At 45.4% G+C, this 72,089-nt stretch overlaps 1 protein-coding gene across 1 annotated transcript; it reads left to right on the forward strand.

Annotated features, from left to right (window-relative positions):
* Window positions 1-9,298: 9,298 nt before the first annotated feature.
* On the forward strand, window positions 9,299-51,259 carry LOC146855231 (uncharacterized). The gene is made up of 3 exons (XM_085651099.1): window positions 9,299-9,418; window positions 15,733-16,242; window positions 49,841-51,259. Exons 1-3 carry the CDS (start codon window positions 9,299-9,301, stop codon window positions 51,257-51,259), a joined length of 2,049 nt encoding a protein of 682 aa, XP_085507225.1.
* Window positions 51,260-72,089: the final 20,830 nt, after the last annotated feature.

Below are 72,089 nucleotides of genomic sequence, written 5' to 3' on the forward strand. Positions count from 1 at the left end.
TTATGAATCGGTATTTACCGATTCGGTAATGAGGCATACCATTCCATTGATTCCTATGGGCCTGGAGGCCCATAGGAATCAATGGGAAGGTATGCCTCATTACCGATTCGGTAAATACCGATTCGGTAATGGGGGGAGCATATTCAAGGGTGGCAGGGTGTCACATTGACACCCTGTTGCACCCCTGAATCTTGCATGTGTGCACATGTGGCGCACATACATGCCCTAAGGGCATGTATGTCTGCCACATGGCACTCTTAAATCTGCAAAATATTACTTTTTGCAAGGTATTCGTTATTTATCACCAACCTGTATTTGGTGGTAAATAACGAATTCTTAATACTAATTTTCACTCTTTAGAGTGCTCCCTACATAGCATTTCTGGATTCGGTATTTATCGAATCGGTATTTTACCGATTTCTTAATTTCCGATTCGGTAAATACCGAATCCAGAAAATCAGCCCCCTACATCGCAAATGCCTAAATACCGGTCGGTAACGGGATATTTACCGAATTTCGGCCGTTACCGACCGGTATTTGGCTTCCTACATGAGGCCCATAGTAGCTGGGAAAAAAGAGCAAAAAGTGGCACTCTGTTTCCTTAAACAATGGGCAAAAGGGGCAACTCTCTAGATCATTTTCCATACTACACCATCTCGAGGTGAGGGATCTTAAGTGTAGGGTACCAAATCTAAATTGGAGGTACACTCGGTTCGCCCCTGCGGATAATGCATGTCCAAATGGGACTCAAAACATTTCTAACATTTATGAAGCAGAAATTGTCCTATTAGTGAGCCCTCCCTATGCACAACCCAAATTCTGGTCAGAGCTCAGTCCCAATAGATTTTATTTAGGAGCAACTTAATACCTTTTTTGACTTCATCAGGAATAGCCCACACATTACCTAGGTTAAGCAGTTCAAGTTGCTTTTTAACATGATTCAACCATGGTGTACGGACAGATTTATCACAGATAATCAGATCCCTATGTGCCTCTCTATAAATGGTTAGTTCCGGAGTAGACTACAACCTCACCCAGTATAGTAATGGTTTAAGGTAGGATACCAAGGGGATGGGATTAAGGGCGAAGTCAAATCTCAATGGCACCAATGGGCAGCTTTGCAGCAGATTGAGGAGACTTTTAATAAATGTATTTTCCTCGACAGTTAGTATAGATACAACAGTGTAGCCCCAAATCCCTGCCCCGTAGAGGGCAGCTGACACCGTAGTGGCTTGATAAATTTTAGGGCCGGTGACACTGCCCCTCCAGCCATAGACTTATGTTTCCTACTAATTAAGAGTGCGCGCTGATGGAGTCCGACCTTGCTCTTATCTATTTGCAAACCCCATCTTAGAGAGTCTGACTTCCTTATGCGCAGATAATCAAACTGAGCGGTCTACAATATCAGGGCGCCTTCAATTCTCATTTTTCCTCTGAAGGACCTATGGCCATTAATACCCATAAATTTAGACTTCTCAGGTTTTATTTCTAGGCCTCTGTTTTTGCAGAAGCTGCAAATTAATCCAGTTCCTTCTGGAGTCCCATTGGGGTTATGGAGATGAGTAGGGTGTCATCAGAAAACATTAGAATCGGGACCAGGATACTAGCGAGTTTTGGGGCATCATGTTTGGTTGCGGATACCCAATTCACTGCCCCATTATTAAACATACTAAATAAAGTTTGGGCAAGTACACAGCCCTTTTTGACACCCCTTCTAATGAGGATCTTATCTGTGAGGTCTCCAGTGTTATTCCACCGTACTCGTGCATAGGCGTCAGTATGCAATGCTCTGAGAACTCAGAGTAGATCCTCTGGAACCCCGTAGTTTCCCAGCACCTTCACAGGTTATACCTAGGGACCAAATCAAAAGCTGACCTGAGGTCAATGAAGGCAACGTATTGATGTTCTCTCTTTAAGGTAACAAACTTCCAGCACAGAACATTAAAGTAAAAGGCCTGACTCATACTACTTATTTTATTCTTCAATCTTGCCTGGTTATCTTCCAGGACATGGTTTTCAGCAAGCCAAGTTTGCAACTTGGTTAGTACCTGCCTGAAGAATATTTTTTGGACTGGTATCCAGTAAGCAAATAGGCCTATCATTTTATGGTTTGTCCCTGCCAGCCACCCCCCTCCCTCTTTTTGTAGATTGGAATAATAGTAGCTCCCTGCCATGATGGTGATTTTGCTACCTCCCATAATGGCGTTACCCATGTGGTTAAGGTAAGGGACCCAGATCTCAGGTTTAGATAAAAACAAATCACCTGGGATACCATCCAATCCAGGCGCCTCTCTTAGTTTGTTTAAGGGCATACACTGTTTTGCTCAGGATAAAGGGGGGAGTCACCTATGAACCTCACTTGTTTCATAGGTGGAAAATTCAGTGGGTATTAGGTCATCCAAGAACTCTTGGGACCCTTCAATCTGCCCTCCTTGTTCCTCCTTCTTGTACAGTAATGTGAAGTGGCATCAGATTGGTCGCACACTGCTACACCTACCAGTCGTGTTCCCCCAATGAAAATGGTCCCTGAAGGTCAGCGTCGGCGGATACACCTATGCTCAAGAGTGCGTGCAAGTATGCGTGGCGTGTGCCATCCCTGGACACGTGTTTCGAGGTAGTTGCCTCTCGTCAGCAGGGAGTAGGAAAATGAGAGTGGGGTTGCTGTGTAAGCTGCTAAAAACATAATCAGGTCTAGTACCTCTCTTTGCGCGCAGGTGCGTAACCATGAGTCCGTCGACTCCACCGGCTCAAGGGAGCCTGAATATAAAGTTACATCAGATTGGTCGCACACTGCTACACCTACCAGTCGTGTTCCCCCAATGAAAATGGTCCCTGAAGGTCAGCGTCGGCGGATACACCTATGCTCAAGAGTGCGTGCAAGTATGCGTGGCGTGTGCCATCCCTGGACACGTGTTTCGAGGTAGTTGCCTCTCGTCAGCAGGGAGTAGGAAAATGAGAGTGGGGTTGCTGTGTAAGCTGCTAAAAACATAATCAGGTCTAGTACCTCTCTTAGCGCGCAGGTGCGTAACCATGAGTCCGTCGACTCCACCGGCTCAAGGGAGCCTGAATATAAAGTTACATCAGATTGGTCGCACACTGCTACACCTACCAGTTGTGTTCCCCCAATGAAAATGGTCCCTGAAGGTCAGCGTCGGCGGATACACCTATGCTCAAGAGTGCGTGCAAGTATGCGTGGCGTGTGCCATCCCTGGACACGTGTTTCGAGGTAGTTGCCTCTCGTCAGCAGCGAGTAGGAAAATGAGAGTGGGGTTGCTGTGTAAGCTGCTAAAAACATAATCAGGTCTAGTACCTCTCTTAGCGCGCAAGTGCGTAACCATGAGTCCGTCGACTCCACCGGCTCAAGGGAGCCTGAATATAAAGTTACATCAGATTGGTCGCACACTGCTACACCTACCAGTCGTGTTCCCCCAATGAAAATGGTCCCTGAAGGTCAGCGTCGGCGGATACACCTATGCTCAAGAGTGCGGTACTATACCTGATAATTTTTGGCAGTCTACAGCACCCCGCATACGTACCTGCTCCCTGCTGACGAGAGGCAATTACCTCGAAACACGTGTCCAGGGATGGCATTTTAAACTTTTTACTCGTGGCATAGGTGTACCCGCCGCTGTCACTACATTCTCCAGAATCCTATGGGGCTATTTGCTAGTATGACGAGCGGTGTGCGACCCACTTCGCATTTTGTATTTAAAGCTCCCTGAGCTATGGGTTGACGAGCCCGGATCCCGCACCCGCGCGCCGTGAGAGGTACTATACCAGATAATTTTTGGCCGTCTACAGCACCCCGCATACGTACCTGCTCCCTGCTGATGAGAGGCAATTACCTCGAAGCACGTGTCCAGGGATGGCATTTTAAACTTTTTACTCGTGGCATAGGTGTACCCGCCGCTGTCACTACATTCTCCAGAATCCTATGGGGCTATTTGCTAGTTTGACGAGCGGTGTGCGACCCACTTCGCATTTTGTATTTAAAGCTCCCTGAGCTATGGGTTGAAGAGCCCGGATCCCGCACCCGTGCGCCGTGAGAGGTACTATACCTGATAATTTTTGGCAGTCTACAGCACCCCGCATACGTACCTGCTCCCTGCTGACGAGAGGCAATTACCTCGAAACACGTGTCCAGGGATGGCATTTTAAACTTTTTACTCGTGGCATAGGTGTACCCGCCGCTATCACTACATTCTCCAGAATCCTATGGGGCTATTTGCTAGTATGACGAGCGGTGTGCGACCCACTTCGCATTTTGTATTTAAAGCTCCCTGAGCTATGGGTTGACGAGCCCGGATCCCGCACCCGCGCGCCGTGAGAGGTACTATACCTGATAATTTTTGGCAGTCTACAGCACCCCGCATACGTACCTGCTCCCTGCTGACGAGAGGCAAATACCTCGAAACACGTGTCCAGGGATGGCATTTTAAACTTTTTACTCGTGGCATAGGTGTACCCGCCGCTGTCACTACATTCTCCAGAATCCTATGGGGCTATTTGCTAGTATGACGAGCGGTGTGCGACCCACTTCGCATTTTGTATTTAAAGCTCCCTGAGCTATGGGTTGACGAGCCCGGATCCCGCACCCGCGCGCCGTGAGAGGTACCATACCTGATAATTTTTGGCAGTCTACAGCACCCTGCATACGTACCTGCTCCCTGCTGACGAGAGGCAATTACCTCGAAACACGTGTCCAGGGATGGCATTTTAAACTTTTTACTCGTGGCATAGGTGTACCCGCCGCTGTCACTACATTCTCCAGAATCCTATGGGGCTATTTGCTAGTATGACGAGCGGTGTGCGACCCACTTCGCATTTTGTATTTAAAGCTCCCTGAGCTATGGGTTGACGAGCCCGGATCCCGCACCCGCGCGCCGTGAGAGGTACTATACCTGATAATTTTTGGCAGTCTACAGCACCCCGCATACGTACCTGCTCCCTGCTGACGAGAGGCAATTACCTCGAAACACGTGTCCAGGGATGGCATTTTAAACTTTTTACTCGTGGCATAGGTGTACCCGCCGCTGTCACTACATTCTCCAGAATCCTATGGGGCTATTTGCTAGTATGACGAGCGGTGTGCGACCCACTTCACATTTTGTATTTAAAGCTCCCTGAGCTATGGGTTGACGAGCCCGGATCCCGCACCCGCGCGCCGTGAGAGGTACTATACCAGATAATTTTTGGCCGTCTACAGCACCCCGCATACGTACCTGCTCCCTGCTGACGAGAGGCAATTACCTCGAAGCACGTGTCCAGGGATGGCATTTTAAACTTTTTACTCGTGGCATAGGTGTACCCGCCGCTGTCACTACATTCTCCAGAATCCTATGGGGCTATTTGCTAGTATGACGAGCGGTGTGCGACCCACTTCGCATTTTGTATTTAAAGCTCCCTGAGCTATGGGTTGACGAGCCCGGATCCCGCACCCGCGCGCCGTGAGAGGTACTATACCTGATAATTTTTGGCAGTCTACAGCACCCCGCATACGTACCTGCTCCCTGCTGACGACAGGCAATTACCTCGAAACACGTGTCCAGGGATGGCATTTTAAACTTTTTACTCGTGGCATAGGTGTACCCGCCGCTGTCACTACATTCTCCAGAATCCTATGGGGCTATTTGCTAGTATGACGAGCGGTGTGCGACCCACTTCGCATTTTGTATTTAAAGCTCCCTGAGCTATGCGTTGACGAGCCCGGATCCCGCACCCGCGCGCCGTGAGAGGTACTATACCTGATAATTTTTGGCAGTCTACAGCAACCCGCATACGGACCTGCTCCCTGCTGACGAGAGGCAATTACCTCGAAACACGTGTCCAGGGATGGCATTTTAAACTTTTTATTCGTGGCATAGGTGTACCCGCCGCTGTCACTACATTCTCCAGAATCCTATGGGGCTATTTGCTAGTATGACGAGCGGTGTGCGACCCACTTCGCATTTTGTATTTAAAGCTCCCTGAGCTATGGGTTGACGAGCCCGGATCCCGCACCCGCGCGCTGTGAGAGGTACTATACCTGATAATTTTTGGCAGTCTACAGCACCCCGCATACGTACCTGCTCCCTGCTGACGAGAGGCAATCACCTCGAAACACGTGTCCAGGGATGGCATTTTAAACTTTTTACTCGTGGCATAGGTGTACCCGCCGCTGTCACTACATTCTCCAGAATCCTATGGGGCTATTTGCTAGTATGACGAGCGGTGTGCGACCCACTTCGCATTTTGTAGTTAAAGCTCCCTGAGCTATGGGTTGACGAGCCCGGATCCAGCACCCGCGCGCCGTGAGAGGTACTATACCTGATAATTTTTGGCAGTCTACAGCACCCCGCATACGTACCTGCTCCCTGCTGACGAGAGGCAATTACCTCGAAACACGTGTCCAGGGATGGCATTTTAAACTTTTTACTCGTGGCATAGGTGTACCCGCCGCTGTCACTACATTCTCCAGAATCCTATGGGGCTATTTGCTAGTATGACGAGCGGTGTGCGACCCACTTCGCATTTTGTATTTAAAGCTCCCTGAGCTATGGGTTGACGAGCCCGGATCCCGCACCCGCGCGCCGCGAGAGGTACTATACCTGATAATTTTTGGCAGTCTACAGCACCCCGCATACGTACCTGCTCCCTGCTGACGAGAGGCAATTACCTCGAAACACGTGTCCAGGGATGGCATTTTAAACTTTTTACTCGTGGCATAGGTGTACCCGCCGCTGTCACTACATTCTCCAGAATCCTATGGGGCTATTTGCTAGTATGACGAGCGGTGTGCGACCCACTTCGCATTTTGTATTTAAAGCTCCCTGAGCTATGGGTTGACGAGCCCGGATCCCGCACCCGCGCGCCGTGAGAGGTACTATACCTGATAATTTTTGGCAGTCTACAGCACCCCGCATACGTACCTGCTCCCTGCTGACGAGAGGCAATTACCTCGAAACACGTGTCCAGGGATGGCATTTTAAACTTTTTACTCGTGGCATAGGTGTACCTGCCGCTGTCACTACATTCTCCAGAATCCTATGGGGCTATTTGCTAGTATGACGAGCGGTGTGCGACCCACTTCGCATTTTGTATTTAAAGCTCCCTGAGCTATGGGTTGACGAGCCCGGATCCCGCACCCGCGCGCCGTGAGAGGTACTATACCTGATAATTTTTGGCAGTCTACAGCACCCCGCATACGTACCTGCTCCCTGCTGACGAGAGGCAATTACCTCGAAACACGTGTCCAGGGATGGCATTTTAAACTTTTTATTCGTGGCATAGGTGTACCCGCCGCTGTCACTACATTCTCCAGAATCCTATGGGGCTATTTGCTAGTATGACGAGCGGTGTGCGACCCACTTCGCATTTTGTATTTAAAGCTCCCTGAGCTATGGGTTGACGAGCCCGGATCCCGCACCCGCGCGCCGTGAGAGGTACTATACCTGATAATTTTTGGCAGTCTACAGCACCCCGCATACGTACCTGCTCCCTGCTGACGAGAGGCAATTACCTCGAAACACGTGTCCAGGGATGGCATTTTAAACTTTTTACTCGTGGCATAGGTGTACCCGCCGCTGTCACTACATTCTCCAGAATCCTATGGGGCTATTTGCTAGTATGACGAGCGGTGTGCGACCCACTTCGCATTTTGTATTTAAAGCTCCCTGAGCTATGGGTTGACGAGCCCGGATCCCGCACCCGCGCGCCGTGAGAGGTACTATACCTGATAATTTTTGGCAGTCTACAGCACCCCGCATACGTACCTGCTCCCTGCTGACGAGAGGCAATTACCTCGAAACACGTGTCCAGGGATGGCATTTTAAACTTTAAATTTTTTACTCGTGGCATAGGTGTACCCGCCGCTGTCACTACATTCTCCAGAATCCTATGGGGCTATTTGCTAGTATGACGAGCGGTGTGCGACCCACTTCGCATTTAGTAATGTGAAGTGGGTTACCCAGTTATGGGGTTGAACAACAGCCTCCAGGTGATCGTCAGTGGTATGTGTACCTTCAGCCACTAGCTTCCAAAAGGACCTAATATTTTTATTATCAAGTGTCCATTGTCCCCTCTTCCATCTCCTTTGTGCTTCCAGCAGTGTGGACTTATACTTCATCCTGGTCATAGATGTCTCTAGTTTGTTGCCTTTTTTTAAGTGTCTAGCAGGGCCTTTTTCCTATGTTTGCAATCCTTGTCAAACCAGCTAGGTTCTTTCTTCATGATACTTCCCCTAGTGTCAGGTAATACAAAGTAGGTGTGGTGCTAATTGTCATTATTGTTCTTGCAGAAGATGAAACCTGTCAAAACACTTGGCTCTTTTGAAAGCTTTATGCACTAGGCGTTTTAGGTAACCACTAACAAGGAATGTTTCATTCATTTCTATAGCTCGACTGTCATAATCTATCAAGTTAGAAAGATTCCTTCGGATCCGTAAGAACTGCCCGAATGGAATGCTCTGTTTCTGTGTGCAGGGATGGTAACTTTCAAAATGTAAAAGAGTGTCCTCGGCTGTGGGTTTGACATATATAAGTCAATTTCTAAGAACCCAGTGCCATAAAGGAATGAACTAGCATAATGTGTTACATTAACCACCGCAAGATGAATTTGAGATAATAAAAATTCAAGAACAAATATCAAAAATGCTAGCACCATCTGAATGCCTCCACCTCTTCCAAAACCTTCCCAGGTGCTTGGAAACACGCAACTGTCCTTGTATTGCTGAAGAAAACCTCTGCGTACCCTTCATGCTTGCCAACTACAGACCAATCTCCCTACTACCATATCCAGCCAAGATGTTCGACCAAATCATCAACAGACGCTTCACCAAATATCTCAAAGACCACCAACACTTCGACAACACTCAGTCTGGTTTCAGACCCAACCATAGCATGGAAACTGCTCTTATCGCTGCCATGGATGACATCTGCATAACTTTAGAAGAAGGAGACACGGTGGCCTACATCCTTCAGGACCTCTTTGTAGAATTTGACAATGTCTTGCACCCCATCCTCATCCAATGCCTACACAACATTGGAATCCAAGGATATGCACTCATTTGAATCTGCTCCTTGCTGACTGGAAGGACCAAGTCAGTCAGCTTGGCACCGTACACCTTGGACACCTGCAACCTCATCTGTGGAGTTCCGCAAGGATCCTCCCTGAGTCCAGCCCTCTTCAACGTATACATGATTCCTATAGCCAGCATCATCTGCTCTCACACAACAACGTCTTCTCCTAAGCCAGCAACATGTAACTCATTCTCTACCTCACAAACAAGACACCCAGTGCAGGTTTAAATTTCAATGCCTGCATGACTGAAATCGCCCACTGGATGAAAACCAACACTCTGAAGCTAACGACTGACAAGACCGAATTCATGAATTTCAGGAAGAGCACTTCACTGTGTGACTCTACCTGGTCTCCAACAGAGGTAGGACTGACGCCCATGCCAAAAACCTTGGGCTCGCCATCTACAACAATTTTGAAATGACCACAAAAATCAATACACTCACAGTCTCATGTTTCCATGCACTAAAGAGGAGGAGGAAAAGTTTTAATGGACCCAAACAGCACCCTGAAATCCATCACGCATGCCCTCATCACAAGCAACTTAGACTATAGGAGCACTGTCAATGCCAGGATCAACAAAAACTCATACAATTCAAACTCCTCACTCAAATTCTCAAGGCACTACAGAACACTGGCATAGCAAACCTCAACAATCACATCTGCTTTCATAAACCTTCCAGACAACTCCTCTCGTCCGGACTCCTATTTTTGCACATCTTACACAAATGGGAATCCAGATCCGGCAGCTGTGGCTTCTCTAAAATCGCTTGTAAAGCAAGGAAGGACAATAAGAGGTTCCTCCTCACTTCTTGAATTCCTCAAGAATCTGAAGACCTGGATTTCCAAGCAGTTCCAGTAGGCCCTAGGTTTGGCTAGACTAACACCTGCCCAGTGCCAGGATACCCTCTTGAGTGATAGTGTGCTCTAAAAATCTACATTAACAAATATATACTTTGGTGATATACATATATCTTCAAGGTATGTAGATGTGGAGCTAGGAATAGTAAATCAATACTTCCCTAAATGCGCTTACATTTTATATTTGTTCTCTATATTCTATCCACAGATTCTAGTCCCAAGATATTCTGGAGTTCGATATTCAGTAGTGCAACCAAAAATGTGCATATAGATGTGGAATTAACAATAATGTAACTCTAAATCTATCTATCTTGAAGATATGTCAATATCTTCAAGGTAGATAAATGTGGAGTTAAGAATAGTAAATTGATAGTTAATAATATATTTTTACCTTCACAAAATTCTGGTTGTCAATATTGTGGCTACAATATGATTTTTTGATTCGATAATCTGACATATAAACAAATTGTGAACTTCAATGCCTCAGTTTCGCAGAGCCATACCTGGTGTTCTTTACCAATAGGTTAGGATTAGGGCGCTGTTTTCTCACCCCACATAACCTTTTTGCTTCTACATGGAGTTAGATGTTGTCCTCTTTCTACTATATTTCTGTTTCTCCAGAAGAGTGCCCTCTTCACACTCTAGTAATATGACACACTTAGAACCTAGATTGTAGACATTTGTTCCTCAAAACTGATTTCTTCTTCGTCACTTCTGGTTTCTCAAAAAAGTAAAATTAAATGTCCTCTGCTACCCTCAGCTGATGGGTGCAGAGAGCTAAGGCTTTAAGGGGTATTTCGATAGGCTTCTCTAGGTAACACACAAGAACAACTAGTGGTAGATATGGTGGCCTCTTGGACAGAATCTCAAGAGTTTCTTATTAATTGAAATCTTTAAGACCACATTATGGGCTATGCATTTTATAACATGGATCAGGAACATTTCCTGTCAGTCTTTCTTTGATGGGAATATACCACATTTGGGTAATGTATGGTTGTGTCTATTCAATATTTTCAATACACTGCTCATCACTGCAGTTTTATCTCTGGTCCCCTTAGTGGTTTATGGTGGAGGACTGTAACACTCAAGAATATCCTTATATAGTAAGATTTGGGACCGAATGAGATGTTATGGGACAGGTTACTTCTCAACAGTTACTCTTATCAGTTCTACGTCTCTAGTCCTTGACCCTCAAAGGGAACGGACCTTCCTTCTAAGCACTGAGTACGCTTGGTATGTTAAAGATGCAAAGGAAGGAACTGGGGCTCTTTATTGCCAGAAGGTCTGATTCTAAAATACATTTAAAAATGTATGACAATAAAAAAAAATTGTAAGCTCTATGACTGCAGTACATATTGTTTTATATAAGAACAAATAATGTCCTGTCTCCAGGGTGAGGATTCCCCCCCATATAATGGAAAGTGTGATAATGACATGGGTTAAAAGCTCAGTTGTCTCCACAAACACCATATGGCACCTGCAGAGTAACTCATAGCAGCCCACTAATGTAAATCGCAAACTCTCTCTTACTCATCTTTCTTCCATCTCCCTCCTAGGGCTGCGACCCAAGGCAGGGTAAGAGTGCCACCCGCAATGACACCAACACGTTTCCCACACAGGCTTCAATTCTACTGCAATTCCTTTCCAAACAAGTGCTCACCTGTGGAGTATTATGGTATCCATACAGTAATGTGCGTTGGCGTCCCGAGATGGGGCATGAAGCGCTGTACAAATGCAATTTCAATTACAAAGTCATAAGCAATTATCACCCGCACACTTTGGCCTTGTGCGATCCTGTAGGGCTTTCAAGACCCCCTTTCGCTCCCCCATACTGATTTACGGCTCTGTGGGTGTCCTCTAGTTAAAAAGGTTATACTCGGACCCACAATCTTGAATTAAACGCTAATGGATTTAAATTGGACACTAGTGACAAAGAGCACACTTAATTATATGTACAGGCATATTTTTCTTTTTTTTTTACCCTATGCACAAGGGTGGAGGACTGATCAAATGTTTAGGAATTTACAGATAAACAACACATTTCCGATAATACACGTTGGAAGTGGTTACCATCTATTCTCTGCATGTGCAGTTCACACTCACTTGTAAATCCTAAACTGCGAGAAGTGCAGATGATTGCGAATCCGGCTGTTTATGCCATACCAGAGAACAATATACATAGATATATATATATATATTCACTTAAAAAACCATAGGTTTCACACATGTTATAGTTAGGTGGATATTTCACTCGTAAAAAAACAATGAAATTCCCCCGTTATAGTTAGTTCAGATAACTATAACTCGCGTGCCCGCAATCCTCTGCTCATGACGTCACATATTACATCACTCATGACATGGTCAGTGGCATCACTCTTGACATCACTGATGACATCATCCTTGTGATAGAGTGGCGGTCGCGCGAGTTATAGTTATCTGAACTAACTATAACGGGGGAATTTCATTGGTTTTTTACGAGTGAAATATCCACCTAACTATAACATGTGTGAAACCTATGGTTTTTTAAGTGAATTTGCAAGGTTTTTAAATGCTAATTCCTACCTATAACGTGTGTGAAACCTATGGTTTTTTCAGTGAATTTGTACGTTTTTTTAAATGCTAAGTTATGTATGTATTATTATTTTCTTTATATATTTATTTTACAATAAACTACGTATTACATTTTTCTTTAAGGTTTTTCACCGTGCGCGCACGGTGCGCGCACCCCCGCGTCTTAAAAAAAAAACAATTAAATGCTTTTTTCTGCCTTCGGGGTCCTTCAGAGACCCCCTGACAAAGGCTAGGGGGTCAGGAACTCTCTACCCTGCCCCCTTTTCACGTTCGCCACCTTCCTTTTCCACTCTCGCACTGAAAACAAACAAAATGGCGGCCGACACTTCCTGATTTTGACCGATTCGAACGTTGACTGACATGTAACAACCAATCAGAATTACGCTCGCGCACGTTAAGGCGCGCGCACGGTGCGCGCACGGTGCGCGGCTATAGATATGTATGTGCTTTTAACTGCAATTTTCTCAGGAACTACTGAACAGATTGACTCCATATATGCAAAAGGCACATCCCTGACCTGAGGACTACCTCTCTGCCAAATTTCAAGTAATTCTGTTCAGCCGTTCGGGCTGTACCTTCGACTTAAGGTCCCATGGGAAAATGCATGGGGAAAACGCGTTTTGGGACCCCCCTTTTTTCTCGGCCCCCGCTTGACGAATCCCCCCGAGACTTTCAGGGTAGGAGTTGAGCGGAGCGCCCCATCAGTTTTGAAAATTTCGCGAAGATTCATCAACCGGCGCCAAAGTTATTCAAAATAGAATTTTGAGATTTCCAATGGAAACACGGTCCTAACTATAACTATCTACTGGCGACCGCCAGTAGATTATATATATATATATATATATATATATATATATATATATATATATATATATATATATATATATATATATATATATATATCTTCTTTCGCCGTTGCCTGACAAATGCCTAAATGTTTTACTCTTACATCTTTCCTTTTCATATTAATGCTCTCTGAGTGTCTAGAAGCAGCAAAGGATCTGCTTTATTGGGCCCTGTGGTTAACTTTAAGAAACAGTTGAATAATTATTTAAAAAGTATCTGGAGCATGTTGAATTTGCAAGTATTGCCCAATCGACAAAATTGACATTTAAATCACCAGTTCAAAGATGCATGGGGAAAAGGGTGCGATATCACGTTGGATTGTTTTAGTTCTGCATTACAAGACCAGTAAATTATGTTAGAAGCAATTTCACCTCTAATTATGTTAGGAGGTCTGCTCATTTGGTCGTGTCATATGGAGATGGATGTTGAAAGGATTATCATTTGTAAACTTAACCTTGACCTGCGGGGAGAGTTTTCAAGATGAGGAAATGGCAGCCAGCCACACTCCAAGGGAATCGAATTAGCATGTCATGTAGACTAACACTGGCAGGACCCGGCCATTAATCCACTAACAACCGGGCACAAGAGCTCTATTTGTCTGATGATGAATCCAACGCGAAGAACGATTTCCTGCTGCTGTTTAATCAACTTGCAATTACATTGAATAGGCACAATATTAAAGTGCAATAGAATCTCGAGAGGACAAGTTATAAAATATAAACCTAAAAATACTTCCTCGAAGTTATTGGAGTGGGGGTAGACAAAATGTTTGCACTATTAACTTTTAAGGTTGGAAACAATTAGCAATATACTTTACATTACAATTCAAGTTTTTCAAATACACATTTTCATAATATATGATATATTTAACTTGTCAATCTTTTAATAGTTTAATATCTTTTCTTTTTTATCGGGCTGTTATATTGTACCCTCTACTTGTTCTTACATTCACTTGAATTGTCTAAAAGATCATTATTATTGTTTGATGTAATTGCACATTGTTCATATTTATTTCTCAATAAAGCATTTTTAAACTAAAGGTCGGAATCAAGAATTGTTGCATGATGTTCACCGTGCGAGCTTGAAATAAGAGAAAAATGACATTACTACCTGAAAATCGAGATCCATCAGATGCAAATTATTCTGCAATCTTCACAGGGTTACTATGTGAACTTATGTACACTATGCCTGCTGTGGAATCCATAACATACTTGCTAGTCAGGGATTTATATATAATAACATTCAATTGGGAAAATGGTTGAAGGCAAATAATACTGATTGAAAGTATTTTTTCCATGTCCATTGGTAAATGCAACAGCACTAGCACTTTAAATTCAGCAAAATGAATCCCAAACGCTGTCATGTGATCAAGGCAGGCAACTGCCGAAACGCATTATGGTGAGATCTGGTGATGCGGTGAATAAACCACAATACTTGCACTTACTTTCGGGTCCGCTCTTGTTTGTTGGCAGCAGGCGATATACAAGGAAAAGCAAGCAGTGGAAATATTATCCGGGTTGATTTCTTCCGGAGTAAGCGGACCCCCTCCCCGAGTGACGGCTTTGTGGCAAAGAAATCAGCATCTGGGGATACCGGTCGACACTGAGGATTCGGTGGTAGGCTGGGAAACCAGAAGCATAGCAAATTGCCGGAAACGGATACACGAAGGCCCCCTACCACAGCGAGGCATACACCAAAACGGAGAACGGCTCTGGCGGAGCACGGCGTGGTAGTAGCTCGGAGGAGTGAAGACACGCGAGGTGGCTGCACCAACTCTGGGAGAGGAGCTTGAGTATGTCAGATGAAGCCGCAGGGAAACCCTACGCCCTAGAAACATATTGGCAAAAACACAGGACCAAAATCAGAAGGGAAAGGAGAAAGGCTAGGAGAAGGCGCGAAACCTAAACGTCCGGCAAGGGGACGGGGAGCATGGAAACGCAATTAAATAGTGAAACAGCGCCCTATGCAACTCCCAAAAATACCAATACCATCATCAATTTATCAGATGGTGTGTTAAATGCAGAGGAGCAACTTCTTTCCCTAGGCTTGTCATTTCGCCCCGAGACGAATTTTAATTACACACAAACACGAGCAGACATCTATAGATATATTAGAAAGTTGAAATTGAGAAAATTTCACCAGCTACAATTTTCAAACAAGGATAAGACAACCAACATGACAGCAGTGGACACAACAAGTATTCCTGGCCTTACAGTGGCAGATGTAAGTGCACTGAGGGACTTACAAAGCCTGGAATAAGAAAATGCCATTAGAGAGGAGGAGGAAACGTATCAGGATTATATCAATGACTCACAAGGCAGTGGAATCTTGGATAATGAAACAAGTGCCAGACCTAACACAAACTTTAAATTGATAACAAAATTCACACCCATTATGCAGAGGGATTCAATAGATATTTTTAATGATCAGATTGTGGCCCAAATCACAAAACTGAACATGGAAATTAACAAGAATAAAAGGAAAAGGAAGTATGGTCAACTAATTGAGAGGCTACGGAAAGACAAAGAAGTGGTCATAAGAAACTCGGACAAAGATGGGATCATTGTCCTCTGGCCCTTGAAGGAGCATATGATTGAGGCCATGGGGCAATTGGGCAATACAGACTGCTACAGGAAAAGCTCCTTCCAGAAATACAAAACTACCTTGGATTGCTTTATGACGAAATTACTGGCATGGAAAAACTTAGGAATGTTGAGTCCTGACGAATACAAATATCTTAGGAAGGAACATCCGGTGATACCAAAAATCTATTTCATCCCCAAAGTCCATAAGGACAGACACAAGCCGCTGGGAAGACCAATTATCTCGGCCTGTGATGGGCCTTTTGAGAATATGTCGTGTTATATTGACTATTTCCTACAGGAACATGTCCAGGGCTTAGAGTCATATGTACAAGACACAAGCAATTTCTTGAGAAAAATCAACAACATACAATGGCAGAAATGATATCGCATGATATCATTGGCTGTGTCATCATTGTATACTTGTATAAAAAATGGGGATGGAATCAGAGCGACGGAATATTTTTTATCACGTAGGCCAATGCAATTTGTGCAACATAATAGGGTGATCATTGATTTGTTGACATTTTGTTTAAATAATAATTTGTTCCTTTTTAAGAATCAGATGTATCAACAGGTGCAGGGTGTAGCCATTGGGGCCAGCTTCTCCCCCAGTTACGCATGTTTATTCATGGGATGGTGGGAGGAGTTGGTCCTCAGGAAGCAATAGGGTCACGTCTGCAAAGATAATATAATCTGTTGGCTAAGATTCATAGATGATTTATTCATAATCTGGCGGGGAACAGAGGAAAACGCAGAACAATTTATAACACAATTGAATGTGAATGATGTAAACTTAAAGTTCACTTCAAATATCATAGAGGAAAGTGTTACCTTTTTGGATGTTGAAATTAATATTTATAACAACGCTATAGGCACTACCATGTATCGCAAAGATACGGCAGGCAATCCGTTATTACACACATCCAGCGCACATCCCCGCCATTTAGTAGATAGCATCCCCTATGGGGAAATGCTTCGAATAAGAAGGATATGTAGCAATGAATCAGAATGTCAAAAGAAACAAAAAGAGAGTAAAGCTAGATTTTTGGAAAGAGGATACAAGATGAAGGTAGTGGATAGAGCCATAACAAAATGATAAAACCCAGAGGAGAGCTATTAATTTACAGAAACAAATCTAAGAAATCAGTGGGATCACTGAATGAACCTATACGACTCATTATGTCATTCTCAAGGCAGGAAAAACAGATCAGAGAAATAATGAGACATAGCTGGCCCATAATCACGGATGATCCAGTCATAGGGCATAGTTTAACTAAAAAACGCGCTATTTCGTATAGGAAAACTGCTTCTTTGGGTAATGCCCTGGTTGCAATAATCCGGAGGACCAGAACACTGGCTCTTGGTTGTCCGCTAGAAAAGGGTTTTTTAAATGCAGTAGTTGCAAGGCATGCATGTTTGGTACTAACAAGACAGAATTTTGTACAGCTTTTAATAATGTTCCCCGACTTATTACTCAGCATTTGACATGCAAGACTGAATACGCGGTCTATGTTTTAGAATGTAGCTGTAGTTTAAAATATATCGGGAGCACCAAACTTGCGGTGCATAAGAGAATCCTACAGCATACAAGAGCGATTACCAATAACGACCCACGCTACCCTGATGCTAGACATTTTAAATAATGCCATGACAGCAACCTCTCACATTTGTAGCATTATGTGGTAGACGCAATCCCATTGGACAAAACAGGGGGCAACAGGGAAGCTAAACTGAGGAGACTGGAAACACAATTTATGTTACAGCTAGACACCAAGCAGCCGGGGGTTCGAAATACAAGCGAGGATCTCTACACTTATTTATGAAAATCACATATTTTATAAGAGTATGTTTTAATAATAATTTCTTTAATAAAATATATATGATAAACAGAGCCAGTGAAAGTAAACCCTTTTCAAGTACAAAATCTTTTCATGTTTCCGATCGTAAGCCAGCTATATTGCAGACATTATAATCTTAGCACGTTACTCTTTGCATGAAAATTAGATCTATAGATGTATCCAAATCGAACGAATCTCCTATTATTAAGGTATAAATAAGACTGTAAGTACTGCAAAATTATTCATAGAATTTCTGATGCATCGATATTATACCAAATATACATGGAATGTTTACAAAGCAATGTTATGGAATATTTCACCATTGATGGATGAATTTTTATGATTGAGTTGCATTTTAAGATATTATATGTATTTATTTATATATTTATATGATTATTTATTTACATATTTACGTCTATGTTTACAGCCATGGAAATCAATTGCATAATGTATCTATCAATCCTGTCATATAAAATTGCTTATTTGCACATGTTTGCACCCAATGGCCATACCTATATGGATTTGTTTCCAATATATAGATAAAGACAATGGTGCCGATTCCGATCCGGTAAAAAAAAATCCCGTACCCCACCACCGTACCCCAGCCCCGTACTTGGACGCACCGTACCCCAGCACCGTACCCCAGCCCCGTACTTGGACGCACCGTACCCCAGCACCGTACCACAGCCCCGTACTTGGACGCACTGTACCCCAGCCCTGTACTTGGACGCACCGTACCCCAGCCCTGTACTTGGACGCACCGTACCCCAGCACGGTACCCCAGCCCCGTACTTGGACGCACCATACCCCAGCACCGTACCCCAGCCCCGTACTTGGACGCACCGTACACCAGCACCGTACCCCAGCCCCGTACTTGGACGCACCATACCTCAGCACCATACCCCAGCCCCGTACTTGGACGCACCATACCCCAGCCCCATACTTGGACGCACCGTACCCCAGCACTGTACCCCAGCCCCGTACTTGGACGCACCGTACCCCAGCCCCGTACTTGTACGCACCGTACCCTAGCACCGTACCCCAGCCCCATACTTGGACGCACCGTACACCAGCACCGTACCCCAGCTCCGTACTTGAACGCACCGTACCCCAGCACCGTCCCCCAGCATCGTGTATGTATGGACCTTACAACAACATTGCGTATGCGAGCACGGTACAACAACATCGCGTATGTACGCACCTTACATACGCGAAAACGACTCATACTGATCCAGGACACTGTAAAACAGCACAAGGAGGGTCAATTCAAAACACGTCTACAGTAGAAAAAACATCAAAACGACTGACCTGGCACATCCAAACGGGCAAAAAGAGGCCCAAACTCACAACCACCTCTTATAACACACCCACCAAAATTTCAAACTCAGGCACACCCACAAATGTACCAATAAAAAGACATCACACACACAAACCATGAGCCTTTGCAACAGACTCACTGCAGCTACAGAGCACACCCCAAAAACTGCACCCATACACCTTAACATATACACCTTCACACACACTCCTTCACACATACCCCCTCTTCACATTCCCACACACACACACACCTTCACATTCACACCCACAACCATCCACACCCTCACCCCACACCATGCCCACAGACAAGAATCCAAAGTTCACAAGGGAAAAGCTGCACATCCTTGTCAACGAAGTCATCAGAGTCGAGCCACAGCTCTTTGGAACATTGGTCAGACAGACCAGCATAGCCGAAAAAGCACGCCTGTGGCAGAGGATCGTCGATAGGGTGAATGCTGTTGCGCCCATCAGAAGGGCTAGGAATGAATGCCAAGCCAGGTGGTACGATCTGCGGAGGGCAGCCAAGCGGAAAATTAACGAGGACTATGCCCAGAGCAACATCACTGGAGGTGGGCTGCCCCGCAGACCGGTACATTACCATCCCTGGTAGGAGAAGGTGATGGCCCTGCTTCCGCCGGTGGGAGTACACGGAGTCGAAAGAGTTGCAGAGCCTGGTGAGTACACAAACAACTTACGTAACATGGGGGTAATGGCATCCACACCCCAACTCCACCAAATGCACGCAACTACCCCCTGTGGTTCCGTGAATTCTGAACCCATTCAATGAAGGTTGTTGTATTGTGATGGTTTTGGTATCAGCGAACCGCGACTGACAAGTGCGGTATGCGTAAGCGTTTTCGTAATGCTACACCGATGGATTCACTGTGTATTTGACGATCTAGTATGCACCCTTGGGTTACATTTTGTGCATAACCGCCATTTTGTGGTTGCCCTCACATAGGCTAATGACTACAGGATGACTGTGGCCAAGCGAGCCTCTAGGGACGCATACACCTTAGCTTGAGTTCGTGTTGACTCCTGTTTGACCTGAGTCAACTGACCCTGTTGCCCAAGGCTAAACTTGTTGAGCCAGTACCTTGTTAAGCAGCTGGTCAGATAGAGATCAAAGAGCAGGACATTATTGATTCTATGGCACACGCACACACCCCTCTATCTTGCTTCTCATCTGTTTCTGCTCCTTCCTTTTATGGCCTTATGGCCTAATTATTGATTTGGGTTGAGGTCTTTTATGATGGGCCCGTCCGGCCTGTTCGAGCAAGAATGCTGGATTTATGCCTTGTCATTGACGATGGGTTGGATAACTGAAAGTGGGTTTGTCGTTATGTGATGCCTCTGTGAATATCATCCTCTGATTGGTCAAGTTTGTGAGTAATTGATGCTAGCCAGGAACTTGGTTTTTGGCATAAAAGACGATGCTCCGCTCTTTTAGGTTGAGCAGTCTCTGAGAACATACACCGTGTTGTACTTCTAGGATCTCTGTTACTGGCTGCAGCTAATAAATTTGATCTTTGACATCAACAGAAGAATCCCGTGTCTCTGTACTCTAAGACAGGTGAACCCGAAGACTTCGGGCGTGTCCCCTGCGCCGCTGGGATTAAATCCTGGTTCTTCAGTTGGCGCCCAACTCTGGGGCGACTTCAGCGGTACTGGTCCAAGCCTGAAGATCGTGAGGAGCTTCGTGTGAAAATTCTGGAGGGAGGCCTACCACTTCATCGACCCCTGTATGTCGTTGTGGTCCGAAAGTCTTTGCTGCGAAGTTCCCCGCATTCCGACGGCTACAAAGGACTGCTGCCCTGACTGTCGCCCTGTCTTGGAGCCCTTTGATGACTTGTAAAGCGAGACGATAGACAGGTCTTCTGGCGACGTCATCGATATTTCAGTTAAGTATGAGTGGAACGTCTCCCAGTCCTTAGTTTGTTTTGGTATCCTTCGGGATCGCTTTGATTTGGTACCTGCAGGCCCCAAAGCCGAGGGACTCGTGTATTCACGAGGCTATTGTTTTGATATTCCCTTGAAGTTTGAAGCTAGACTAGTGAGCGAAGATGCCTGGTCTTAGCAGACTTGGAAAGATATTTTGTTATGATTGTAAAAGGGATTCCCGATTGGAGGACTCGTGTCCGGTGCCTCCGATTGGAACTCCGACCTATGAGCTCTATTTAAAACACGGCGTGGGCCCCATCACGTATAATGATGTATGGATTAGGTATACTAGGAAGGATGGTGTCCTAAAATGGCCCCAATATGGTAGTTATGACACGGAGATTTTAGATAATTTAGAAGTTAGACTCTTCAAAAAGAAAGCCCGGCCGGCAATGTTCGACTCTTTCCGCCTTTGGCGAAAAGAAGCCAAACAGAAGGAAATTAAGTTAGCGAAACAAAATAAGCGTGCACGAGGTATGTCGATGGTGCAGGCTGCTATACAGTTTAAGGATAATGAGGAAGAGCAAGAAAGCGAACAGATGTTTAGGCAACGTCAATTAGCGGTAGACAAATGTTATCCAGCTTTGCCGCCTCAACAGCAAGAAGAAAAGAAAGATCTTGCGAAAGATCCTTTAATGTCGCATCTATTAAGTTCACCACCCCCTTATGCTCAGAGTGCTACTGCACCTCCGCCACTTGTAGTTGCTCAACCCCCGTTGTTTTACCTCCAGTGGTTCCTCAACAGCCAGGACTCCCTCTACTGGCTACTACTGCTTCGGCGAAGCCTTCTCAAGGGCCGCCGTCTTTGCTACCTCCTTCGTCTGCTACTCCTATACCTGTGTTGTCTGTTCCTTCTGTTACTGTTCCGACTTCGGTTCCTTCTCATTCTGCTTGGTCCCCTGTTCTCTTGTCACCTTCTCCTTCTGCTCGACGGAGAATGACTGATGCGGTTGCTAGTCTTACTCTTTTTTCTCCTCTAATGGGTTCATTGGGTATGTCTCCTGTTGTAGAGCGTAAGCAATTGCGTAGTCAATTGCCTGGTCCTAATGAACAGACAGTGTTGGATCACTTGGCGCGTAAATGGGTTATCTTTCCTTCGCACTATGATCTTGAGTGTGTTATGGATGTTTTCCATCAATGGGAAGCACCGAAACAGAGATACGTATTTGATATGATGTGTTCTTTCCTTCGTGAACAGTGGGAAGATAGTGAGGTAGGGCAGACTCCGCCTGAGTTGTTCCGTGTGCGGTCCGAGTTTGCGAAAGGAACTATAGTGGGTCTTGATGTTGAAAGAGCAGTCGCGACATTGTTGTCGTTTAGGAGTGAGTTTCCTTCTAAGTCATTATTTGAGCCTGATTCTTCAGTTAGGAGAAAGGCACGTCAATACCCGATGCGTGAGGTTCCTCCCGTTTGGAGACCTGGTGATGCGAATGCTAATCCACCTGTTCTGGCACATTTCCAGCGCGTTTGGGTACATGTTCCATGGAAGCGTGCCGAAGTCCTAGCTCTAAAGCAGACTCTGCCTGATCCACGTAAAAATCCTGCGGGGTTTTATAAGGAGCTATCTCAAACTGCGGATTCATGTATTATGAATTTGGCTGATATAGATATGTTATTTGGGAATGTTGTACCACAGCCTATATGGAGTAAGATTCGTCATACGGATCATGCGCAGGAATTAGGTGATACATGGAATAACCTTAGAACTGCAGATGAAAGACAAATAGGTGGTGCTAAACCCGAGAATGTGATTGCTGATCTCCCTGGTAGAATTATTGATTATATGAAGACTTTGATGCCTGCTATGCGTGTCAATTGGGACAAGTTGTCTGCATGCAAGCAGAAGAAAGACGAAACTGTGTCCGACTTTTTCACTCGATTTGAAGAGACATTTGCAGACCACAGTGGCCAAGACATGAGTACAGAAGGTGGTCAAAGGTTGTTCGTTGACAAGTTTGTGCATAATTTGCTTCCCGAGTTGTGCAATAGGTTGAAGGATTCTGAAAGTGCCTGGGCTGTTTCTTCGTCAGCACAGATATTGGCTACTGCCCAGTACTATGAGAATAGAAATAAGGATGAGATAGAGAAAGCGGATAAAAAGACTAAAGAATTGAAGACTAAGGTTCTTTTGCAGCAAGCATACCCGCCTCGCAATACCCAGCGTGATTATCAGCAACCCCAACAATATCAGAGAAACTCGCAAAGGTTCGAGTCTTCTCAACAGCGTTTTTCTGTAGGCCCTAATCAGTCACTTCAAGAATAGTTGCCCGATTTTATTACAGCGCACGAATGGTGTTTCTGGTATGAGAGGTCGAGGTGTTCAACAAGCTCCGCGAGGTCGAGGACGTGGTATGTTTCAGATTGCACGTTCCTTGCCTCCGCAGAATTCGATGAATTGTTTTGATCAACAGAATGGTGCGTCTGGTAGGACGGCTCAGTACTATGCGGATGATTATTACGTTGAAGGTGAGAATATGGAAGGTAATGATTGCTAGGACAGCCACAGACAAAGAGAGAGAGTCGTTTCAGTTCCAGTAGATCAGAGTGGACCTTATGTTGAAGTGATTGCATCAGGTGTGTCAGAGCCTTTTCTGTTGGATACTAGTGCTGCGAAGAGTTCTATCATGCACTCTAAACTCCCTATCGCACCTTTGTCTGGCTCAACGAATGTTTCAGTAGGTTTTTCTGGCGCCCCGGTTAGAAATCCGATTTCTAGTCCTTTGTCTCTTTCTGTTGGACCGTGTGACTTCGAAGCACCCCTCATTCTGACGACAGGTTGTGGTGAGAACTTGTTGGGATTGGACTTGTTGAAGAGATTGTATGCGACGCTTTATTGTTCTCCTTCAGGAGTGCAGCTTACATTGGGAAAGAGAGTGATCACTCCGATGTATTTGGCTAAAGACCAACTTCCAGCTGAATTGCCTTCTCTTCCTGATTCTCTTTGGGCTACTGGTCCTAATGATGTGGGTCTCTTGGAGATTCCGCCATATGTTGTGACATTGAAGGCGAATGCTAGATTGCCACGCATTCCACAGTATCGTATCTCAAGTGATGGTGAAAGAGCAGTTTGGGCTATCATCTCTGATCTAATTGAGAAAGGTGTGATTGAGGAAACAAGAGGTAATGTGTGCAATAGTCCAGTGTTGCCTGTTCTGAAAAGGACCGATTCTTCACAACCTCCTGTATATAGGTTTGTGATCGATCTTTGCGAGGTGAATAAGATCGTTGTTCCACAATTCCCTGTTGTGCCTGATATCACCGCTTTACTGACTTTGATTCCGGCTACAGCCACGTGGTTTTCAGTGATTGATTTGAAAAATGCTTTCTTCAGCATCCCAATTGCCGTGGAGAGTAGAGATATCTTTGGCTTCTCTTTAGGAGGCCGAAGTTTTCGGTTTAAACGCGCTCCTCAAGGCTATTGTGAGAGTCCATCGATCTATAGTCAAGCTTTGAAGACGCAACATGATTTGTTGGTTTTACCTGATGGTGCCGCCCTTATTCAGTATGTTGACGATCTATTAGTCGCTGCTGACAATGAAGAGACTTGTAGAGAGGCTACTCTGTCGTTGTTACGTCACTTGTCTGATTTCCATCATAAGGTTTCTCTTTCGAAGTTGCAGTATTGCCGACAAGAAGTTACCTACTTAGGTCACCTCTTATCGAAGGAGGGAAGAAGATTGACCCCAGAAAGAATTCAAACGATTGTGAAAATGAGTGTGCCTACGACACAGAGAGAAGTGCGTGCATTTCTAGGTATTACATCGTACTGTAGACAGTGGATTGCTAATTTTGCGTTGCTTGCAAAACCTTTGATAGCTCTTACTGTTAAGGATACTCCGAATCCTATTCCTTGGACTGACGAATGTCAGAAGAGTTTTTCAGAATTGCGTGATTCCCTGTGTTCGGCTCCTGTGTTGGGTACCCCCGATTACAGTAAACCTTTCACATTGTATGTCCACGAGAGAGAGGGATGTGCATTGTCAGTTTTGACTCAACAGTTTGGCGATAAGCAACGTCCATGTGCTTATTTTTCGTCGACTTTGGATCCGGTAGCTAGAGCGTTGCCGAGTTGTTTGAGAGCTACAGCGGCAGCGGCTGTTTCAATCCGACAGTCTGCTGGTTTGGTGATGGACAATACACTGTGATGGTTCCACATGCAGTGGATACCTTGCTGAACCGTACCAAGACACAGCACTTAACTAGTGCTCGGTTGTCAGGTTACAAATTGAACTTGTTAGCAAGTCATGTACATATAAAAAGATGCAACACGTTGAATCCAGCCACGTTGTTGCCGATCTCAACTGAGACAGATGATACCGAACAGCATTATTGTTTTCTTAGGACTGAGGAAGAAACGAAAGGGAGGATAGACCTTAGGGACACTCCTCTTGCAGAATGTGATGGTACTTTATGGGTTGATGGTTCGTGCTTCAAGCTTCCGAATGGTGATACGACTGCGGCATATGCGGTTACGACTTTGCATACGATTGTTGAAGCTGCTCGTATCCCACATAATTCAGCACAAGCGGCAGAGTTGATTGCATTGACAAGAGCGTGTGTGTTGTCGAAAGGGAAAAGAGTGACTGTGTACACTGACAGCCAGTATGCGTTCAGTGTTGCTCTTAGCTTTGGACGATTGTGGAGAGAACGTGGGTTTCTGACTTCGCATGGGACCAAGATCCAACATGGTCAATTGGTGAATGAACTTCTTGAATCTCTTACTCTGCCGTTGCAAGTTGCGATCGTGAAATGCAGTGCGTATAAGAAAGTCACGGATGATGTTGGTCGTGGTAATGCGTTTGCAGATGAAGTCGCGAAAGAGACTGCGAGAGATGTGATGAGTCGAATGTATGTTGCGGGTTCGGCGAGATGGGTTCCAGATAGAAGTATGTGTGAAGATACGATTGAGAGTGTGAAATCCATCCAAGCTGAAGCTACAGAGAAAGAGTTGAATGAATGGAGAGAAAGCAAGGGTAAATTGGATTCGAATGGTTGTTGGGTTGAGTTGTCAGAGCATCAGCGATGGTTGTTGCCTGATGCGTATGTACTTCCAGTGGTTACAATGGCACATGGAATGGCCCATATCAGTGTGAAAGGGATTTGTAAGTTGTTGGCCCCAGTATGGCAAAATGCTGGAATTCCTAAGTATGCAGAGAATTTGGTCAAGAACTGTATGGTTTGTTTGATGTACAATCCTGGTAAGGGAACTCCAACTCCAGCTGGTCATTTTGCTCCTCCCACGTATCCGTTTGAGGCTTTGCAGCTAGATTTCATCCACATGGAGAGGTGCAACAACCTAAAGTATGTCCTAGTGGTTGTTTGCTCTTTTTCTAGATGGGTGGAAGCCTACCCTTTGAAGGACAATACTGCCTTGTCCACAGCTAAAGCCCTTATTAAGGAATTTTTCCCTAGGTATGGGTTGCCGAGAATGGTCTGGAGTGACAATGGGAGTGAATTTGTGGGTCAAGTGATGAAGAGAGTGTGTGATGGGTTAGGAATCCGGCAGAAGTTCCGCGCTGCCAATCATCCCCAGTCAGCTGGTCTAGTTGAGTGCTACAATGGCACGTTAAAATTGAAATTGGCCAAAATTCAAGCGAGCTCTGGTCTACAATGGCCTGATGCTTTGCCGTTAGCCCTTCTGTCCACAAGAATGACTGTGCATTCGCGAATGGGTCTGAGTCCTTATGAGGTTGTGTTTGGTCGCCCGGCAAAAATTTGGGGAGTGCCGCGGCCGACAATTAGTGAGATAGAACACCCTGTATTGCTTGACTACCTGTACGAATTGACGGCTAAATTGCGTGTTCTGCATCAACAGGTTCATGATACTTTGCCACAGGTTTCTGAAGATCCAGGGCACACCATTGAACCTGGCGCGTGGGTGCTCGTGAAGAATTTTCAGCAAACCAAGAACGAGCAGCCCCGCTGGACAGGACCTTACCTGGTGTTATTATCTACCCGTTCTGCGGTACGAGTGCACGGTTAAAAGAACTGGATTCACGGCGTACATTGTAAGAGGGCCCCGTTGCCTCTACCGTACGACCGGTGGGTCCAAAAAGGACTTCCTGATTCTGAGACTGAGACCGTGCCTCGTTCTCTGCTTTTCAGCGATGCCCGTTTGATTGGAACAAACACTGAGCCAGAAAGCGATAATCTTCTTCAAGAAGCTGTGCCTCCATCGAACCGTTTGAACACTGTTAAACCTGAGCTACTTTTCCGAGAACAGACATTGCCTGGCAAAGAGCGTTATAATTTGCGACCAAGAGTCGCGGGACAAATAACAAATTAAGCTCCTTCTTTGCTATTTTTTTTAAGGTTAGCTCCCCTCCGAGAAACTATTTTGATTTTTGTTTTTCGAACCACCAACCAGGTTCAGCTGTAGGGTCGCGGTGCCAAATCCTTTGAGTGCAAGCCGAAGACGTTAGGTCGACGGTTCTGGTTGGTCTAAGGGTGTTCCCTGGACCGACAGGCGCATTCCTTAGCAGGGAACACCCATCCGCCGCAAGCAGCACGATTAGAGGATGGAGTTTTTCGGGATGGAGAGGCCTACTAAAAGAATGAGCTTCAAGAACGAAATGTGTATAATAATGAGTAGAAAACGTTTTTTAATATTATGTCTGTTTATACTGTTTAGTTTAATGATGTTTTTAATTGGATATGTGACATTCTCTATTCAAGTAACGTTCATGCTCACTGCACAACCCATGCCTCCTCCTACTGTTTCTTCGCATTCTTTTCACCCTCTGTCCAAACATGAGTCCATTAGGAGAATGGAATTCACTAATAATTCCTTTGTTCAGCTTCTGCACCAACACCAGCTAGTAGTGAACACAACTAATTGTTGGGTGTGTGGCCTTATGCCCCATACTACCGATAAAGGTATTCCTTACCTGGTCCTGCCATTTAGCTACAATGGTTTTGTGTGGGCATACAGAACAATGTTCATGTATGCCTGTGAAGTTAACCCCCTACGTTCTGTGAAGGATAATCCGAAGAATAGCGCTCTGGTCAAGGGAATAGTCGACATGATTAGAGGAATAGGTTCTTATGAGACTATCCCGAGAGATGAGACGCTAGCGTATATTGGATGGAACGTTACTGGATAAGGAGCTAGTCTGAGTGGGAACCAGCGAGCGAAGAGATCCTCTCCGATTTGGATAGTACCCCATCAGGGTCATTACTGTCTTCAAGGTAATGGCAAGAATCCTAGAGCTCAGCTAGGGAAGAGTGTTTGCACTGAGACATATGTTTTTGCATCCCAGACTTCCCCACTGTTTCTAGCAGCTAAGGGTACCTACTTCATTTGCCATGACAGAGCGTATACATGGTTGCCCCCTGATTTCTCGGGCACATGTTTTGTCTCGTTCTTGTTACCTCCTACATTTACAGCTGCGGCAGATTACCACAAGATGAGAGTCGTTAGAGGTGTCTTCAGAAAGGAAGATACCGCAGGACAAGAATTCCTTGAAGGGTTTTCTGCCGTTTTGGGGACCTATGGTTAACAGCAGAAACATACGGCAATTGACGAGAGTAGTTGAGTCCACCATAGTCAAGACTGCCGGCGCCTTTAGTAATTTGACTGCTGAGCTCCAGTCGGATCGCCTTATGACTCTTCAGAACAGAGTTGCGTTAGATGTCATACTTGCAGATAGAGGAGGGGTCTGTAAATTGATCCAATCAAGCTGTTGTGTTTTCATTCCAGACAACGCTCCGACAGTTTTCCAAGCCATCTCCAAGCTACATAAGCTCTCTGAGTCCGTACATGTGGACGAAGGAGATTGGTCGTTAATAGGATGGTTCTGGGAATTGTTATCCACCTGGGGATGGAAGATTCTGATGGTCATTGGGATGGTATTAGCTATCCTTTTCCTGTTCTGTCTTTGTATACAGTGTTCTCCTGCTATCTGTGGCCTTTTTGTTACCTCGTGTTCGAGGAGACCTGTCCAGAGAGAGTTACTAAGTACCAGGATGATGCTACAGCAACATCTCAATGATCTGATGAATATAGACCTGGATTCAGATTGACGTGAGTTTAGGTTATTGCCTATGTAAGGGCAAAAGGAGGGTCTGTGGTTCCGTGAATTCTGAACCCATTCAATGAAGGTTGTCGTATCGTGATGGTTTTGGTATCAGCGAACCGCGACTGACAAGTGCGGTATGCGTAAGCGTTTTCGTCATGCTACACCGATGGATTCACTGTGTATTTGACGATCTAGTCTGCACCCTTGGGTTCCATTTTGTGCATAACCGCCATTTTTTGGTTGCCCTCACATAGGCTAATGACTACAGGATGACTGTGGCCAAGCGAGCCTCTAGGGACGCATACACCTTAGCTTGAGTTCGTGTTGACTCCTGTTTGACCTGAGTCAACTGACCCTGTTGCCCAAGGCTAAACTTGTTGAGCCAGTACCTTGTTAAGCAGCTGGTCAGATAGAGATCAAAGAGCAGGACATTATTGATTCTATGGCACACGCACACACCCCTCTATCTTGCTTCTCATCTGTTTCTGCTCCTTCCTTTTATGGCCTTATGGCCTAATTATTGATTTGGGTTGAGGTCTTTTATGATGGGCCCATCCGGCCTGTTTGAGCAAGAATGCTGGATTTATGCCTTGTCATTGGCGATGGGTTGGATAACTGAAAGTGGGTTTGTCGTTATGTGATGCCCCTGTGAATATCATCCTCTGATTGGTCAAATTTGTGAGTAATTGATGCTAGCCAGGAACTTGGTTTTTGGCATAAAAGACGATGCTCTGCTCTATTAGGTTGAGCAGTCTCCTGAGAACATACACCGTGTTGTACTTCTAGGATCTCTGTTACTGGCTGCAGCTAATAAATTTGATCTTTGACATCAACAGAAGAATCCCGTGTCTCTGTACTCTAAGACAGGTGAACCCGAAGACTTCAGACGTGTCCCCTGCGCCGCTGGGATTAAATCCCGGTTCTTCACCCCAAGCCCCCACCGGACACAACCACACTCAAAAACAATGCTCATGCCACTAACAAGTGTATGCCCCATTCACAAAGCAAGGCCATGCCATGTCCCAGGCTACACGAAGCACAAACCCAAGACTGGATGTCCGGGATGCTGGGAGGGAGGGGCTCACAAAACACATTGTTCAACTCTGAATCAGACACCATTGCCCTCAGCCCATATGGCCCAGGTACATACCCATGCACCATGCTCAATGCACAGGGACTGACAAAGTACTGACAAGGTAGCTGACACTTGGCCCTGCTGTAGGCAGCACAAGGCCCTCCTGTGACCACTGTAAACTCAAACACCAACACCATAAGCTCAGATATCTAGGACAGGAACTCACACTCACTGTCATGGCAGCATGCACCATGAGGGGACAGATACATCACCTGGGAGACCCACTGCCAAATCACACTACACCCACCAGCAGGCCCTGTCACACACACCCCTTACACAAGCATACACCCAATGGATTTACCCACTCTCACAATGGACATGTGACACACCAAGATCAATCCATAGCCAAAGAAGCATCCAAGCCAAAAATCTACATGTCAAACACTCAGGAGAACATATCAATCTGTTCCCCGCAACATACCCATCTACAAGTGAACATTGAGGGGAATGCTAGGCACATACAACTACCTGGAGGAACTGTGCCAACTTGAATATGTATGAAACATGGATGTCGCATGAAACAGCATTAACATTGTCTCTCTCTCATACACAGGGCAACGTCATGGATCTCCCCCCAACAATGGGGGGGAAGAATCACAGTCCCAGGCTCGGGAGGAACCTGATTCCACCGGCAGCGACGTCTCTCAACACTCCGCGGATGACCCCAACCCACCTAGATCCTCTGGTGTCCAAGCCCCTGCAGCACCTGCTTCAGGTACATCTGTGCCAACCACCACCCCCATTCCTGCCACATCCCAGGAGACACCCAGGAGCCCTGCCCTCACTGAACAACTGAGCCAGTCTGACCTGGAGGGACAAGGTTCGCCGGGCACCCAGGAGGAGGCAGACAACCCCGCAACTGCCATCCCTCAGGGGTCCCGTAGACCCAATGTGCCCACAACGGCAGGCCAGGCTCGTGTGGGCAGGGGTGGTGGGAGTGGAGGCAGGCGGAGGCGAGAACCTGACCAGCCAGCTGAAGGGACCGGTATATCACACATACGCAACATCATGGACGCATACCGGCGTGACACCAGGGCCATCAGCCAGGTAGTAGAGACCCTCACAGAGATTAAGAACCAGCAGGCCGAGCAACACGCCAGTCAACAAGAACACCAAGGACGGATGGAGGCAAGACTGGCTGAGCTCCTGGCAGTGCAAACGGACATAAGCCGTTCACTCCGTCGGATCACCGACAACATGGCGAACCCTCCCTGTGCCACCAGGCGAAGACCACCACCAGCCACAGGGAGGGAGGAGGAGGAGGATTCGTCCGACGGAGCGTCCCAAACATCGTCAAGGCCTGCATCTGAGGGTACCGCGAGGAAGGTGGGTCGTCCACGGAAAAGACCGTGAGAGGCAGCGGACCATCCACATCTCCCAGGTCACCTGGCCTGGCACCTGGCCTTCATGTGCAACAGCATCACCTCATTCACTGACATTCTCTGCCCCATGGACTTGCCGGTCACAGTCTGACCAATGATGACAAACACTATAGTCTGGACTCTGATGACTTCAAATGCCAAGGATCCCATCTCCCCCTGTGAACTTTGGATTCTAGGCACACTGTATAGCACCTATTTTTTCCCATAAAACACGCCCCCCACCGAGAATAAAACTAAATTTCTTTAATTAGATGTTGCAGTCATTTTGCATGAGTACACAACATATGTGTGGGGAAATGTCAAACTATGCCTGAGTGTTGAACTAACTCCAGCCATCCATACCCTGGGATCTGAGTCCGGTACAGGACACACATGGGTCACAATGTATCATCCAATACAGACATGGAGCACAATACTCACCCGTGATGGCCTCAAGCTGCTATGGGGGGGCTTGCAATACTGTGCGGACAGACCAATTTGGAAGAGTATCAATAAGGCGTAGAGGTCATGGCTCATGTGGAGGTTCCCGGGGAGGGAGTCCCAGGTATGTTTGGCCAGGTGGGAGAACTATGTCCTGCATGCTGGAGTTCGGTGGATGTGAAGAATGTTGGCCAGGGCAAGGTTGGATGCATGGACATGGCCCAACGGGGTCTTGGATGACAGACGTCCAAGGTTGGTTTGGGGTCTGGGGTTGTGGACTGCCTCCTGAGTGTGGGTGAGGAGTGTGAAGGTCATCCTGCAGAAGACAGTGATCCATTGCAGCTATCTCAGGTGGACGGTGATGTTGCTGGGGTGCGGGATGTTGAAGCTGAGGTGTGCAGATGCACCCTGGATGTGGACAAGTTTTCTGGGAGTTTGGCTGTACTTGCTCCGTAGAGGGCGGGGCTGTAGTTGACATGGCTGGTGTCGTGGACCTAGGGGACGGTCTGTCTTGCCTTGGAGTGGATCTATCTGTGGATCATGTGCATCATGCGGAGGGTGTTGCAGCATGAGGTACAGATGCTGGTGAGTTGCATGGCAATTGTGAGCGACGAGTCCATGATGCACACCATCTTGTGTGAGTGGCCACTGGGTGCTGGTGCAGTGCCCTGGCGGGTGGGACACAAGGAGTTGACCCAGCTGTAAGGGGACAATCCTCAGATGATTACCTCAGTCCTGTACAAGTCCAGCCTCAGGTGGCTGATGTTCAGCCATTCATCAACGGACCTCATGCCTTCTTGAAGGTTGGAACTGGCAATGGCTGTGTCTTTGGTGAGGGTGAGGGTGAGGAGCAGCTGTCTGTCAATGGCATACAAGATGATGATGAGGTTGTGTGCGCATGTGACGGTGGAGAGGGGGGTCCTGGACACATTGAAGATTGACATGCTGAGAGATGAGCCCTGGGCCATGTGCCAGATGACGCCACTGTACTACATGCTGATGGCTTCAGTCCCACTCCCATGGCCTTGCTGGTGAGCTACTTGGTGATTTCATCCTGGTCCATCCCCTGGATACCAGTGTTGGAGATGTGTGAGCTGACAGTGTGTGAGCACATCGTGCATAATGCTGTGGAGAGGTCAAGGGGGGTGACCTCACCATTGTTGAGCAGGGCAAAGTTGTCGGTGTTGGTGGCAATGATGACGGTTGCAGTGGGGTGATTACTGTGGAAGACGGTCTTGTGCAGGTTGCCTGGAGCTCTTTGCGTGGAGGAAGTTTGTCAGTTGCTCGTTGACCGTCTTCCTGATGACATTTGCTGGCTAGGGAAGCACGTTGATGTTCCTTGAGAGCCAGCGTTCCTGCCGTCCATTGTCTAAGAAGGGCCTGGGTCACTGCATGCCTCTATCTACCATGGAATGTGGCTAACTCCAATGATAAATATATGACGTGCTGGACGTGGGCTACAAGGATGGGGAATGATTTGGTTGAGATGTTGTGTGGGAAGGGGCCTGATGGAGAACCACAGGGGATGTTGCACATGAGCCGGGTGTTGTATCTGCTGATGATGGAAGTCCAAAACCTGAGGGTGGTTGGTCCCGCGTAAAATAGTGCGTTCTGCCTCTGTGTGCCAAGGCTTGTGTGTATGTCCATGAGCTTGCAGTGGTAGAAAGTTGCAAGGGATTGGCTCAGCCTTGCAAGGGTGGGGTGTCTTTTGGATGGAGAGCTGATGTCAGTGCACTCACGATGCTAATGAGCTCCTTGATGTCGTGCGTTTTTTTGGCCTTGGCCCCATCTGAAGGATCTCCAATTGTCCTTGCTGATGATATGATGATGGCTGTGTGTGCCGTTTTCCAGGGTTATAAGGCCACTGATGGTTATTTGTGTTGCAAGCTGTGCACAAGAGTCCTGCTAGACGTGTATGAGTCCAGTAAGTCTGCCTTGTCCCAGGTGGCTTAATTGTTGATGTGCGTCACAGGAAAGTCCGTCAACGTGGCTAGATTGTTGGATCAGTTGCTGATCCAGTGTGTGAGGTTGCAGGGTGTGGCGGTGGTGTTGGTTCCAGTGTCCCACACAGCATGTCTGTGTTGACTTACATCAAGCATCTTTGGGGGATTGGTAGCGGGGTGTGTGGCAGTGTGTTGCTCATCGGAGACGTGGATGCTAATGTGGATGGACCAATGATGGATGCTGGTGTGGTTCTCATCCAGCCTGAAGTTCCTGGCCAACAGCCAAATGTATCCTGTGTATGTGAGGGCGTGCGTGACGATGGACGTGTTGATGGCTTTGCGGAATTGTGGATGTAGGCCTGGAGATCTTTCGATGAGTGTTACTCTGAGGGTTTGCAGGGGGTTTGTGCTAAACCGGATTTGTGACCCTGAGAGCGTACTTGGGAATAGATATCAATTCATCCTCCGGGATTGTTAGTGCCATCCCTGCGGGTGCTCTTGTATCCGTCTGAGATGGCAATGAAGAAGTTGTGTGCTGAGGATGCTTTCATCCAGGTCACTGTCATGAAGGTGATGTGTGGGCCTCTGTTGTGTTGAGGAGGTAACAGAGTCCAATGGCGTGCTGGTGGACGGAGCCGGTGTGGAGTAGGAGGGACATGACCTAGTTGGTGTGACAGGGCTTGGAAGGCGGGGCAGCGCTGTGTAGGCAGTTGGAGTTGCACACTGAGCATGCGAAGGTGTCGTGTGTGCGCTTAGGGTATGCCTGAGAGCATGCGGTTGATTTTCGGTTGGACATTGCTTGGAGGGTGGCTGCAACATGAGACTGTTGTGTGATGTGGGTCATGCAAGGATATGAGGGTCGTGCAATGTGCACGTTGCATGCGCTGACGGTCCTGCCTTTGGCACCGTGTGGCCGCAACAGTGGCACAGACAAGCTGATGACAGCCTAATGAATAGGTGGAGGGAGGAAGGGAGGAGCATCTTGGAGGCATGTGGGTTGCAGAATCCGGGAACTTGGTGGGCCATTGCCGCAGGGGCTGCAGCAGCAGGCAGCATGCACTGGAAACTAGGCCGAAAGAAGCACACAAAGACAAGGATGTCAGAAAGGGCAACTGCAACAGGCGTATGTAAAGGAAGGAGTGTCAGGTTACTCATGGCTCACCTAGAGAAAATGGATGAACAATCACCAAAGATGACTGACACAGGATCAGGAAACAGAAGGCCGTGCTGCGCACAGGAGACACACCCTCAGCAGGCTTTGACGGACCGTTGGGGGAAGCAACCTGCCCAAATACATACACAACCATGGACTTCATGCACAATAGAGATTATAAGCCATGAAGAACTGCATGCATGTTGCCAAACTACACATAGACTCATATGCACAATCTTTGACAACTATGCCAGAGATGACGCATGCAAAGACCTGCATTGACAGAGATGAGGCACTTTGGAGGGTGTGGAACACCTTTATTACTCAGGCTCACACTAAGGGAAATGCATCAGTATGAACAGACTCACAGGTCATTTGACTGAACATGTGGGACCTACGCTGGACACCCCCTTCACAACACGGATGTTGTAAATCCAAATGAACTGGCACACAAGTTAAGGGGATGAGCCAAACACCTCCTGCTGCACACGGAGAGGCTGCAATTCCCCATTGAGTCTGTTATGGGGATGTCCCACACTATGTCCACCCGTAGCATCCCGTATGTTTCAGAGGGAAGTTTTACACACATTGATGCCTTCATCAGAATCCAAAAACCATTACAGATGACTGTCATGAAGGGTGACTATCAATTCATGGGAGTCATGCTACATGTTATGTGCCCCATGGTGATTCGACATGTATGCATGGTAACACAACATGCACAGAAGCAGTCCCCACACATTCCAAACACGTACCACACCCAAAATGCCTTGCTGCAATCCTTACCCAAAATGACATTTCCCCATGTCCGTGCATGGAACGCTGATTCAGCACATGTTGCAATACTCATGAGGAATAGCAGGAGGACAACAATGACATGAGCAGACAACATGCGCAAGAACCTGGGAATGACAGACACACAAGAAGTCAGCTAAAATATTTTTCTCCGCATACATGGTCATTTACTAAACAGGAACAATGTGGTCCCCATGCTAATTTAAAAGAAGGTGTCTCAGCTAAAATGTGTGGAATGACATCATCACTCGAGTGACACATCAGAACACACATCTAAGTCACTTAGCATACAGTCAGCTGGACATACACATTGCAACACATGCCACCCAAGGCTCCAAGCGTGCACACTCAGACCCAGTGACTCACCATTATGAGAAGAAGTTGCGTATGAGCTGACTCCGGATATCCTCCTCCTCCTCCTCCTCACTTGCCTCGTGACCAAGCCCTTCATCCTCCATGGGTGGATGTTCCTGCTCATCCTGCTCCAGGATGAGTGGCACTGCCGTCTCCACTGCCATGCTGTGCAGCATGTAGCACACGAGGAAGATTTTGCAGACCTTCGCCGGTGCATATGGGAGGGACCCGCCTGTCTTGTGATGGCACCGGAATCGGCTCTTCAGGAGGCCAAACATCCTCTCAATCACTCGCCTGGTCTGCCCGTGTGCATTGTTGTACCGGTGATCTGCAGCTGATCTTGGGTTGCGGAGAGGCGTCATCAGCCATGGCATGTTGGGATAGCCACAGTCCCCTACATGGAAACATCATGTAAATAAGTGGGTCAGGAGATGCCGTAAGAGCCAAAGATACCACAACACACAGGACAACCAGAGTATACCCACCAACAAGACATGCTCGTTCGTTGTGCAGCCGCAGCATCATTTGTGGCACCCTGCTACGCCTCATGATGTAGGCATCGTGTGCTGACCCTGGAAAACGTGCACAGACATGGGAAATCAGCATGTTAGCAAGACACACCACAAGGGCATTTATAGAGTGGTAATGTTTATGGTTGCGATAGGCTACCTCCTGTGCCTGTGGTGGTACCAAAGCCACATGTGTCTTATCAAGGACCCAATGACATGGGGCATCCCTTCCAGGGCATAGAAATCACCCTTGACACCTGTCAACTCCTCAGGAGTTGGAAAATGGATGAATTCATCAAGGTGCTCCAACATGGCTGCCAAAACATCACGCAGGACACGGCTGAACATTGTCTGTGACATGCCACCAACATCAGCTATGGTGAATTGATACGTACCTGTGGCAAAAAATGTAGGGCTGCCATCACCTTCATCTTGGGGGTCAGCGCAGTCGGATACCTGTGTCGCGGTTGGAGGTGTGGTGCCAGCTTGGCGGTCAAGTCCTCAATCAACTGTCGAGTGAATCTGTAACGTCGGATGCAGGCACGTTCCCTCATGGCACTCAAGTCTGGCATTGGTCGGGGGACAGGCGGTGCCCTGCAGAAAATTGTAATGAATAACGAAGATTGAGAGCATAACAACATCAATGTCAATGAACAGAGCACATGCTCAACTGCTACTACACATCTGCTAAATATGGAGTCTGGTCTGTGCAATACATCCAGGACACGTATGCCAGCTTGGTGATACTCCTACGAAAAGCCAGATACACCCGTTGATTGGCAAGTCTACATGACATGCCCTGAAACGAGCTGGGGGTGAGTCTGAGTGAACAGCCAGAGACATCACAGGAGTGACATGCATCCACATAGCTGCATTTAAAGGATGTCATCTCATACAGACAGCTGACGGCAAGCTAGATGCACAGGTCACATGGAATGTCAAATGTACAGATCACACACATTGCGATGAAGGGGTACACGTGAAAACAGAAAACACAGACATTGAAACGACGCAGATATGTCCTCATGTCAAAATATCATGTTCGATGCATACAGACCCTGCTTACATGGGAATCCACATGTGGCATGGTGTGCGTAGATGTGTGCCATGCCCATCTCCACACAGACACATGTTGGATGCAGCAACAGCAGATGTAGTTGACGGAACACTAACAGCAAGCTCATGGGAACACATGGCACACACATGACATAGTCACATCAGGGCACGCTGATCGTGAAATGTCAGTTGTTAGTGTCCCTGTCCCTGGCTTCAGGGGACAGTTGCGGGTGGTGGTGACTGTGCCATACCAGTGATGCTGTGCTTGACACGTTTGTACTACAGGCACACATGTGCAAAGTGTGAAGGGCAAGTGTGCCACATAGTGCCCCATCACACATGACATGTGTACACAGGTCATCACACCTCAATTGTGCAACTACATGAGGAGACATGTGCAATATCACTGCCTGACACACCTAGGCCCTGCACGTGAAAGTCTGCAATGACAATGACTTGATGTACAGCCTTGTGCGAGTCGGAGACCTCCATTCCTTTCGTGTGCGCCTCCTATCACCAGTGTAAGCGTGTGAAACGCACCATACACACGCTCTGAGTGCCTGTGTATGGTCCGTATCACTATTGCAGTGGTGCTGTTGGAGTACGCGTGGTACGGACCGCACACACACGCGTACTCCTACGGCACCACTACTATAGTGATACGGACAGTACACACGCTCTGAGAGCGTGTGTATGGTCCGTATCACCATAGTAGTGGTGCCGTAGGAGTATGCATGGTACGGACCGTACACACACGCGTACTCCTACGGCACCACTTCAATAGTGATACGGACCGTACACACGCTCTCAGAGCATGTGTACGGTCCGTATCACTATAGTAGTGGTGCCGTAGGAGTACGCGTGGTACAGACCGTACACACATGCTTACGCCTACGGCACCACTACTATAGTGAAACGGACCGTACACACGCTCTTAGAGCGTGTGTATGGTCCGTAACACTATTGTAGTGGTGCCGTACGTGTACGGGTACATGTGAAACGCACTGTACATGTTTTTTGGAATCACATAAGGGACAATTATTAGGCCCAAAATGCATGCTGGTTGTCATGGATTTCAGTTGCAATGTGGCTATCATGTGGGCTTGAAAAGTCAGTTGGCCCAAAAATTACAATGTTGCAAAGTGGTGTTTGCCTTGCTATGATGCTCAAAATTTGAGCCATGCAAATTCGTGTCATTGGTGTATGTTTAAAGGATTGGAGGAAACGTAGGATGCAAATGAGTCTGACCAATCACTCTGTACTCCTGTAAATGAAAGCCCCTAGCAAGACAGATATAAGTCAGCCAGAACCCATGAGAGGGCACTTGCCTGCACAACTTTCCTGTCGACCACTCTGCTGCTGTCTGTGCTTCCTCTGGCACCATGTCATGGACTGTGGAGAGGGCCCAGCCATTCACACTTGAGGAGAATGAGGCATTGCTGAATGTCCTCCTCCCACAGTACCCCAGCCTGTATGTGTCATGCCCCGGAGCCCTGCCTAGCGATAGCGAGAGTATAAAAGGAGCGTAAACGCTCACGAACGCGCTTAGCGTTTTAGCTCTTGGCCCCATTTCCGTCCATATTGCTGTGCCTGACTTCCGATTCCATTGCTTCCAGGTTCCTCTGCGCGTTCTCTTCGCCAGTTTCGCTAGCGTTCTGTAAACGTTAGCCTATACCCCAGCAGGACTTTTAAGTCCACATCGTCGCTGATATCCACTCCAGCCACCTCCCCACTCCAACGGGAAATTCGCAGGGACATTGATTTCGGAGTTCCTTCGCAACTCCTCCCACCGGGTGTTTCACCCGGGATCTCGGTGCCAACACCCAGCCGAGCAGAGTTCAGACCCTACGCTCTGCATCAAAGAGACAGGAGGCATTTGAATCATAGCCTCGCTCCCATTCCCCTTTTCTTTTATTTCCTTTTTTTTACTTTCTTTGCCCGTGTCCTACCCTACCTACTCTTTGTGGTCTTATCCCTTCCTCGCTGCGTGCGGGGTCCCATAAGAGTGTTTCTTGCCTGGCCTTGTGGGGGTTTCTCCACTGTGCTGCTAGGATTTGGAGAATACTTGGGAAGACTTGCGTGAACCACTTGGTAATATCGAATCTCCTCGACAGAGCTACGGTAACAGCGCTTTGCGCTGCCTTTTGTTTCTATCATTATAACCATATCTATGTACGCTAGTTATTGAACTTTTCTGGGGGCTACTTACTGTTCATATTCCTTTTGCGGATTACTCCTCAATTAGGTGCAAAATCTACACCTGCAGCAGATTTAAACCATATACGATCTCAGTTCTACCGTAGCATAGTGGGGGTAAGTGGTGAACATAACACATGCGTGGTTTATAGTGGGGAAGTTAACTCCAGTCTGATTTCATATCTCTCTGTTGTACAGGATCCTCTACTTTGACGCTGTCCTAGGTATTTACTATCCGCATGGAACTAGCAGTACGATGCTGTCTTATCCGTACGGAACTAGCTGTAGGAAGGTATGTGGAACAAGGGGTTGCAATTGAATATTGGAGAAACATCATCATTGTAAGGCTGATTAACCCTTCTTTCCCTACAGCTGTCTTCAGCCTCACCTGTCCCAGACGTGGAACCCTTATCCTTCCTGAAGTATTCCCGCCTTCCCTTGTTTTGTTTCCCTGTTTTCCCCTGGTGTGCCATCCGTTACTCTAGAGTCTGATAGAGTCGGAGGGCCACGGGGGAAGGCTGTGGTATTCTCTCCAGATTCCTGACGCTCCTGCGGAACCTCCTGGTATTCATAACAGTATGGGAGACCAGGGGAGCAGGTGAGTGCTAACTCCACTACCTTTGACTGTGCACCTTTTTTGTGACTGTCACTTCTGGCATTGTGTCCAGGTGTGACAGACATGCAATGTGGTTTAGAGTGGGTCCCAGGGGGGGAAATGCTTATGTCTGTCATGCAGAGCATGGTGTAGTTCCTGTGTGCACTCCTCACTTTCATTGTGCTTACTGTGACATTCACTGCATAGTGCATGACACATTCAGCCTGGCAAATCCTTGGTGGCATTTTTTGGCTATTGTCCTGAGGTGATTCAGTGGTCCCCCCGGTGTGACAGGTGACTGTACCCACAGATGTGTATGAGTTGAGTGGAGCCGTGGTGAGAGTGTCCAAGTGATGTGTATGCCCTCCTGGACATTGATGTGTGTGAAGGTTCCTTGTCAAGTGGGTGAGTGTCTATGTGAAGTGTTGCACCACAGCTGCATGAAGGAGGCAACAGCTCTAGCCATCTGATGTGAGAAGTAAGCCGCGCTATGTGTCTGACTTGCTGAGCTAGCCCAACACCTGTGACACCCCACAGGCAAGTGGCACATGTGCAGAGTGAGGTATGTATCCGCTGTTGCCAATGGCAGGTGATTGATCTGTGCCTGTGTGTGTCTGTGTACTCTGCTGAGGTTGCGTCAGTGGCGTGGGGCATGTAACTGCTTTGAGGTGCTGTCCATCAGCCTGGTATTGCATGTGATGCACAGTGTGTGCCATGATCAGGGAGTGTGTCGAACCTCTCCTGCCACCTGTGTACTTTCAATTCCATGTAGTGCATTGGGGCTTCCACAGAGGCCAATGTCTATATGAGTAAGCTGCTATTCCTTGGCAGCATCCTATGCCCTGTTCAACATATCATCGATGTTCAAATGTGTGTCTCTGTGACATGGAGCAGGTGTAGTGATGTTGTCTCACTTTGTCATCCTCACAGGTAACTGCCTACGAGAAGGGGGGATCTGGAAGGAGATCGTCAGGGCCGTGAGAGTGGCGGGGGTTCGCAATCGGTGCCTAGCCCAAGTCCGAAAACGATGGCAGGCCATCCGGTGCTGGACCTGGCGGATCGCCCGGGTCCAGCTGGGGCTCTCACCTCCATGCCCCCACGGCGGGCGCCGACGCCTGACCACCCACATGATGCGTGTCCTGGCGGTGGTCTTCCCTGACCTGGATAAGCAGTTACAGGAGGGACAGCAGCAAGGATGGGGTAGGTACCTGTCTGTCTGTTGTGTTGTGTGTCCACAGCTTTTGGAAGTGCTCTGTAGCCTGGATACACTGCCAGGGTTTATATGTGCAGTGCATATTCTGTTCCCCAAAGTCAACCGGTGCTCTTATTCGTCCCTTCCCCTGCTTGACATGTGTCCCCTGGTCTGTGTGTAATCACAATTGCACATAGTCATCTAGCCTGCCAGTTGATCCAAGTGCACATTGCTTTCTGCATCATGTGGGAGGGTGGTCTGTGACATGTGTTGGTACCTTGCCTGTGCCCTGTCCTGCTCACTCTGTTGGGGGTCCATATTTGTTAGCACTGATGATGAGTCTCAACATGGGAGTGTGAGGTTTCAAATGAACACACTTGCAGCATGCATAACCAATGTTGTGGCCTCAGACATGATGTGCATGAGTGGGAGATATGCATAGTGCCAGGACGGTTGCTCATGTTACAGTCAGATCATTCCAGGAACAAGGAGCAGTGTGCCCACTACAGTCCCCTGAGACACCCTTCCTTCGTAATCATGTGTGTCATCCAACACTGTCTCCATTCTCAGTGTGTTCAGCATATGTTTGCCTCTGTGGCATTGTTCCCTGGCCTCATTTGTATTTATCCAAAGTGTGCTACATGTGTCGACTGGACAGGGAGACCCCATTTGGCTTGTGCATACTCACACTGGGCAGTGCATGTGTGTCTATTCACAACTATCTGTCGATGGTTGTTTGTCACAAATATGTGTTGGCAGCCTCACAAGGTGATGTGGAGTACATTTGGGAATTCTTGCTGCACATTTTTGTAAACCCTGATTAAGAGGTGTCACTTCTTGATCTGTGTCAATCACATTGTCTCAGGTATGGGGGATTTGTGCGGGCGAGGCCTTCATGGCCAAACCTTATGTTTCCTTGCCAGGTCTGACCTGTGTGTGATAATTGGCTGTACAGAGACTCAACGTGCAGTGACCCAGTGATGTTGTGCAGTGTTTAATGTTTGTGCTTTGCAGCATGTGTCAATTGTTTAAATACATAATTCCTGCTCATACATTTTTTGCACCAGTGTGTGGTCCAGATGCTATGTAGTTTGGTCTTTGTGGGCTGACATCTGTTTGGACATTCTGGCTTGCCATGGGGGTGTCTCCTCAGTGCAGGTATGCCTTTTTACGACACAATTGCAGGCCCATTAGTTCATGCATTGTCCTGGGTTTGGACATGTGTGCCACTCCACATGACAGGCAGTGGGTCAGATGTGTTGGCAACTGTGTCATCAGGTAACGGATGGTCATGTGACAACTGACATAATTCAAGTTGTTAGTCACAAGGTATTGTAACTTGGCACTCACAACACTTGTCAACAGGTCTTCATGTTTTAAATGCTTTAGTTTGATGTTTTGTTGTTAAGAACAATAATGTGCCTGCATGACAGATGTCTCCCAAGGAAGTGCACAACAAACCACCTTTACACTTTCAGGGAACACGCTGGCACAATTTAAAAGAAGACACTGTTCTAATGAGACTGTTTTTCAGATTATACATATACATGTTCCCCCAGTGTTGTGGAAAGTGGGTAAGTCCTTGGTTGTTGGTGATACCAACTTACGAGTGTCAAGACATCAAGACCTCCGTGGGCCCATGTATATGTACTTTCTGCAACAACATTTCTTTCTAACAGTGGCTTCTTTAAAGAAGGCTGCCAGCTTCTTCAATGACTGGGTAAATGTAGTTTTGTGTGCACCTCCTTGGGAGCCATCTGTTATGAAGGCACATGTGTGTTCTGTTCACAAAATGGCACATTCCCACATTCTGACCATGTCGATTGTGCAAAGTATTGTGATTCCCAAGGGACCAACATTTTTCCGTTTTGTGTTCCAAAGTACTTACAGGTCTCTGAGTGTGGGGACACCTTTGGTATTGAGGTGTGTTACTTTGCCTTGGGTGCACCACTACTCTTTCTTTCAGGGTAAACAAGAGTTGGCATGACTTCATTGTATTGCTGTGCTCACCTGTTCCCAGGCACAGGCACTAGCTCCTCAGTGTATTTCTCATTCAAGTTTTGGGCTGGTGTGTCCTATTTTTCCTTGTGTCCAAGTGGCATGGTGGGTCTACCAACTGGGGAGTACAGGGCTTATATATGTGCAGAGTAATCTAGTTGTTACTCATGATGCATTGCCTGATATGCACTGTGAGCTATTGGTTTTGTACTCATGTGTCAGATGTATACAGGTGACTGATGTTTTTCTGTATCTTCACCTTGCCCACAGCATCATCATTGGAAACCGAGGGAGACGCCTGCACGGACCTGGATGAGGGACCCAGCACCAGTCCCACCAGTGCTGGCGAGTATGCTGGAGCCAGTGGCACGGAGGGCGAGGGGAGTCAGTCGGAGGACCTGTCTGGTGGCGATTCCAACTACGACTTAGACGGGTCCGAGGCTGACCTCATCGAGGGGGCGGAGGCTGCTACAACACCTGGCAGCAGCCCAACATCTGTCCCCGCCTCCTCCATTCCCATCACCGCCCTCCCAGTTGCTCCGGTCCCTTCTGTCCGTGCAGGGCACCACCATGTCTCCTTCGGGACAGGCACCGCACCCCCTGCCCCTGTCACCCCTGCTGCCCTCAGTGCAGAGTCTGTGGACATACTGCGGCAGTTGCAGGTTGGGCAGGCATCGGTGCTGACTGTCCTCCATGGCCACACCACACTGCTGACACAGATGGTGTCGTTCATGAAGGGCATGTCAGCAACGATGTCTGAACAACGCAGGTTTCTGCAGTTAATGGACTCTTCCCTGACGGCAGCAGTGAGTCTCCTGCAGCGCTTCATCTCCCCCTACCCCAGCCCCATCCACACTTCCCTCTCCCATACCTGTCCCATGCACACCCAGACATTCCCAAGCACGCACCCCACCAGACACAGGCAGAACACCACCAAGTAAGGGCAAGCGCACACCTCCTAGCACGCACACTCAGGGGGATGTAGGCACACCGACTGGGTCTGGGGCAAAAAGACATACACGCAGCCACAGTCTGAGTCCGCAGGCCTCACCACCCAGTCCCTCCAAAATCACTCCCCTTGGCTCCCCTGCCAAACTGACACATGGGTGAGCTGCCCATCACCACCACTGTGACACCACAGCGGGCGAGGAAGTCCCCGGGCAGGGTAGTTGAGTCCCACCCCTTGTCCACCCCCTCCCCCAAGAGCGCTGCACCTCATCCCTCGGCCACCCCCCTCCGTTGGCCCTGGGGTTTCTTACGGTGCAGGGCTTACCCTGGACGCCCTGGCAGCAGTGTGCAGCGACGTGTTCACCTCCACCTTTGGCACTGCCCCACCCCCTGTGGTGGAGACGTCCACCCCTGCACCCACCACACCTGCCCTTCCCCCTCCTGTCCCTGCGGTGCCTAGTCCTTTCCCACATGATCCCCCCCCCGGTCGACGAACCTGAGGGTTCCACTGTGCAGGCAAGCTAGGGGAGACGCGTGCCCATGTATCCCCCCAAGGACTTCTATTATGGACTGGCCATTGGCCTTTGTATATAGTGTCATTTCATTATTTGTTTTTTATGCTGAATAAAGCATTTTATTTTTACTTTGCACACTATTGCATTTCAGGTATTGATGTTGGTGCTGAGGCTCCAGGAGTTGGTGTTGTGGTAATGTGTTATGGTTCTGAGAAATGTTCTAGTCTGATGGTCATGATGTGGACCATGTTATCTGCGTGCCATCACAAGGTCTCTGCAAAGAATCATTGGTAGTGTGTGTTATTTTGGTTTTGAGACATTGTCCCAAGGAGTGTTCCTTCCTCTGTGGCACCTGACATCTTCCCTGCAAAGAGTTGCACAATTGTTGTCTACACATTTCCTTTGTTGGTGACGGATCCCTTCAACTATGGCATGCCTGCTCAGCAATGTCTCCGGCTGCATCGTCTGTGCCATCCTTGCTAGTCACTGTACTTGTGTGTTGAGTATGTCGAAATGCATTCATGGAGAAATTCTCCCTTTTCAGCACTATGCATGTGTGTACTCCAGGCCTAGCACACATATGGTACTTGTTCTGCAGGGTATTTGGGCACCTGACTCACAATTGTGGGCATTGTATCTGTGGGAACTCCACCCTAGTCCTTCCATGAGAGACAACATCTTGGTGGCTGGCCCAGCACCTGAACATTCCTATCAGTCCTGGGATGTGCATGACAGTGCGTGTTCCCTTTGGCTCTCTTAGTTTAGTAGGCAGTGACATGACTATACAGTCTTGTGGCATGATCTCAGTGTGTGTATTGTGCTGCATCCGCCAGGGGTGGATATGCATGTGTTATTTGTCCTCACATCCACATGTGGTGTGTCATGCAGTGGGGGAAATACATCCATCCTCCTGGGAGTGGGACACTGCTGTCAGTGATGTGTTGTTATGGCACTATCATCATTGTCCAAAGTTAGGGATGCGTACATACACCCATGGAGTTGTGGTCATCTGATAATGACGTACACCCCCCATGTCTCTGTCCACTGCTGGAAGTCCTCTGCACCCACCCATATATGTCTGTCCACTGCTGGGAGTCCTCTGCACCCACCCCTCACATGTCTGTCCACTGCTGGGAGTGATATGCATCCACCCCCATGTCTCTGTCCACTGCTGGGAGTCCTCTGCACCCACCCCATGTCTCTGTCCACTGTTGGGAGTCCTCTGCACCCACCCATATATGTCTGTCCACTGCTGGGAGTCCTCTGCACCCACCCCTCACATGTCTGTCCACTGCTGGGAGTGATATGCACCCACCCCCATGTCTCTGTCCAATGCTGGGAGTCCTCTGCACCCACCCCATGTCTCTGTCCACTGTTGGGAGTCCTCTGCACCCACCCATATATGTCTGTCCACTGCTGGGAGTCCTCTGCACCCACCCCTCACATGTCTGTCCACTGCTGGGGTTGATATGCACCCACCCCATGTCTCTGTCCACTGCTGGGAGTCCTCTGCACCCACCCCCATGTCTCTGTCCACTGCTGGGAGTCCTCTACACCCACCCCCATGTCTCTGTCCACTGCACCCACCCCCATGTCTCTGTCCACTGCTGGGAGTCCTCTGCACCCACCCCCATGTCTCTGTCCACTGCTGGGAGGGATGTATGATGATACACCGCATGCTATTACAACGCATGCTTTTACAACGCATTTTTTACAACGCATAGTCTGTTTCAACGAATGTTTTTACAACGATAACCTTTACAACGCAAAATGTATTAAATACATTAAAAGAGCCATAACTTAGCAAGACAATACAACGCATACCATTACAACGCAAAAATATATATTTTTTAAATTTGTAAAATACAACCTGGCACGGGATGCAGGGAAAATAGGGGTTTTGGGTGGGTAAGTGTATTAAAATGTGGAGCGAAAATGTACACATATTTTTGTGTAAATACTCAGGTATTAATTTTAATACTCGAGTATTTCTCGAGTATTACAATTACGCAAGCAATTTAAAAACATTTAAAATATTTTTTAAATACGGAACAATTGAGAATTAACCTGATATAATTTTAAAACTAAAATTACGAAATTAACACAGTTTAAAAGGAAGTCGAGTGAAAAGAAAACAAGCGGACCACCATTTTATGACCTTATCTCTTATCTCGAACACAAGTCCTACAACAGTTTCAATGACATAAACTACAGCGTCAAGCAAACAAAATGGAGTTTAAAACAGACACAATCCAAATAAACGGGCATAAATTAAATTGATTATTTAAATATATGTTTCCACATGAACAAATCAAGAAAAAAAAGATAATCACAATACATATTTTTACGAAAATAATGGTGGTACATCAAAAAAAGTATAAAAAGAAGACGTCCACCATTTTGCAAACAGTTGTCGAATGACTACCAGCGAGAGCACACACTTTTTTCACTGCCTCACTCTGTCTCAAAGTCAATTCCAGTTTGACATCACATAACAGCCTCTCCAATCAAGCAAGTAAGTAACTTCAAATATAACAAATGATTAACTTACTCACATTTTTAAATCCACAGAACATGAATTTTATAAATGTTCATTATTTTACAGTTTTTCGAATACCTTTCTTGTGAATGTCTTGAAACGTGGTAAATATTGCATTTCGCATACTCAAGTCGAAAGTAAGTCAATTAATATAATACTTTAATAAAATAATTTCCAAACCATTGAATGATGTGTTGGTAAAAATATGTATTTTAAAAATATGAAATGTTGTAATGACCCACCCTCAAATGATAATCAATATAGTGGTGACGAAAATAAAATGTTCTTAAAATGTTTAATAATTACTATTCTTACTCCAAGTGGGGTGTGCATCAGTAGGGTAAGTGCTTGATAGTGTAGGGGTAATAATTTCTATTCTTACTCCAGGGTGGGTGCTTCATTAGGGTAAGGGATGGATAGTGTAGGGGTAATAATTACTATTCTTACTCCAGGGGGTGTGCATCATTAGGGTAAGTATTGGATAGTGTAGGGGTACTAATTACTATTCTTACTCCAAGGGGGGTGCTTCTTTAGGGTAAGTGCTGGATAGTGTAGGGGTAATAATTACTATTGTTACTCCCGGGTGGGGGTGCATCAGTAGGGTAAGTGCTGGATAGTGTAGGGGTACTAATTACATAGTGACTGAAAAAATGTCGCTATAAAAATGAGTTTATTAAATAATTTGCACTTATGTGAAGAAGTACCAAACCTGTGATATACCAGACTTGTCTTACTTAGTATTAATTTTTTAACATTCAAAAATAGTCAAAATAGGGGTGTAAAGGAGGAATGTGATGTTTTTAAAATTAAATTCCTAACCATTTCTAATCATACTTATTCCATCAGAGAAACAAATCAGTTTTTGAGAAAAAAAAACAACCAAAATCCTTTTAACCTTCTACAAATTACCACAGAAGTTTTAGAGGTGAGTTCATTTAAACCCAAAATCATTACCAGTAAAAAAAAAAATAGTTTTAAACCATTGAAATGTTTATATATTTTTTTTTATTACTGTGGGAGATGTAAAGAATAAAAACACACTTGATACGAAGAAGAAGGACATGAAATTATTTTAAAAAGGTAACATTCAAAAATCGAAAATACTTAATCTAAATACTTTTTTCTTCTGCAGGAAAATGTCTTCTGAAAATGATGACTTAGTAATTTTTTTTTAAATAAGGAACGTACTTCTTACTTAAATTAGATGCAGAATACAGAAGAGGTACCACTTTGAAAATCAATAATTTCAGAACCATGTACTACGTACATAACAGGATAATGGTGCAGAAAAACATAACATTAAAGAAGTCCCCCTCTCTCTAAAAAGTTAATACTGTATCTAAGAGAGAAAATAGTGAAAAGATTCATCTTCAAAACTAGAACCAGACTGAAACTGTATGAAAAACTCACAAGTCGTATTTATTTAATGAAATATTGTTTTCGAAAATTTCTATAACTAATTGCATAATGATAGCATTGTGTAACTTTTTTCCCCCAAAAAAATCTATTTGTATTTTAAATGTGATATCTATTTTAAAGAGAAATTTAACTTTTATATCATATTACTTTAAACAGATATCAACAGTCAGTAAAGAGCTCACACTTAATCCATAAAACACCAGCTTTGCCAGACCTTCAAAAGAAAAGAAAAAGCATCTTCTGAACGACAACAAATAATTGTACAGGTAAATTCTTTTACAAATGATATATTCAATGTAAATAACCATTTTTTTTCCCAAAACGACAAACACACCAAATAATGAATAAATATATACCAAAGCTATTTCCTTTTCTCTTTCAGCTTAGAATAATCAACATTGCAAATATCAACTTTACGTTCCAAAAATTCCAACTTGAAGCAAAGTGAAGCAATCGAAAAGGTATTTTCTACTGAATCAAATTTTTTTCTTTTTTACGTAAAAACAGGAAGAATTAAAAATGTTAAAATTAAAACAAGCAAAGCAGTTAATCTTTAATAAATGATTTTAGAAGAGATTTCTAAAATGAATCATTAAACAAACAAATTCGAAAAATAAATTTAAAGTTACATATTTTTCCTATATTTTCTTTTCATTTCAGATAATGTCAACAAATAAGACAGTAAATTACATTACATCAAGGAAGGGAAACCGCCTCCTAAAGCATGCAGGGTACATTTATTGCAAGGAGCGACTAACAGAACCAAGGTGTCATTGGAGGTGTGTGCAATACTACACAACCCATTGCACAGGCAGAGCGGTTACTCTGGGTAACTGTGTCTTAAAAACCACAGGCCATAACCACTCTGCCTCTGCAATGGAGATTGAGGTGAGAGAAACAATTAATGAAATGAAGGAAATTGCAAGCACCTCCAATGACTCCTGTGGTTCCATTTTGAGGGAGGTTGCACAACATGTCCCAACTCATGTTGCCAGCAGTATGCCCATTATACCCAATCTGAGACGAATTATACAACGCAAAAAACAGGCAAGTAACCCACAAAGAGTTACACCACAAACCTTCTCTGACATTCTAATTCCTCCTGAACTCTCACTTTCTGTTTCTAACAAACCTTTTTTACTGCATGACAACAAAAACCCTCTGAAAAGAATCCTTATCTTTAGCACACCCCGTAATCTAGTTAAGCTAGAGAATAGTGATGTTTGGATAATGGATGGCACGTTCAAAAGCACGCCCCATCCTTTCACCCAAATATACACCATTCATGCTAAAATTAACAATACTGTAGTCCCCTTGGTATACACTTTGCTACCTGATAAACAATCCACAAATTACACTGAAGTTTTAACAGTGGTAAAATCAAAAACATCCAACAAAAGTCCTAGGAAAATTATAATGGATTTCGAATTTGCAATGATTAATGTGATTTCCAAAACTTACGTGGATACCCAAATTCAAGGATGTTTTTTCCACTTTTCCCAGGCATTTTGGCGTAAGATACAAAAAACATACTTAGTTGTGGATTACGTATCGGATAGCAAACTTCAATTTCAACTGAAAAAACTTACTGCACTTTGCTTTGTTCCTCCTGATAGTGTAGACGAATACTACACTGCAATTACAGAATCAGACTTTTATACCACAAATGAAGACAAGTTGGCTCCCTTACTAAATTATTTCGAAGACACATGGATTGGGCATCTAAGCAGGTCTGGTCGCAGGAGGAAGCCACGTGTCCATGTGGAGTGGTGGAACTGCTACTCGGCCTGCTTAGAAGGAGGAGCAAAGACAAACAATGCCATAGAGGGATGGCACAACTCCTTCAATCATTCAATTGGCAAATCACACCCAAACTTTTATCATTTGTTGGAAACTTTGAGGAAGGAGCAAAGTTACCAAGAAATGAGAATGTCACAAGCATTAACAGGTAGCCCAAACCCACGTATTAGCAAACAATCTAAGGAAATGTCTGAAAGACTATTGGGAACTTTACAACAATTTTCGTTGTGTGTGGCTTCAGACTACCTTGATAATGTTGCACACATACTACATTACTAATAAACACTAGACTTTTACTTTCCTGTTTTACCCTAAATGATCTCTTCTGTTTTAATTGGCATTTTTGTAAACATTTTCAAAATTATTAAGTCAGTTCACCTTACCTTTGATGTTTTCTTTTTTCTATTCTTCATCTTTGCAATCCAAAAATGTTTCTCCATGATTGTCTTTTTTTCCAACACAAATCCTCTGGCAAATATCCCATAATGTTTTTATCCACAAAAATTAAAAAATGACAATATCTTTTTCTTCCAAACTATCAGTCTTCTTCAAAGTACTTTTTCATAAGTACGAAGCCTTCTTTAAATATATGTATACGTTTGAAAAATAGTAGTAACCCCAAAAAATAATCCAAAAGAAATTATACGAAAGGTAAAAAGGTTGATTTTCAACATGGAAATACATCGGCATATCTTCTCCTGCTCCAGATTGTTTTTATTCCAAAAGAACCATTTTTTTCGTTCGTTCCTAAATAAATTTCTAAATTCCGTATCCTTCTTAATCTGCTTACCAATTCAATATTCTAATATGTCAAAGAAGCATAGATGTAAACCCCCAAAAAATAAACAATGTCCAACCGGAATCCCCAAAAAATCTAAATGACGAAAATCGTTCTTTTTTCTTCCCATCTTTTTTTCTTCTAAACATTTTCTCATTTTTTCTTTTCTTCAGTTTTTCGAATTCTAAAACCTTTCTTGATCCTATTTAATTATAACAAACAATTTCGGAAGGTAAACACGTGACCCGACATGGGCATACTCTTACAACATACTTCGTGACAAGTTACGATTAAACAAAGTAATATCATTTATTACATTAACAAACCTCCCTCTACTCTCCTTGCAATAATAAACAATCATCTACTTGTATATATGTATTTTTAAGTTTCTTACCTGAGCGCAGATCTCCCAAGCTTCTGCTATGTCCTGCGACGCTACTGAAAATGGCTGCCTTCAAGTTTCACGTTTACGCGTCAACTTCATCTGGAGCAACAAAAACGACTTGTCAATGTTATTTCGTTATATATTTATTATTATTGTTTTAATTAATTATATGCATTTTATTTTTAATATTACAACTATTTTTAAAAATATATTAATAAATATTTAAATAAACATCGCAGTCTCGCATTTATTGAATAATTTTTAATCTATTTCTTTTTAATAAACTACTACTATTTTAACATTACATTATCCATAAAAAAAAATACTTACCGTTTCTCTATTCATTCTTGCTTTTATTCTCTTCCGCAATACTCTTCAAATGAACTTCAATTTCATTGACGCGGCAGTCTCAATGTAAACTAGTGAAATAAAAGAAGGACAATTCTTCCCATTCACTTCAAAGGCAAAGCGTGGAAATGTTTCTCTAAATTACATTTATTAATTTTTTTAATTTTTCAAATAATTTTAAAATAAATATAAAACATTGTTTATAATAATAAATTCATTTAATTTTTTTTAAATGATTTTATAATGTTTTTTTAAATTAATTTTAAAAAATATGAAAAAAAGGATTAATTTCTAATTTAACTCCAGTAGTGTACATTAGTATGGTTAGTGCTGTATACTCAAGGGGTAATAATTACTAATCTTACTCCAGGGAGTGTACATCAGTAGTGTAAGTATTGGATAGTGTAGGGGTACTAATTACTATTCTTACTCCAGGGGGTGTGCATCAGTAGGGCAAGTATTGGATAGTGTAGGGGTACTAATTACTATTCTTACTCCAGGGTGGGTGCTTCTTTAGGGTAAGGGCTGGATAGTGTAGGGGTAATAATTACTATTCTTACTCCAGGGTGTGTGCATCATTAGGGTAAGTATTGGATAGTGTAGGGGTAATAATTACTATTCTTGCTCCAGGGGGTGTGCATCAGTAGGGTAAGTGCTGGATAGTGTAGGGGTACTAATTACTATTCTTACTCCAAGGGGGGTGCTTCTTTAGGGTAAGTGCTGGATAGTGTAGGGTTACTAATTTCTATTCTTACTCCAGGGGGGTGCTTCTTTAGGGTAAGGGCTGGATAGTGTAGCGGTAATAATTACTATTCTTACTCCAGGGTGTGTGCATCATTAGGGTAAGTATTGGATAGTGTAGGAGGTAATAATTACTATTCTTACTCCAGGGGGTGTGCATCAGTAGGGTAAGTTTTGGATAGTGTAGGGGTACTAATTACTATTCTTACTCCAAGGGGGGTGCTTCTTTAGGGTAAGTGAGGGATAGTGTAGGAGTACTAATTACTATTGTTACTCCAGGGTGGGTGCTTCAATAGGGTAAGGGCTAGATAGAGTAGGGGTAATAATTACTATTCTTACTCCAGGGGGTGTGCATCAGTAGGGTAAGTATTGGATAGTGTAGGGGTACTAATTATTATTCTTACTCCCGGGTGGGTGCTTCATTAGGGTAAGTATTGGATAGTGTAGGGGTAATAATTACTATTCTTACACCAGGGGGTGTGCATCAGTAGGGTAAGTATTGGATAGTGTAGGGGTAATAATTACTATTCTTACTCCAGGATACGTGCTTCATTAGGGTAAGTATTGGATAGTGTAGGGGTAATAATTACTATTCTTACTCCAGGGGGTGTGCATCAGTAGGGTAAGTGCTTGCTAGTGTAGGGGTAATAATTACTATTCTTACTCCAGGGGGTGTGCATCAGTAGGGTAAGTATTGGATAGTGTAGGGGTACTAATTACTATTACTATTCTTACTCCAGGGGGTGTGAATCAGTAGGGTAAGTGCTGGATAGTGTAGGGGTAATAATTACTATTCTTACTCCAAGGAGGGTGCTTCATTAGGGTAAGAGCTTGATAGTGTAGGGGTAATAATTACTATTCTTACTCCAGGGGGTGTGCATCACTAGGGTAAGTATTGGTTAGTGTAGGGGAACTAATTTCTATTCTTACTCCAGGGGGGGTTCTTCTTTAGGGTAAGGGCTGGATAGTGTAGGGGTACTAATTACTATTCTTACTCCAGGGGGTGTGCATCAGTAGGGTAAGTATTGGATAGTGTAGGGGTACTAATTACTATTCTTACTCCAGGGTGGGTGCTACATTAGGGTAAGTGCTGGATAGTGTAGGGGTACTAATTTCTATTCTTACTCCAGGGGGGTGCTTCTTTAGGGTAAGGGATGGATAGTGTAGGGGTAATAATTATTATTCTTACTCCAGGGTGGGAGTGTATCAGTAGGGTAAGTATTGGATAGTGTAGGGGTAATAATTACTATTCTTACTCCAGGGGGTGTGCATCAGTAGGGTAAGTTTTGGATAGTGTAGGGGTACTAATTACTATTCTTACTCCAGGGTGGGTGCTTCATTAGGGTAAGTATTGGATAGTGTAGGGGTAATAATTACTATTCTTACTCCAGGGGGTATGCATCAGTAGGGTAAGTGCTTGTTAGTGTAGAGGTAATAATTACTATTGTTACTCCTGGGTGGGTGCTTGTGTAGGGTAAGTATTGGATAGTGTAGGGGTACTAATTAGTGTTGGGGTACTAATTACTATTGTTACTCCTGGGTGGGTGCTTCAATGGGGTAAGTGCTGGATAGTGTAGGGATAATAATTACTATTGTTAGTCCTGGGTGGGTGCTTGTGTAGGGTAAGTAAATAGTTTAAAATTTTATGGTTAAAAAATATTTTTTTAATTAAACACGTACCCATACTTACGTTGTATTGGCATGCGTTGTAATAGCATCTGCGTTGTAATAGCATGCGTTGTAATAGCATGCGTTGTAATAGATCTTGTGTTGTAAAAGTTGCGTTGTAATGGTTGTGCGTTGTTATGCCTGCATTGTGATGGCTCATTAGGGCTGGGAGTCCTCTGCACCCACCCCCATGTCTCTTTCCACTGCTGGGAGTGATATGCATCCACCCCCATGTCTCTGTCCACTGCTGGGAGTCCTCTGCACCCACCACCATGTCTCTGTCCACTGCTGGGAGTCCTCTGCACCCACCCCCCATGTCTCTGTCCACTGCTGGGAGTGATATGCACCCACCCCCATGTCTCTGTCCACTGCTGGGAGTCCTCTGCACCCACCCCCATGTCTCAGTCCACTCCTGTGAGTCCTCTGCACCCACCCCCATGTCTCTGTCCACTGCCGGGAGTCCTCTGCACCCACACACATGTCTCTGTCCACTGCTGAGAGTCCTCTGCACCCACACACATGTCTCTGTCCACTGCTGGGAGTCCTCTGCACCCACCCCATGTTTCTGTCCACTGCTGGGAGTCCTCTGCACCCACCCCCATGTCTCTGTCCACTGCTGGGAATCCTATGCAGCCACCCACCCACCCACCCCCTTGGTGCAGTACACTGCTGTCCTGGGCCTACACACACACCAATATAAAGGTAATATGCTGCACCAGGCCGTAGGCCAACATTCGTGGCATGTTAATGCCTTGTATCCCAAATGTACTGGTGCCATAGGGGTACGTGTGATACGGACCGTACCCCCGCATTCATAGGGTGTGTACGGTCCGCACCACACGTACCCCTACGGCCCAAATCCAATGGTGATACGGCCCGTACCCACGCTATGTATGTGTGGGTGCGGTCCGTATCACTATAGTAGTGGTGGCATAGACACAGGGATTGGTGGACACGCCCCCTGGAGTGACCAGACCCTGGAGGTAGTGTATGTCCTCAATATTGTAGGTTTTAATTTGGGTAGGGGGTATGTTTCCTGCCCCTCACCCCCCCCCCTTGGCCACTGGGTGTTGTTCTCACCTTCTGCGGCATGTGCGTTGGGTTCGGTGCACCAACTCGTAGGCTAAGAGGGCTGGGACAACACGTAGGATGGGGTCCATGGCTGTCCGTCGCGTACCGGGGCTCCGTTTTCGCGTCAGACTCAGTTTTCCAGCTTTTTTTGGCTGCCGTAAAAAAATTGCTGTGCGGAGTGACGTAGGGACGAATCGTACTTGCTGGTCCATAAAACGCTGCCTGACTCGGTACGGATATCGCGTACACGCTGTCCAGGATCAGACTCGTAGGTATTTTTTAGCCGTGCGGTGTTTTGTACGAATCGTACGGAAATGCTATTTCTGTACGAATCATACTTGCTGGATTGTAAGGTGGATTTCCCGGGTACGAGTCGTATGGAGAATACGCTCCGTACGACGAATCGTACTCGGGTTTTACAGGATTGGAATCGGCACCATTCTGTCAGCATAAACGGAAAATATGGGTATGGACCATGGACATTTCAGGTTTCGTTGATTTAAATCACTTGCACTTTACATATTGGAAGATATTTTAGGTCTTCCGTCTTTTGCACAAACACTTGGATATTTTTAGTTTCTATTTATGGTATACACAATTATTGAACAACAATTAGATTTGATGGATAAGGGATAAGTAATATGTATACTTGAGCAACTGGTTTTTATTGCATATATGCTAAAAATGTTTGGCGAAAATCATAGGATAAAGCCATATTGTCTAAAATGCTTGTCAAAATCTAAAAGTTTTAGGACATAGGGGTTGTTCAAGTAAGTTGAAAAGATGCATTTAAGCGTATAATAACAATCAATTGTGAAAATGTTTGAAGGCAAAAAATACTGATTGAAAGTATTTTTTCCACGTCCATTGGTAAATGCAACAGCACTAGCACTTTAAATTCAGCAAAATAAATCCTAAACGCTGTCATGTGATCAAGGCAGGCGAATGCCAAAACGCATTAGGGCGAGATCTGTTGCTGCGGTGAATAAACCACAATAATTGCACTTAATTTCGGGTCCGCTCTCGTTTGTGGCAGCAGGCGATATACAGGAAAAGCGAGCAGTGGAAATATATATATGTGTGTATATATATATATATTCAGTGAAAAAACCATAAAACCATAGGTTTCACACATGTTATAGTTAGCTGGAAATTTTACTGATAAAAAACCAATGAAATTAGTGCAGGCAACTATAACTCACGCGACCGCAATCCTCTGCTGATGACATATGTGTCTTTATGAAAAAAAAATATTTGTAATATATGTATAGCTAAAATTTAATGGAAGAAGACATGGGCAAATAAGTGTCTAAATACAGTATTAGCATCAGCAGAGGATTGCGGTCGCGTGAGTTATAGTTGCCTGCACTAACTAGAACGGGGGAATTTCATTGGTTTTTTATCAGTAAAATTTCCAGCTAACTATAACATGTGTGAAACCTATGTTTTTTTCACTGAATTTGCAAGGTTTTTTAAATGCTAATTCCTAACTATAACGTGTGTGAAACCTATGGTTTTTTCAGTGAATTTGTACGTTTTTTTAAATGCTAAGTTACTTTACGCCATTCGTGGCGTGCGCGCCCACTTAACGCAGTTCGTTCCGTGCGCGCACGGTGCACTTCGCGCACCGTGCGCGCACTGTGAGCACGCGGTGCGCTTCGCGCACCGCGCGCCCACTTTACGCAGTTAGTGCCGTGCACGCACGGTGGGCACGCGGTGCGCTACGCGCACCGCGTGCCCACGTTACGCTAGATGGGCCATGTACGCACGATGCGCTTCGCGCACCGTGCGCACATGGAGGACATATGATGCGCTTCGTTGTGAAAGGTAATATTTTAATTTTTCACATCTGTAATATGCCATGCACAAATGGTGCCCTTCGGGCACCATTTGGACACGGGGTGGGGAGAGTATGGATAATTTTTGTGTTTCGTTGTGAAAGGTAATATTTTAATTTTTCACATCGGTAATATGCCATGCTCAAATGGTGCCCTTCAGGCACCATTTGCACACGGGGTGGGGAGAGTATGGTTAATTTTTTTTTTTTTATTAATTTTTACCGTACGCGTACGGTAAGCGTAATCGGCGAAATTATCGAAAAAATTAAAATTCCGTTTTTGGCCTTGTGGGGTCTTTGAGGACTCCGTCAACATGGCTGGGTGCTTAGGAGCTGTCTAAACAGCCCCTTTACATGTTTTTGGCCTTTGTTTTTTAAGCCCCTCTCAGACTGCGAGAGAGAAAATGGCGGCCGCCGCTTCCTGGTTTCGACCGATTCGAATGTTTACTAAGATCTAACAGCCAATCAGAATCGCGCTCGCGCACGTCACTGTACGCGTACGGTAAGCGCACCGTAAGCGCACCGTAAGCTGGCTCAGATATATATATTGATTTAAAGGCTATTTTCTCAGAATCTACTGAACAGATTTACACCAAACCTACAAAAGGCACTTCCTTGACCTGAGGACTACCTCTCTGCCAAATTTCAAGTAATTCAGTTCAGCCGTTCGGGCTGTAGCTCGGACTAAAGGTCCTATGGAAAAATGCATGGGAAAATCGCGTTTTGGGACCCCCCTTTTATCTCAGCCCCTGCTTGACGAATCCCCCCGAGACTTTCAGGGTGGGAGCGGAGCGTAGCGCCCCATTAGTTTTGAAAATTTCGCGAGGATTCGTCGACCGGCGCCAAAGTTATTCCAAATAGAATGTTACGGTTTTCCTATGGAAAGAGGGTCCTAACTATAACTACCTACTGGCGACCGCCAGTAGGTAATATATATATATTTGTATATGTATTACCTACTGGCGGTCACCAGTAGGTAGTTATAGTTAGGACCTATTTTCCAAAGGAAATCCGCAACATTCTATTTGGAATAACGTTGGCGCTGGTTGACGAATCCTCGCAAAATTTTCCAAACTTTTGGCCAGCTCCGCTCCGCTCCTACCTTGAAAGTTTTGTGGTGACCCGTCAAGAGGGGGCCGAGAAAAAAGGGGGGGTCCCAAAACGCGTTTTCCCCATGCAATTTCCCATAGGATCTGTTGTCGCAGCTACAGCCCGAACCGCTGAATGGAATGACACCAAATTTGGCAAAGAGGTAGTCATCAGTTCAGACTCGTGCCTTTTGCATAGATGGTGTGAATCCGTTCAGTAGTTCCTGAGAAAATTAGAGTTAAAAGTACATAAATATCTATGGCCGCGGAGGATCCGCGGACCGTATACGCACCGTACGCGCACCCTCCCCGAACTGAGCGCGCAACCTCCCGATGGCACGCTGAATGCTAATTGGCTGTCGAGTGTCTCTCTACATTCGAAACCAGGAACTGTTGGCAGCCATTTTCTGCCTCGGTAGAAGCGAGGCTGAAGAAGCAAGGGGAAAAAGTGTGTAAAAAATATAAAGGGGGCAGAGTGGAAATACTCTGACCCTCTAGAGGTGCTTAGGGGGTCCCAGAAGGACCCCCTGGGGCCCCCTTTTAAAAAAAAAAAACGGCGAAATGCGTGCACGGTGCGCGCATCCTATCGCATTGGATGCATGGATTCTCTCGCAGTGGGTTCGCGGATCCAAGGGAAAAAAAAATGAAATTGTTGGGAGATAAAGATTAAGCTTAAGTGTTTTGTTCTTGAGTGGCTCTAAAAAGAGCTGTTGTGTTCATTGAGAGTTTTTGGTACTTATAAGTAAGTACCTATACAGAGTCTAAAGTTGTTGAGGAAGGCTCTGTTTCCTTCATCAGTAAAGTGTACTCCATCTCTCCTATACATCTCTTGCATATGAAAGCGCAGATTGTTATTGTAAATGGACCCCATTCTGTAGTCTCGGAGAAAAGCAGAAACAGATTTATTCACATGTTTCCTAGCTTTCTCAATCTGTGGACAAAAATGATCGGACCAGTTCCATTTCTGCCTTTGGCATATGTTAGAATACACAAAGGCAGTTTTAGGGAAAAGTGAAATCAGTTCTGCAAAGGTGTCCTTCATAAGCATTTCCAGACCTACCCCAGTCAAAGTGCCTAGGTCATTGCTACCACAGTGCACTATTATGAGGTCAGGGTGTTGGATTTGCATGACGGATTTCACAAATGGCCTCAATTGGTGCCACTTAAACCCTCTCTGTCCAATCCCTTTAATGTCTACATTTGGCAAACCTAGGTCTTTGTGAACGCCTTTGTTTTTTGCATACCTTTGGCTCCAGAAAACGTAGCTGTGTCCCACAATTCACACTCTAAGCATCTTGTAAGGAGGTCTGGATGCACTCAGATGGTCTCTGTAAATGAAATGGCAGTTTGGAAAGTAAGATGTTTCTAAAATGGTGGCTAAGATGCAATTTTGAAAAAAGACAAGAAATCATTGGTTGTTTGACAACCTTCTACACTGAAAGGTAGGGTGCATATTTCTGTTTTTTAAACGTATGATTCTTATTGGTTAACAAAAACTGATTGTAAGGAACATTATATATGATAAGCTGATATTTTGAGAAGTCAAGCACACTTGCTGTCTTGATTAGCAACATTGTGTGTGCTGAACTTGTGACCTGTGTGCTCAGTACAGTATTCCATGACCTGTTTCTATGGTAACGGGCAGAAGGCAGATTGGGGGAAGGGTTGAAGTTTATGTCATTTGGAAAGGGTTGAAATGTTTAACCAATAGAAATGTGTGTTTGCTTTTGAATTCATGTGGGAAGGAATGTGATTTGATGTTTACATGTATATGTGTGGAAAATGAGTGGGAAACTTTGCCATTCTTTGGATCTGCTGACAGTAACCCTGGGCGTAGTTCGCGTAGACCCGCTTCGCGAAGCTTCGCGAAGATGTACTTGAACTACGCGACCTTAGCGTAGCTTCGCGAGCTTGCGTAGTTACTTGGTGCGCCCGTTCGCGATGGCTTTTTCTTGTAAGGGAGCGCAGTGAGCGTGTTTGGGGAGCTGTTTGCATGCTCGGGGGATATATCTTGCGATCTTACCCATGCGGTCGCCAACGGGTGCGGCCATCTTGTTTTTCAATTGGCCCGCCCGCTCGCGATGCCTTAATTCCTGTTCCGGATCACGGATAGCGTGTTCGCGATGTGCATTGACGTGTTCGGGAGCGCATATTACTTGTTCGCGATGAATAGTACATGTTTGCGAGAAATATCGCGCAAACTTACCCACACGGTCGCGAATGGGCGCGGCCATCTTGTTTTTCACTCTATGCTATGGTTCTGGGCCTACTTTTGTATCCTCCCTTTATCTTTGCAATCCTTTGTCTTTAAAGCATTTTGTCTGACTTTTTTTAGTTATTATCTATCTCTCTCTTTGCCTAAGTTTATATTTTGCATTTTATTTCTACTTTTACTGTGTTTTTGTTACTTTATAAAGTTCTTTCTATCTTCTTCCCCCTAAATTTTTTTTCCCCTTCTAACTTTTCTTTTCCGCCTCCCACCCACCCCAGAACCATGGCCAAGGGCACACCGAGTGCCAAGGGCAAGGGACCTGCAGGAGCAGAGAAGGGCCGCCTGCCTTGCGGCAGGATGCGTCCTGCAGGGGTGCAGGTCTGGCAACTGTTTGGGGAAGAGGAGGTTGCCGCCCTTGTTTTTTTCATCCAGCGACACCTCCTCTTGACCTTGGCAGCAGGCGGCAGGCCCGACTCCGGGTACGCTACCCAGGAGCGGCACCGTCGGTGGGCGAAGGTGCACCGGGCCATGTTCCAGTGCTCTGGGGTCCGGCGCACCCACAATCTGCTAGCCCACCGGTGGTCCGACATCCTGGACCGGGAGCAGGACCTGTTGGACCTGCTAGGTGTCGAGGTCGTCGGGCTTGGTGAGTAACTTATTGTCTATAATAAATTTGATGAGCAACAAGATTACTGCTGCGTGCCAAGCGTTGCTGGTAAATTACGTTCCAAAAAGCAAAATGTTCTTTGATTTAAGGACCCAGGTGCTCGGTGGTACTCTTACTTGTTTGCAACTTAGTTTGCGCTAGCTTGTGCTGATGCTGATTATGTAAGAGTTTATTTCACAGAACTGAAGTTAGGTAATGCGATTTGCTAGAGAGACTCTATTCCTTCCATTGTCCTACTGTGAAATAGTGGTGGATGGATATTGGATACTAGGTTTAGTTTGTTAGTATTAGTTAATAATTGTTTTATGCGGTCTGTGTGACGCCTCCTCTGTCACTGAGTGCTGCTTACCCCAGTCCTCCGTCGAACCTTTTGTACTTTGTTTAGTGAGTGGTAGGCTTAGCATGGTCAGTCAGTAGCAGAACTAGATCAGAATCATGCAACCAACCCACAATTTGTTGTATGTACGTATGCACTAATGTATGCATGTGTCCTCCATCTCATCTATGCATTTGATGGCTGAAAAAAATGGAAATGCAGACTTAGTGAACAATTGGCTTGTCTGGAATAGGTGGTGTAGGTCAGGTGGTACTTACTAGGCTTCGTATTGTAATCAGAATGATTATGGAACACTGGAGTGTTCATAAATAAGTAGACGATCCGTGAATGCAGGAAGAAGCCAGTAGTCGATCCATCTGATTAGATAGGTCAATTTTATTGCAATTGTTGTTTCCTAAAATGTTGTTTGACTTATTTTTCCAAATGATTTATTATTATTTATTTCACAGCACTCCTTAATGTTTGTCTCTTTCTTTATTATATTTTACATGATCATCAGCACCACCCAGGGGCAAGAAGACGGGGTCGGAGTTGGCGGGGGAACCACAGGACCGCTCCTCTACCGAGGCTCCTGCTGCTGGCCCCAGTAAGTCCTCCAGTGGTTATATTGACATTTATATTTCCCTAACTTTTACTGCATCTTTTTTTTTCGAACTATAAATTATGGTTCCACTTTCTAATTCAATTTTTTACAAAAGCTTACTTCTTTGACCTTGACTATCTGTTTCCAAATTCTGTTTATCCCTGCCTCTAACTAAGTTGCTTCTAACTGCCTCTGCTATGACTCTCTGTACTACTACTACTACTACTACTATTACTATGATTACTCTGTCTGTAGCGAAGCTTGCACAGTTGCCCACTCTTTATAGAAGGTTTTCTTTGGAATAATAAAACTCTGATTGACCAATAGCTCTAGCCACTGTGTCCTGTCCTTTGGGTTGTCCTCTTCAAGTCTTCTCAATGTTGAGGCTTTGACAATTACCACAAACAAAATGGCCAACCAGATATTTGACTAGTATATTTGATCGGATAGTACATGATACTACTATTGTCTAGTGATTCTGCAGAGCCACATACAGAACTATGCACAACAAAATAGGATGTTGCTAATGGGAGGTTGGACCTTATTGATCACACCTCAGTCCGAAGAACCCACGATCCCCTGACAGACTAGCTATAGTGTCTCACATTAGGTTCCCACTCCCGACACCCCCCCATGAAGAAGATACACAATGTTGATGATGACTGAGACAGACAACCCAGAACATAATAACACCATTTTGCTCACTCACTTGTGTAAGTCCACCACACCACACCAAATACCACAGAGTCTATGTGTAAGTTCAAAAGGTTTATTTGAAAGAAGTATCAAACTCTGTACATCGTTAATATGAAATTTTATTTACTATAGCCATAGTCAATAAGCCAGCAAAAAGCCTAAGATTAAAACAGTAAACATTTACAAGTGCATGACAACAGGAACAAGAGCCAAGATCTTTTGAATTCTGGAAGACCCCTCACAGCAGAACGTAGAAATACTGGTTACATCATCTTGCATCATAATATACTCTGTAAATCTCTGGTTTGTAGAAGGGAATCTTCCACCTATTATATGAGAAAAATGCTGCGCGTTAGCAGTTACATAGTATACTAGTGAATGCAAGCATTTTGCAGTCATGGCAAAAAGTGTAACATGTATGTGATGGCTAAGCAATATGGACTAAACAAACTCAATAACTGGGTTGTTTTTCGACCTCTTCACTTGTACGCAAAAGTCAAGTGGCCTCAAAGGCATCTACTGCACATGTCAATAAGCTGGCAGGTATAATTAAATATGCACCAAAAGAGTAGTAGTCGACATGATGAATCTAAAAGGGTTACACATGGCTCAGGCTAACTTTCAAAAGAGTAGAGTAGGACTAGATGACCCTAGGAACCATATCACTACTAGTGTCTGCCTACTGACTGTACTCACTGTCTAGTGCTGATGTATGTTGTATTAACTTTTTTTTCAATGTTCCAAGTGAACACTTAAAATAGGGGGAGGTTTCCAGGCATCTAAACATTTTTGATGTTGTTTTCTAGGCACACTACCGTCCACCAGTGCCGGCGGGGACTTTGGCGATGCGGCCATTCCGGAGGGGGCAGGAGAACTGGCGGCACCTGCAGGAGAGACAGGGGGGGAGCCAGCAGCAGTGGCCGGTGGCGGTAAGTTATATTCATTACTTCTTGACATTACTACTAGATGGAAGTGTGTTCACTATTTCACTGTACTCTGCGACTTATTAAGTTGTAGTGAACATTATACAACGGTTGAAGAAGACACCCTTTACTTAGCATTAGCAGCGTGAGTTGAGTAACCAATGGCCTCTTCTATTTGACTCCAAAATCAGCTGTGAAGGTTTTATGGAGAAGACAAACTCAGATCAGATGACCTTGATGGATGTGTTGAACAAAGAGGGAAAGAACTAAGGGTGGAAGGACGCGCGAGACAAATAATATGACTGACTGGCAGAGAAGGATATGTTGTTGGAAGCATGCATAGGTGGCTGATAGTAATCAGATCAGATGCATGGGTTGTTGAAGGATGGGTGGAAGGTGAAAGAGAATGCCTGCCTGGGTGGGCGACACAGTATGGGTGGATAGTGCTAGATAGCAAGACTCAGCGTTGTTTGGTTCAAATTCAAACTCAAAGCCAAGGCAAGCAAGGAAGGAGTGGAAGCATGGGTGGTTGTTGGTGAAACCAACTAAGTATGAGATGTATAAAAAAGAAGGACAAACGTTTACTTTAATGGATGTATGCCTGGATGTACTATCATCAATAGACTGTATCGGTGGAAAGTGTCACTGGAGATTCTTACTATGAAGAAAATGTAAAAGAAACTGCGTGACATATAGGTAGTATTATCAGAATACAGTAGACTTGCAGTAGTTTGCAAGCCCCTTCCTCCCACTCTGGGGACCACTCCCTACCTATTATTATTAATGTATTTTCGATTGGGTCAGCCTGCCTGCAAAGGGTGGCCTATCTGTTGTTTATGGTTATTGGTTACACAATCAATGAAAGCAAAGTACCCTCTGCAGTAGCGGTTGGTGGTGGGAGTGCTGGCGGGCGGTGACATGGGGAGGGGACGGGTGGGTGGCACTGGCGAGTAAACTGTGTATTAAGGGCAAGTACAGGTAATCAACATAAAAATAAATAAAATTATTTTCAATGTGCGCACTACACCGCCGAATACGATGCAGTGCGTGCAACAATTTTTTTTTTAATGTATTGTTTAGTTACCTGTGATTGTCCTTAATCCATAGTTTACTATCCCCACCCTGCACCTTCCCACGTCACCGCCCAGCAGCACTACCACCACCGACCGCTACTGACCTGATTTCGTATCGTATTAGCATCTATAATATGAATATAAGCAATGATCATTGGATCAGATAAATAATCAGCCTTTTTGTAGTACCCAGGGCAGGGTGTAAGTGAAATTGTGCATCTGCCCTCATGTAACAGACAGAGTATGGCCAGTGCCAACGGCCGTAATGCGTCATACAAAAATATGAGCTTCCCCACCTGCAGACAGTAGTAGTAAATAAAACTAACGTGAGTCTGCATCATGTGGCTCATATCTGTTTCTCTTGGGTGCAAGCTTAGCTGACTGAGCTGGCATGCCGGCTACAACAAGGTTATGTAATTGGGCTAAACTACAGATAAGAACAACACGACTGGTGTACCGGAGTACATAGTACGATTATATTTATAATGTCGGAAACTCCCACAAATGTTAGAGTCCAATGAAGTAGGAGTAGAGATACTTACCACCACATCACAAATGTTATGAACTATGCTTGCTAGTGATACTGTGACACTATGTGTTGAATGATTTTAGTGTTTCTGTTTTGCTAAGAGTATTGACTACAACATGTTCTTTTTCTTTCTTGATATAGATACTCCTTACACATCCACAAAACCATCTCGGAAGGAGTTGGCCGAAAGGGCCCGGCGCCGTAAACTGGAGGCCATCTGCGAACATTATCGCCGGCTGGTGGCTCAGGCGGAGGAGGAGGAGGAGGCGGCTGCAGCTGCAGCCTCCTCCAATGCCCCGGGCCCCAGACAGGCCCTGCCTCCAGTTTCACGTCGCCGTGGTCTGGCAGCCGCCCGCCGCCGCGCCTCCATTTCAAGCACTGCTGCCCCCCACCCTGCATGTAACTGCAGGGCATTTCGCCGCCAGCTGCTCCACCAGATGGCCTGCTTAGAGGAGAACCTAGAGGAGCGGGTAAAGATCCTGGTGGACAAACACCTGAAGGCCTGCCGACAATAGAGGACCTCGTCATTTGCCCCTTTTTTAATTCCTTTTGTTGGTGGGTCGGTTTTTGGGCGTTGGGGATTCGTTCAGACATTGGGACTCTTGGACTTTCATTTCGTTTTGGACATTGGTTGGGGTTAGGGAGGGGGGTGGGTTAGGTCAGAGTGGGATAGTTTATTTTTGTTAGGGGATATTACATTTTATACTATTTACTTATACGATGTTAATGTTTTGTGGTGGGTTACAGTTTTCCAAATTCAATCTAAGTTACATGGTTTGTTACTTTGGTTCCGTGCTGCTGCATGCCCACAGCCAGTGTTTGATTTAAAAGATCTGCCGATTTTGTAACACACAAACCGATAGATGCAGTATCCCTCACTGAGTTATTTTTAATTGTCATAATAGTACTGTCAGTCTCTCCTCCTAGTCCATACCTCCCACCAAACTTATCTTACCTGTGATTGATGATGACGTTCGGACACTGATGGCTGCATGGTTTGTTTCCCAAATTAACGGAGAAGATGCCATTATTGTGGTGGTAGTAGTAGACACTGGCAATAGCATTTGAAAAAAGAAAGAGAAAGTCACTTGACTGAGAGACTGTGGGAGGAGTAGTAGAACAGAACACAAAGTAAACTACAGCATGGGTGTGCAAGCAGAAGAAGATCCCTGCCCTGCCTTAGTTGAAATTCAATTAGTGTTGCTTTCACCACATCTGCCCCAGCAAGCGTGTGATCAATTGTTGGTGTACATTTAATGTAGTCATCACATCACACCTCAATATAAATCACACAGCCCGGGGGAAGAGGGTTAGGATTGATGAATGGATGGGAAGTGGGGTTTTGGGAAAGGTTTGAGAAAGAAAAACAGACAGTTTGCATGGACACAACAAAAGTAAAACACAATCTTGTAAGACGGCCATGATCCATTATCAAAGAAATCAAAGTATAAAGTGAGAAAAAGCAAATGCATGCATGCTGAGGAAGAGAACTTGATGGTTAATGATAAGGAGTTGTACTTCCTATAACTACTATTACCCAATGAGACAGTACAGAGAAGAAATTGAAATTTGCCTTGCCTGTCTGCCGCTCTCAGAGCTCAGACCGAACCAAATTACATGCTGTACCGGGCTTACTTTTATTTTTCAAGCTAGCAAAGCAAATTAAAAAATAGTTGTAGGGATCAATTACCAAACAAACCACAACACACAGTCGTAATGATTGAAGAGAAAAAAGCAATCACATATACATTTAAAGACGAATGATGAATGATACTAAAGTTACTGTATTATCCTGGTCCAAATGTGGAGTTGCATCATTCTCGTCATTCCTCTTGGTCCTCACTTCCATGGACACTCCGCACATCAATCTTGGGTACCACTGCCTGCCTGATGCAGATTGGTAAGGTAAGTGTGAGTCGTTTCTCCCACTATAGCACAGGTTAAAGGCCGGCCTGTAAGTGTAGATGGAAAAACAAACGGGGTATTGAAAAATTACTGCATTTAAAACAATAAACTCAATTACAGTGGAGTGAGTGCAAGACGAGAAGACAAGACCCTGGAGAGAACACTTTCAGACTGAGGCAGCTTGGATAGGATACATAGTGTTTACTCTACAGCATTAAGCTACAACAACAACGGGACAGGACTCAGGAGCCAGCACAGCCACAGAACAGGAGAACCGCGGCACAGGCTAGGCACCCTACCCCTTACTTACATTTTGACAGAGCCAGAGAAATGTCATATGCACTGCAGCAACCTAGCATTTTCCAAATGAAGTGACTAAATCAATGCGCCACTGTCCCTCATACCACTACACTCTACTCCAGTCCACACCACTACACGGACATCTAGCCTAGGTCTTCTGTGGTTCTTGTTCAAACTGTTTACCTTTTAAGTCAGCCCATGAAACGCAGTTATTCAATCAATTTTCTCCGATCCAACTGTCTGTGTGCAAAGATAGTATGCTCAGCAGCATCATGATGATGACCGTGTGGTACGTATTCTCCAACACCAACTCAGTCTGTAGTGACTGATTAAGTTTATAATATATTCCATATTACAAAACTGCAATGGATATTGGCCGGCACCTGCAGTGGTAGGAGTACAATGTGGTTATTATTAAACAACAAGGAAACATTAACTGTCACCACACCTGAGTAATTTGTACTTTGTCGATAAACTAGTATAGTTCTACTTCATGCACAATTATTCGTAGTCAGCCAGCATCCAATGCAATGCATGCCATCATTCACAATAATCACTCATTACCTGTCTTGCTGTTCTCTTTGGCTGTCAGATCTGATGCCTGCCTAGCCTTCTGACAGTCAGTGATGAGTTTCTTTTGGCTTGGAAACAAAACGGAATATAGCTGGAGTCACGTTTCACTTCTTATGGAGGGACTGTTAGAGGCAACATGTATTGTACTATTCTCCATCTCCATCCAATGTCTGGCTTGCTTGAAATGTACTTAGGCAGAGTAAGGAAGATGGAGCAGGACCCTGAGGAGTGGAGTGGACAGTTATGCACAGACGTGCAACTCCAATAGGGAAATAAAAAGAGGAGACTGTCGATGGATTTGTTGTGATTAGATTTTGAACCAGAAAAACAGATACACAGTCACACACAAATAAAGGAAGGGAGAACAATTTGAAAGCCTAGTTGTCAGGGAAGAGGAGCTCGTCCTCAAACTCTGGTGGTTCGGACAGAAGTACATCTAACAACCCACTACTTATGTCATCGAAGTCGCTCTCCTCTTCCTGCTGTGATTCACGTATTTTGTACTCAGGTGGTATAAAGTGTTGATTCATTTTGATCATGGTTAACCTCTCAATGCTTTTGGGCGAGAGACTGGTCCTTTTGACAGTAACAATGGCACCAGCAGCACTGAAAACACGCTCTGAAGAGACACTTGCAACAGGGCAAGCCACATACTTTATCGCCAGATTGCGGAGCACTGGCCATTGGCTTCTTTTCCCATACCAATACACCAATGGGCTTTGCTCCATGAAGACCTCTATTGTGTCATCTAGATAGGCCTGAACTATCTGCTCAATGTTCAGGGGTGCTCCGATTTGCTTGGCCTCTTTTGCCTTAGCATCAGTCATGGACGTACAAAACCCTTTCCGTAGAAATTAATCACCTGCCATTTTTTTAAATGTGCCTGATGATCCTGTTGGTGCTGTTGATGTTATTGCTGGCAGTGTTGTTGACTGCTGGGAGGCAAACGCAATGCTCTCGGCCTCTGAAGTAGAACTTGACTCTGGGTGCCCTGCAGTACTTTTTCTGCCCTGGGGGGGGCGGGCCTCTAATCAAGATCCTTTGATTTTCAAAGTCAGTGGCTTCCTCAGCTATCAAAGTTTTGTACTGGGCAACATCCACTTCTGAATAAGGAATTACTTCATTACTGCGCAGCAATAATTTGTAACGTGGATCCAAAATTGAGGCAGTAATGTAATGTGGATGTGACACAATGTTATTTTGAATCCTTGTATTGTCAGATAAGCGAGCGACTAAGGTGTCTGCCAAGTAATATGCGTCTACTTTGTCATCCACACCTGCGTATATTTCTGACACCTTCTTCAGCTCTTGCTCTAGCATTTACAACAATGGGATAGCTTGGCCCATAGTACAGTCCTCCCTGCTCACTTCACGTGTGAAGACCTCAAAGGAAGTAGCATCTCTGTCAGGCATTTGACGAGGTCCCATTGGGTCATCTCAACTGTCATGCCTTTCACAGTAGGATCCCCTGACCTTTTCAGGACATAAGCATTAAGTGGTATGTACTGCTCAAACAGACGCTCAAGCATGTAATACGTTGAGTTCCAACGTGTTGGCACCTCCTGGATGAATGCTTTGACTGGCATTTTATGCTCACGTTGAATGACCCTCAGCTGCTTCCGGGCTTTAAAAGAATGGTTGAAATGTGTGCATATTCTTCTGCAGGTGGTCAGTATGCTGCTGACTTTGCTTTCATTTTTCAGAAAGTCTTGAACAACAATGTTAATGCAGTGTGCCAAACACGGCACCCTGAAATAGCCACCATCTTTCATGGCCCTAACTACATTACTGCCATTGTCTGTGGTAAAAAAAACAATGGTAAGCCCTCTTGGTCGCAGCCACTCAAACACCTTGCTGTTAAACTCATCCAAAATGTTTGCAGCAGTATGAGATTTCTCCATAGCAAACATGGCTACAGTTCCATGTTTGCAAGTGTCTTTAAAAATCTCAGCGGTGTCAACAACACCGTCAGATATCTTATCTTTAACACCCGAAAAAGAGACCCAGTGTGCAGTGATGCACATGTAATCAGTGGCTTGGCAACTGGTCCACATGTCTGTTGTCAGGTGTATACTCTGAACAGCACTCTGTTTTAAGGCTTTTCCAAGCAATTCCAGCACGTCGTGATGTAGTGCTGGAACAGCAACTCTTGCGAAATAGTAGCGGCTGGGAACTTTCCATTTTGGGCAGATGGTGGTCACAAATTCAAGAAAACCCACCCCTTCAACAAAAGAAAAAGGGAGAAGGTCCAGTGCTAACATTTTAGCCAGCTTCGCATTGTACAAACGTGCTATTGGGTGGTTGCGTTCGTACTGCCCTTCCGATCTACTAAACATGCTAAGAATGGTAGGCTGCATGGTATCCCTTCCTGTGGTCAACGGCACACTTTTTGGGCCAGCAGTACTCCTTGGTGTCTCAGGCTGACTCTTACTCTTGTGCCAATGAGATGTGGCTGAGGATGTGGGCGTTACCACTGCAGTGCTGGGGACAGGGCTACTTTGTGTACCACTACCACAGAGAATGTCTCCCTCTTCCTCCTGTTCCACCGTGAGCGGACTTTCTACTCGTTTATGCCCAACAGCAATGGTTCCAGTTTTTTTCATGCGACTAAGGTGCTCCTCCCACTTGATTGCGTGGTGTTTTTTCAGATGGGTCATTTGGCCTCTGGTACCATAGTTTGTACCAAGCTTACCACGACTAACAGAGGTATGACAAACGGAGCATATAGCAATGTTCTCCTCCTTTCCGCTAACCGTAAAGAAGTCCCACACTGGGGAGCTTAACTTTTGTCTCCTGCTGGAGGTGCCACTCCCACTTCCAATGCCGGATGAACTGGAGGGTGTGTGTTGAATTTGACTCTGTGCAGTACCACTACCTACTTCTGCTGAGGTGCTGCTTGTGCTGGATGTAGGACGCTACCGGCCCTTTGCTAATGTAAATATGGAAGCTGGAGGTCGTGTTGGTGTTACCTGTGTTGGAGGTATGCGTGCTACATCCCTCGCAGCCATTTTGGATAGTGTAAAAATGTTGGTCTCCATCTCCTCAGGCCCGGGAGTGATGTTCGTGATGACTGGCTAATCATCATCATCATCCTCCTGCTCTTCTAAATCAACCTCCATAAGTGTAAGGCTTTCTGGAACCTTCCTTTTCCCAGGCTTGCTCTTGTGACGTGTTTCCCTCTCAGACTCAGTTTGTGGCTTCCAAGTGGCATCTAGATCATCAGAAGGGGGGCTTGGTGAAGAACTTGATGTACTAACCCTCCTTTTCCTTGCTGGGGATTTGGAAGCCAATGGAACTTCTAAAGGAGTGGCTTCCTCTTCTTCCTCTGCTTGAGGCTCAATTTCCTGAACTGCCCCTACTTCGGGAGGAACTACAGCTACTATTGCAGGCGGTGG

Source organism: Triturus cristatus, chromosome 4_1, assembly GCF_964204655.1.
Source record: "Triturus cristatus chromosome 4_1, aTriCri1.1, whole genome shotgun sequence".
NCBI lineage: Eukaryota > Metazoa > Chordata > Amphibia > Caudata > Salamandridae > Triturus > Triturus cristatus.

Excerpts from the sequence above, each read along its gene's own strand:
- LOC146855231 (XM_085651099.1), top strand. The coding sequence starts at position 9,299 with ATGACTGAAATCGCCCACTGGATGAAAACCAACACTCTGAAGCTAACG. Across the intron at positions 9,419-15,732 it reads CTACCTGGTCTCCAACAGAG|AGGGATTCAATAGATATTTT; the intron begins GTAGGACTGACG and ends CCCATTATGCAG. Across the intron at positions 16,243-49,840 it reads TCCAGGGCTTAGAGTCATAT|ATAATGTCAACAAATAAGAC; the intron begins GTACAAGACACA and ends TTTTCATTTCAG.